The 71465-nt window shown below is 46.7% G+C and overlaps 1 protein-coding gene across 1 annotated transcript; it reads right to left on the bottom strand.

The window, feature by feature from the left end:
- Positions 1-35791: 35791 nt before the first annotated feature.
- On the bottom strand, positions 35792-57424 carry TGFBI (transforming growth factor beta induced). The gene is made up of 17 exons (XM_030957598.1): positions 57171-57424; positions 52893-52991; positions 46673-46737; positions 45526-45683; positions 44431-44595; positions 43575-43721; positions 42748-42889; positions 41979-42191; positions 41705-41842; positions 41320-41465; positions 41021-41157; positions 40386-40516; positions 38404-38528; positions 37390-37492; positions 37112-37191; positions 36668-36692; positions 35792-36501 (listed from the first exon to the last, which is right to left on the bottom strand). The coding sequence occupies exons 1-17, from the start codon at positions 57287-57289 to the stop codon at positions 36446-36448; spliced, it is 2049 nt and encodes a 682-aa protein (XP_030813458.1). The 5' UTR covers positions 57290-57424; the 3' UTR covers positions 35792-36445.
- Positions 57425-71465: the final 14041 nt, after the last annotated feature.

Raw genomic sequence — 71465 nt, 5'->3', positions numbered from 1 at the left:
TTACTGGCTGCATGCAATGTGTGCTTAAACGACACAGACCAGACTCCAGGCTCCCTCCTGCCTCACAGACGTTTTATCAGTTGGAAGTAAATGAATAAAAACCCAGAACTGATTTGCATTTGCAAGCTCAATAAAAGAGAGGGAATGTAGAAAAAGTAATCACACAGGAATGTACAGACCATTAAAACCAGCAGCAGAAGATGGTGTATAGTCAAAGCACAGGTGTTTCATCACCATATTTTCACTCAAGTACCCCTATTCTCAAATAACCTGCACAAAAATCCCTGGAAGAGGTGGCGGGAAGACTCTGGAAGATGAAGGAAACAGTCTGAGGAGAGCATGGAGCTGGCACTGAAGGATCACAGGCAGCAAAAACTTTTTGGGTTAAACTTCACATTAATACAAAGCTGCCCAGTCACAGGCTGGGCTCTATGCTGGGTGACCAGAAGAACAGATAGGACCTAATATAGAAAATGGACCTTTAAGGTTTTCTTGGTTGTAAATTTTACAGTAAAGTCAACATCAGGTTGAGAAGCAAACTCTTGGTGAAGAAGGGGAGTGGAGAGGGCAGGGCTGGACACCCAGAGCTCAGCAGTGCCAGCTGCCATAGTGAGTGGCATTCTTCATGCTGAGTGTGCTGAGACTAAATCACAATGAAGCAGGTGCCATAAGTGTAGGAGTGTCTGTGTTGTGTCACTCTGGTCACACACTCCTCTCATCAGGGCAAGAGTGGTGCTTGGATGGCCAGAGCCATTGAAGAGATGTCTTGTACACACTTCTACCTTCTCTGGTCAGAAGGAACCATGTATGCCCACATTGACAAACCAGGGGCCTGATCCCCAGTCTGTTGAAGTCCATTGATGTCAGCAAGCACTGGATGGGCCCCTGGAGCTTCACTGCATGCTTACAGCATCATGACTGATGTCAGCTGGAGCTTTGCTGGCTGAATTTCAGGACTAGCTTAGATGCCCAGTTTCCTCTCCTGCTATGATGGGTAAAAGGCCAGCCTGCAAGGACAGGGCTGCAGGTTGTTATGCTGGTTCTAAACAAGGACCAGTGTTCTGCATATTGTGCAGCAGCCTTGGGCCGGGCTAAATTAATGCCATCTGCTCCTGGCATTCCTCCCCTGGCCTCCTCCCACCTCCTCCCTCAGGGGGCTTCTGACAGTAGAGAATAGCTGGAGTACAGTCACAAGCATCACGCCTCTTCCTGTCCCTAACACACCCTTTGCACCCTTTGTTTCTCTCTAAGTGTCATGGGTGGAGTAGGATCCCAGCACGCTGGCTCCAAACCAGCTGGCAGCATCTGGCCACGCTCAGCCCCATTTCTCCCAGACTTGGAGGACCTGAAGCAGGCAGAGCCTCAGCTCTACAATCTCCAGGGGTTAATGAGGTGTTTTTTTTTTTTTCACCCAGGAGAGGAGTTATTTCCAGTGATGTCACTCCCAGCTGAAAGCTTATGAACTTTACAAATTCAGAGAAGAATTGCAAACATCATGTGAAATCTTTTCTCACCCGAGGTTGAATCCTTTGCCAAGAGCCCTGTCAGGGCAAGGATCTCACCATTAGTCTGAAAGTTCAAAAGGTAGGAGCCATTTCTCACTATCAATGTTTGTGAGACCCAGCTGAAAGGAAAGATCCTAATTACATTTGGCATTTCTAATAGTCAGCCTCCCGCTAAACAAATGACATCATTTGTGGCATTGGCAGTAAAAGAGTCCACGGTAAGGGACTGTAAACAACAGTCCATCCAATCTCATTCTACTCTAACAAAGGAAAGTGAAAGGGGGAATCTTGCTAAATGATTATGATGTCCACTTTTTTTTTTCCTGGATTAGACGTGTCCTGATACCTCTGCAAAATGGTTTTGAAATGGTGGATGAAGCACACTGAGAAACTGGGACTTCTGGCAGCCCTGGGAAATCCCTGCACTCTGCAGTGTGCAGCAGCTCAGGCTGGGGGCTTTCTGGGCCTGAATTCTGTGGGTCTTACGGATCTGTGAGGTTGGTTTGAACCTACCTCTGACCATGGAATGCTGTATTTGATATTTCTGTGGGATGCATTTTCCAAAACAGTATTTCTATTCTCAGTTCCTCTTGGAGTTGAGAATACGTGCTCCTTCCTCTTCACCTATGGGGGGTCACAGCTCACCCCTGTGTCAAGGGGGGGAAGGGATGGTTGTGTGTGAGCCTAGAGGGAGCTCCCTCTAGAGAGGAGCTAATCAGCTCTTTTGGGGACGAACTTTGCAGGATTTTGGTGTAGAAATGAATCAGCCTGGCTTTACCAAGGAAATACCATGATGCAGGAGCTATGTAACAAATCATGATTAAGGGAACAGACAAAAATCTCTATATCTAATATGTAAGACTGCTGAATTCCAATCTCAGGTTGTGTATTTTCTGGGTTTTTTCTGTGCAGCAGCCTGTCACAGGGCTGTGCTGGGAATCAGGACAACACCAGCTCAGAGTGACCCGTGCTGCCAACGCAGGAGGATTCTTCAGAGCTCTTCTTTCCTTGCAATGATCCTGCTTGACTCTGCTTAGTTTGTGATATTTGAGGGCATTGCAGCATGAGGAGGTAGGAACACAGCCCATTAATTGTAACAGGATGAGGGTAGGGGAGGTTTGATATCTACATGCCCGTAACTGTAACCTGCATCCAGCTATTTTCAGCCCTTCATGCAAATAAAAGCAACATTTGCATTCAGATTGCCCTTAGTGCATAGATGTGATGGATGATAAATTCAAAGTGCAGTGCAAGGACAATACTCATCTGTTCCATGGCAAAGAGATACTTTTTATTTTTCCTTGCCAGGTTCTGTAGATAGATGCCTTTTGCCATATTTCTTTTTAGGCAATTGCACTTACACTGAAAAACAACTTCATCTGGGCTGGGAGCTGGAGTATTATCTTAATACTTTCCCACTACTCAGCTTTTGAAACCTTCTTCCTAGCTGCCCTTCAGATAGCTTCCTTATCCTAAAGAAAATACTTCACTTTGGTCTTTTTTTTTTCATTTGCAAAAGTATGGGATACATTCTTGGTCCAAGCCTATGGGAAAATCCCCTCACTTATGAAAGGAGATGTGTTCATAATGTTCCTTTCTCTTATTAATTTACTTACAAGGCGCTCTCTGAGTCCTGTGCAGTATCACCATGCAAACCCTTTCACGCTAGTTAGGCTTCATTCACAGGAGCACTCGCCTTGCAGAGTGTGAAAGAGGCCATTTATGCTTAATAATGATAATAACCAGCAGTTGGAGACTGGGGAAAGAAAGGAAAATAAAACCCTGCAGAACTTTACAGGAAAGGACATTTAGTGTTGCCAGGAGGGTGAGGAGGTCAGACATCTGGTGGTTAGTCTCACCCTGGATTACAGGCAGGAATGCTTGGCCGTGGAGGTGGGGCTGGGCTGGCCACCATGGCACAGGCTCGTGGCACATGGGACATCGGGGTGCCCCAGTGTGCCCCCCATTTGCACCAGACCCCTTTTGTTTGGGGGTGCAGAGCACACAGGGGTCTCATTCTGCATAGCCAAACTCCCAGGGAATTATCAGGAAGGAGAAATTAATGCCCTGGAAGAATTTAGGAGATTAGGTTGGGGTAAAGGCTTCCAAGGAAATATTTAGGAAATCCCTCAGAAATCAAGTCGTATTCATCCTTGTTCACCATGAAAATGCCCAAAACACAAGATCACAGTGACCTGTGTGTCCTCACTGGGTGGTCCCAAGCTTTCTGGGCACAGAAGCCAGTGACAAACCCTTCCCATAAGGAGCCCCAGGCATTGCTGCTTCATTCCACTCCTGTATGGAAGAAACATTGTGAGAGTGCTGCACCTGAGAGTATCAAACCCCTGCAGAGTGCTCCTGGGGGGGCACTGGGATGGAGAACTCCTAAGGTCAGCTCTCATTTGGCCAAGGTCACTGAAATATAGAGAGAAAAGCCTAGAATAATGCTGAACCCACAGGTTGTATCTTAGTAGCAAAGTGTAAGATCTCACAATGTTTTTCCTTTTGGTGCTGCAATCTCAACCCCCCCAGCATTTCATTGTAAGTTATCTCAGACATTCACTGTGTTCAGTTTATGTTCATCTCCATCTATTTTTAACAAAAAATAAACTCAAATGCACATTGGAGCAAGACAGTATTTCTCTGGAGTATCATGAGACTGCTTGATCACATCTTTTCCTGGCACTTAGTCCATCAGTTTATGAATTATTTTGTTACACTGAGTACATAGTTGATAGTTTAATGGCTGGGAGTGATTGTTCTCAAAATATGGATGGAGTTGTCATGAAATACATAGCTAGGGTTGCTAAGGCATGGTTAAATTAAGGCATGCATTGAATTCTCTGTTGTTTTAGCTGTTCTTTCCTTGCCATGTTTGGAGAACATCCTATCTAGTGCAATCCTCTAGGACATCTTACTGGATTCTCCATCAGGCTGTGACTAACCCAATGCTTTGAGTCACCAATTTGCCACCCCTGGGCTCTGGCCAGGCCCATGCAGCAATGGAGGGGCTGTGATTGACCTTCAGAACTGCCTGTTTTGCAATATCAGGAATTCCTTCCAGCCCCTTTGAACTAAATTCTGAACAGACTTGCACTTCAACAGAGCATTTGGCTCCATGATACACAGGAAGGTTTTCAAGAGCATGGAAAAGTTCAGACAATAGTAAGAACTGGTTTTCTAGAATTTGATTTTTAAGGGTTTTAAAAGCACTGATAGCAACAGATGGGGTCCAAGGAGATTTTCAGAAGCACATATTGAAAGTGTCGCCCTGGGTTTGCCTCCACAGGCCCATGCAGCAGTTTGTTCAGAGAAGGGCACCCCAACAATTCCAATTAGAAACTCAGATAAAGAAGATTTTCATTGAGTATCTCTGTACTTCTGATCGACCACAGCATTTCTGGCTTCTCTTGAGAGGGCTCAGCTGACACCAGTAACATCTCTGGTCATGTGTGATCTGTCACTGGGAATATTTTTCATGCAGCCTTACTGACAGACATCATGTGTGTGGGTGGGGTATGGGAAGCATAATTACCCTAAAAGCAGCTCCCCATAACCAGCCCATTTCAGTATTCTAAGTAGGTTTAGTCTGTCCCTTCCCATCTACACACAGTGAAAAAGAATATGCACCAAATCCTTATTTTTGAGCAAATATCTGTAGGAAAAGAGCATTATTGACAATTCCATGCAAGGTCTTGAATCCATGTGGGTATTTGAAACATGAGTAAAGGGAAACCTTCAGATTGAAACTCAAGGAGGAAAAAAAAAAACCCCGAAACAACCAAAACCAACAAAAAACACAGCCCAAAAGAAAATCAAAGGCCAGTCTATGAACATGTGGAAATAAAATGTTCAGACTTGCTAAGTGAAACAGAAACAGAAGCCCTATATTTATCTCAGAACATCCTATTGCTCTGGACAAAGGAAATTCACAGCAATAAGAGCTAGCAAAGAAAATACTTTATCATGAAATCTAGTGACACAGACTAATAACTAATCATGGCAACTGCAGTCAATATCTTCCTTGTAAATCCAGCAAATAAATATTCAATGCCCTGTAAGTGATCTTCAGCCTGCAGTGAAGATGACCCCAAGTACATCCCAAGCACATGGGAAAAGGATCAAAACAAAAAGGACATGATGGTTCTTAACAGAAATGACATTATCCGTGAAGGGACAAACACACATGGCCTTCAGATTCATGTAAAACAATACCAGGGCTGCAGCAGGGCTGGGACTGGGAAAAGCAGATGCTGCCCAAAGCAGGATCTGCTTGTGAAGTTTAATGTGCACAACACACATCAGGAAATCAGAGCCCTTTCATGAGTCAGAAGAGCTCATGGAAAGTGCATTTCCAGCAAGCATCAATGAAGCAAGTGACAGAGTCAAGAGGCAGAATTCAGCCCAGGAGCCCTAAGTTCATTTGGCCTGCTTGACTTTGCCTGTATGTTCAGCTTCTTGGTAAGAAAGGAGCCAGCTACAGAAACAAGGCCTGGCTTAAGGTCAGGAGCTACTGAAAAATGTAGGAATCCTGCAGCATTTCCTCTTAGAGATGCTGTTATCCACAGCAAGGAGCAGAACATTTCAGCTGGTGCTCATTCGTGTAAAATTAAAAACTCACACAAAGCACAAGGGTCCCTGAGACACATGGGGAGCCAAGTGTTTTTGACTCCTCCAAAGATAAATTTAGTTTAATCCTCAAATCTAGAGCTGTTTATGCACTGTAAGAAAAATGCTGGATTTTAATATGTGCCAACTCCATTGCTTTGGCTAGAAACTTAGATTAACTTTGGGCCACTGTAACAAACTAAGTGATTTACTAAAGTCACCTTCACAGTGCCTGCCATAATTTTATAAACCAAATACAAGATGCAAAGAGTTTTAGAAGCATCCAAAGGCAATATTGGCCTCCTCATACAGTACAAAGGAGGTCTCATGCAGACCACATGGAAGTTACTAGCATTGTTTCTGACAACTAAAACATCTTAATTCTTTTAGCATTAAAGGGAGTTAGCAAAAACATCTTCATTCTTCTGCATTCAGAGTAACAGACGTGGAAAATTTAAGCCATATTTACAACTGAGTTAGAGCTAACACACAGCTCAACCATGAAAAAAAGGACAGATAAATCTCACTAGATAAAATAGACAAATATTGGTGGTGTTTATGTTCATGGTGTGCATGAGTATCTCCAGAGGAATTATCTCCATGAATGGTCCTGGTGGAAGGCATGGAGCTTCCTCTGTGTGTGCAGCTGGGAATTCATTGTTTTCTGTGCACACAGCTTACAGATGGGAGAGAAAAGAACCTCCACACAGCTACAGCTGCCTGTAGGAATAGGAAAGGTCGGGTCACCACATTTCAGGTCCTCCATTCCTCTCCCACACCAAGGCATTTGCAGTAAAATTTTGGCGCTCTAAACCATAACAGCAAGGGAAGAATGACAGGAGGCAAAGACTAAAGCTTTTCCTCACCTGTCACTACCTAGCACAAAGAGGTGATGCTCAGAACCCCAGCAAGGAGCTGCAGGCATCTGCATCCTCATTCCTCACCACTGCAGCACTGCCAGCCTCCGTGGATCTCCTGTGGGATCCTATGCAGCCACTGCCGTGCCTTTTGAGCAGGGTCAGGTGAACAGCAAAGCCCAGGCCAGAAGTGCCCTGGGAAACAGCTGGGTCCTGTGCAGGGAGGTGGCCACAGCACCGGTGTTGCTGTTGGCTGCCCACCTTGCCCACGGCATCCAAAGGGCTGGGGCATCCAAAGGGCATGCAGGGAGTGCAGGGGCTGCAGCTGCCCAAGGTTTAGGATGTGAATGAGTCTGTCAGGGCAAAGGAAAAGCAGCTTGGGCCCTAAAGCTGTTATTCCCCTTCCTTTCTAAACAAAACCCCATCTTATTTCAAGGCTCAAAAGATTAATAAGAGCACAGGGGTGACACCTTCTCTAAAAGGGTTTTTAAAAGAATCCTGTGCTTTTTCAGAGTGTTATCTTAGGGAGGTATCCCATGAGCATCACGTGAGGCTGAACCTCCCCTCCGCCCCCGGAGCGACAGCCCTCGCTCGCAGTGAACCCAGCCCTGGCACTGGCACACGAGCTGCCAGCCAGGGAAACATGCAAAGCAGCCACTTGAAAAACAAAATTCCCCACTTTCTCGTGCATGTGGAATGAGCATGATTTATCTGGGAAGGAATTTGCCCTCAGTGTTGATCTCCTTAAAAGAGACTGTAACTAAAATAGCTACAGGCCGCTTGAAAATTAACCAGTTGTCGTGTGCAGTGGCCTTCCCATTATTTCCCCTGATGCTAAACTCAAACTCTCACCCCAGTATCCATGTCAGTATGTCCTTAGCCCCTCTCCCCAGCAGACAGGGCAGGGATGGGTATCCCTGCAGGGTGATTGCTAATTCCACAGAGGAGCTGGAGTGCCACTGCCACTGGCAGCTGGAGCAGAAGAGCCATTCCCAGCCTGCCTGGGCAGAGGGCTTCCCAACAGTGGGAGAGTTATTTGGGAGGCAGGGAAGAAGCCAACTGACACAAATTGCTCACCCAGACAAACAGTCAGGATTGCAAGTATCAGGAAGCAGGATTAGAATCACAATTTGTTGGCACAGACATTATTGGCTTAATATTGTTTGTGAAACCTAAAATGAATTGACTGGAGGGAAGGAGGGGAATCAACCACCCACCAAAAAAACCCCGCAAACAAAACAGTCTGTCCTTTGTAGGTTCGTATACAAACTCTCCCACACAGCCTGGGACCAAGTTTTGGATCAAGGCCTCAGCTTGGCTTTCATTTACTGGCCAAAAACAACGGAGTGGATTTAGGGGGGGCAGGGCTGCCGAAGCGAGGGAGGTTGTCATCTCCTTGTGTTGGCTGGGCTGGTTCATGCTTCCCTGTCTGCATCCCAGCTGCAGCAGCCTTTGCAAGGAGGAGGGAGAGGATTCCAACTCACTTTGAAAAGGTCCTCATTCCTGATGAGCGCTCAGAGCTGGGTAGGATTTAACCCCTAACACCTACCACTGTCTGTCACCAAGAAGTGATATCAAATCTGAAATGCCTGCAGTGATGGGGCACACCTTGGGCAGGAGAGCTGCTGAGGGCAGGGAATGCCTGGGGAAGCTCCAGAAAATTAGGTGCTGTCCCACACTGAGGCATCATCAGGGTGTTTGTTCCAGCATCATAAAGTTGATGATGTACTAACTGATGCAACAGCAGGTTTACCAAGTCTTTTAACTCAGGTCATTATTCACAAAAATCTTTGGTTCAGTCTTTTGTTTAGAAAAAAACAAGAGGTTTTAATGACCCATTAAAGACATCACTACAAGGACTGCCAGATTAACTTGCCAAAACAGCATTATTGAGCTCCTGGAAATTCATGGCAAGGAAACGTGGCTTTAAAGTACCTCATTTAACTCCTCTTATTCAGAGGAGTCAGCAGGTGTATTTCTGGGAAGCACTCGAGATGCTAATGGAGACAGCATGCAGTCAACAGCCTGTGCCTTGCTAGAACTGGAGTTACACAGTTGGAAGGAAAAATACTCTTTTTCTCTTCTCTCCAGAGGTCTCCAGAGGCAAAGGGATTTTTTCAGTCTCTCAAAATCCAGGTTTTTTATTCCTCTCCACTGCTTCAGCCAGAATTTATCCCCACCTCACTGTGCACTTCACACAGATACCCCATTCCAGCAAACCTCCCTTGATGGACCAATGCCTAAATATAGAGGCACTTATTTATGTACTACTCTTGCAGTGTCAAAGCAAATACTAAGTGAGGTTCTGGAACACAGCTTGAATATCTGCCCTAAAGAGCTGATTATTGCTCTTGGAGCAAAGCAGCACAGCCTGGCTCAAGTGAACCAATGTCCACAGGAGCAAAATCAGGGCAATGTCACAGGTGAGACAGGACAGGTCTGTGTTTGAGGCACAGAAAACCTCACTGTCCTCTCACTCACCTGCTTTAACACCTCACCCGAAACACCACTGCACAGTTTCTGTACTTGCTCAAAGCTGCTGCAGGTGCCATGACCCAGCACAGCCTCTCCCATTTTCCTTCCTGCAGACCCAGCTGCCCACGAGGTGCAGTCCCTGCCAGTCCCACACTCACACAGCACTCAGTGCTCCAGGCTGAGTTCCTGTTTTTTTGCAAGAAGAAACTGAAAGCTGCCTCTTGCACTTCCCAAGAGAGTGAGTACTGGCAGTGACTTGTGAGCCCACCCTTTACCCCACAGATGAAGGCTCTCAAATAATTGAAGATTCACTGATCTGAAAGCAGGATGCTATAGCACTGCTTATCCTGGCCTCAGGCAGAGTGCAAGTGGAACAGTTCTGGTCTTTGCTTCCAAAACTGCTCCATCTGATGGTGAATTGATGTAAAACATATCCATAACCCTAGAAATGCCCTTTGCTCTAATCTTCCAGCCCAAACACCAGCTCCTTTGGCAGCCTTGCAGCAGGGTGCCAATGCCCACACCCAGCTGTTCAAACACCTCTAAGCTCAGAGGCTCAAGTGCTTAGGAGGGGGATGTTATAAAAGTTCCAAGCACAGTTACCTGTGGAAGGGTCCCTCCAGACTACCAACTCCAATCCAACACCCCCAGGGCAGCAGCCTGGCACCTGTGTGAGAGTTTAAAGTGAGGTGATGCCTATCCCCTGCTCCCCAAGCCTGGCAGTGCTCGAGATGCAGCCTGGCCCCATCAGAGATGCTGCTGGTGAGTGTGCAGAGAGCAGCACCACCCCCAAATTCTGCCAAAGAGACATCCTCTGCTCCTGGGACCATAACAGCAAGGGAAGAATGACAGGAGAGCAAGAGACAGATGTTTACTGCTTGCCTTTGTGCTCCCTAGGCAGAGCAGTGCTGGGGACCTCTCCCAGCTGGCCAGTGCTCACTCTGTCACTTGCTGCTGGTGCCAAGTGTGGGGTAGCAAAGATCATTGCAAACAATTGCTGCTGGGCTGGGTGCATCCTAACATGAGACAGGAGACAGTTGGAGGAGATAAAGAGGGAATTATTCTGCTATTTCCCACAACAGAAGTCTGGATTGTGCTAATGAGAGATGAGGACACCTTCTGCAAGCAGAGCAGTTTGAAGCAATGATGCTGTTTCCCTTGTTTCATTAGACCTTCCTGTCTGAAGAACACAATCCTTCCTGATGTCCTGCATCTTCTTTGCTCCATACCTATGTTCCTTTTTCTCCACTTATTTTCCTTCCCATGCAGGTATTTGTAGAGCAGTGCAGGCAGCAGCTGATGGGCACGAACTCCCCAGCCCCTCTGCCCTCCTTTTCCCTCTGTGCAATGGATTTCTGGAAACAATGTTGGATTGCTCCTGCTTACTAAATCAGTCCTGGTTTTTACAGCACCATTTAAACTACTTCCTGAGGAAATTTCACAGGCACACTGACAGGCATTGATTTCAAGCAGAAAATATCCCAGCAGGAAACTTAAAAAGGAAAGATGTGCTGTAATTGTATCTGTTCTGGGCTTGCAAAGACAGAGGAAGATGAGATATAAACTAACACATGCACTGGAACTATAAGGTGCAGTAATGCTGTCATTAATACAGTCAAAGCACTCCAGAGCACAATTCTGTTCTTGCAAACACAGTTTTGAAGTGCACAGCTTTCTATCTGGTCACACACGTGATCCCAACAGCATCAATGCTAAATGGCACAGACCATCTCATCTCATCCCTCCTCAATCCAGTTAGATAGGCACAAGGTGTTAAATAACTCTGAAAACTTCTGGTTCACAAAAAGAGTGGACATGCAACTCCAGCCTTTCAGCCAATTTCTAGAATCAATAAATGTCTTAATAGAAGAAAGAAAATGGCACAATGAAAGGGGATAAAGACTCTGAGATATATGAAAGTACTTCACACTGTCACAACAACAGACATTCATTTTACACAGCTTCTCTGAAACTGCCTTTTTCTCAGCCAGATTAGGATCTGCACATGCAGTCTGCCCTTTACCGAACTGAAAATTTATCTGTGGTGCCTTTTCCTTCAATGCATACATTATTTTAAAAGTATGGATGGGTTTTAGGGCGATACTTTCAAGTGAAATTCCCAAATGAAGATATGAGAGTTGGGGTAGGGGATGACTAGATTTACAACTTCTTTGGTTTCAATTAAACTGATTTCAGGTCTGTTCTCTGAAAGGAAAACCCTACTAATCAAAAGGTATATCCTGCTCTGCTAGTGTCCTAAAGCCAACCCCCTGAGATTGGGCAACATGTCCAGAGCCAGACAGTATCACATAAAGGTTTAGAGAGGGATTAACTGTGGTAGACAAGATCACTGGGGATGAGATTGAAACCACAGACCTCATAGAACAGGCTGCAAGTGGGCACCAGGAGCCAGTGAACAAGAATGTTTTCACTTTTAATGTCCTTGAACCTGCACTGGTGAAGACAGCTCCCTGCAGAGCCAGTCCTTCTCCAAAGCAGCAAAACCAATAGCTTCACTCAAGAGATGAATAAGCAAGGATTTTGCTGAGGTTTAGCCATGCTATTGAAAAATATATTAAAGAAATATATTGTATCTCAAAACCTGTCAAATAGAAACTTGATTTTTTTTTCTGAACCTGATTTTGAAGTAATACTGTAGTTTGTATTTGTGACATAAAAATATCACATTTATTTAAACAGGGGAAAATACATTAATTATTTTACATCTCTGCTCAGAGCAGATTTACCTCTTGCAGTTTGCAGGGGAAAAAAATCTTATTACTGGTACAACAGGAAATTCGGGCATAACTTTATAACAATGTTTTATCCATCTGCTTTGTGCACGGGGCATTTCTGGAGACGCTCCTTTCTCTCCTGGTGACTTGTTCCACTTCCCTCACTAGAGAGCTGAAGAAGAAATCAAGTTTTGATTTCCAGGCTGGGTTTTGCGTTGTTACAGCACAGCTATTTATACTCGCTGGAACAATAGGTGACCTTGGCCCGGCACTTGCGCAGCCCGTGCTGCATTGTCCGCAGCATTCCCACCCCGCTCCTGCCTCCCTGCCCTCCCAAGGCTGCCAAGCCCTTGGACGCAGGGTGGGGACATCACAGAAATCATAAACAAAGCCAGGCAAGCCGCAACGCTCAAGGCTCCACCGACAGCGCGTCCAAAGGCGGGGAGAGGTGATTTCTCCCTCCCACGGCCAGCGGGGATAAACTTCCCTGCTGACCTCTGCCATGGGATTGTTTCTGTGCTACCGACAGCTGCTCCTTCCAGTGCAAGCCAACCTCTCCCTGGTGGGTTTCTTCCTGGCAAGCCAGGTGTGCTGCTTTTCCTCCCGGGCTGTTTTTGCGCTAAGGAAGCTGCGGTTGGAGAGGTGCGGGGCGGACCCCGCTGCCCTCAGCCGGCCCTGCTCCTGTGCCGCAAGGGAGGCGATGCTGCAGCCCCACCGCCCTGGGACGGAGCCTGGAGGTGCCGGGAGAGCCTGGCAGGGCTCTGGGCACATCCCCGCTCTACGAAGCCGCCATGTACCAACGGGCAAGGCCAGGGAGAGGCCCAAGGACCCGGGCAGGAAAGGCTGGCAGGAATCTTTCCCGGAGCCGAGGATTCCCTCGCTTGCCGTGGGGCCAGAAGGACAAACCCGCTGTGCCCAGCGCTGCCCGTGGGGAGCCCAGGCCGAGCGGCATCGGTGCTGCTCCGGGCGGGCTGTGGAGCGGAGATCCCCACCAGAGGGACCCATTGCCCAGGGCTGGGAGCGCCGGGCTCGGGCCGTGGGCTGGGCAGCATCCCCCGTGCCCAGGGCTCCGCCCGTGCCCCTGTGCAGCATCCCCCGTGCCCCCGGGCAGTATCCCCCGTGCCCCAGTGCAGCATCCCCCGTGCCCTGTGCCCAGCGCTCCGGCCGTGCCCCAGTGCAGCATCCCCCGTGCCCCAGTGCAGCATCCCCCGTGCCCCAGTGCAGCATCCCCCGTGCCCCTGGGCAGCACCCCCGTGCCCTGTGCCCAGCGCTCCGGCAGTGCCCCTGTGCAGCATCCCCCGTGCCCCAGTGCAGCATCCCCCGTGCCCCTGGGCAGCATCCCCCGTGCCCCAGTGCAGCATCCCCCGTGCCCCAGTGCAGCATGCCCCGTGCCCCCGGGCAGCATCCCCCGTGCCCCTGTGCAGCATCCCCCGTGCCCAGCGCCCCGCTCCGGCTGCCCAGAGGCGGCTCTGTGCTGTCCTGCACCTCCCCGGGTCACGCCTGGGTTCAGCTGTTCCAGAGCCAGGATTTTCTGAGTGGGATGGGAGGCTCATGCCGGCAGCATCTCATCTCATCTCCTGCAGCACGGGGCACGGGGGAGAGGGCAGCCCCACCTGGGCTGAGCCCTCTCAGCACGAGGCCATCGGAACTCCCCTGGAACATGACTGTTGGCTGAAGTCAAGTTCCTGCAGTGATGGCAGAGGAGCTGCAGCCCTCGCTTTGAGCCCAAGCTTGGGTGAATATCTCTGGATACAACTGCCAAGTCCCAGGAGAGAAAAGCCCTGTTCTCATTTTCACAGAAAAGGCACATGCTCCTTGTTCCAGCATCAGCTCCCCCCAGTGCGTGTGGGGAAGGAGGTGCAGGAGTCACAAGGTGCTTTTGGCCTCACAGCTTGACAAAGCTGCTGAGGGGCCACCACTGCAAGAGCACAGGGACTTAAACAGTCAGCAACTTCTACCCTTCCACACCCATCCCAAACCAAACCTTGGTGAGCAAGAGAAAGTGAACGTGCCCATGAGACAGACCAAAATCCAATAACCACTCACTGGGAATCACATTCCTTTTCTACCCCCTTGCATTTTCGGTTTAAATCCAAGAAGAGAGAGAGAACATTTCACTCCCCACCATAACATTTGTGTAGGGATTTCATTCTGATTTGCAGACTGGAATTGAATCAGTACATTTGCATACAAGGGTTTAAGTAAATGGATTCCTCATCTCCCATTAAATCCCACTGTCTTGTGGGATCTTCCACCAACACCTTGGAGGAGAGATGAAACACCCATTAATGCCCAAAATCAAGAAGTCAGATACAATTAACCCCTCCATGAGTAGACTGGAGGCTGAATAGACCAAGGGGACATTATCAGTGTCTGTTTAAGGCTGCACAATTTCCTCCTGCCTCTCCGAACAGGACCCTCAGCTGGCAGGGGGCCCATGGGCAGCAGGAACCTCCCATGGAAACAATCCTGAATCCCAGCTGCTCTGGTGGGAGATTTTTTTTTCTCTCTAGCACGAATCTGAGTATAATTAGGCTCCTACAACAATTAGATTAGAGGTGAGATTGCCTCCCAAATCCCCAGGAGAGCCACAGGAACAAGGAGAGGATATGGAGCTGCAGTTTGTGCCAGCACACAGCTGCAGCACCCTGCAGGTCACGTTAGAGGGCACATGTGACCCAGGGGCACCCACAGCAGCCACTGCCTCCCCTCCCCTGAGCCTGGCTTAGCAAAGGCAGCCTCAGAGCAGGAAGGCTGGGATGGGCTTTAATTGCTGACCCTGTTTGCAGAAGAGGTTCAGGGGTGAGTAAACACACACAAACATTTGTGAGTAGAAGTCTGCAATTAGGCCCAGATTCCAGCTGGCTTCCTTGGAAAGGCTCTGGGGCTGTGCTCTGTCACAGCATGTGTGGTGCTATCAGGAATACCACTTCAAAACCTTTCTCTGGAATGCTCAGAGCACAGAGGTTTCTCTCCAGACCCACATTCCCAGCACCACCTGGTGCCTCCATCCAAGCTGCATCTCCCAGCCACATCACCAAATTTTACAGAATTTGGCTTTAAAAGCCCCTTCTGCCTCACACCATCACCAAAGAGATGGCTGGGAGTTTCAGATTTTATTGGTGCTGTTAAAACATCCACCAGTTGTTGGGAGTTTTTTGCTCACATCTAATGGCACCACAGTTCAAACATGCTCTGAATGCACCACAAATCAGGTCTAGATTTTTAAATATAAAGATAATTTTTCTTTGGAACAATTTTCAGTGGTGATAGGAATGGTAGTTCTAAATGATACCTCAAAAAAATGCTAGTCACCCATATGCACGACTCCACCTGTTTAATAATAAACTCTGTACTGTTTAATAGTGAGATGGCAAAACTCCAATCTCAAAATTGCCCCCAGCCTTTGAAAACATCTTGTGATTTCTTGCCTGAATGATAAGGTCCAAAATGAGCAGCCTTTCCATGAGCGAGAACTAGTAACTGCAAGCAAGAATCACCAGGGCTCTGCATTATGTGCAGATTAATTCTTGTATTGATGTTAAGGGGGTTTCCTTTCCTGATATGATAATTTCCTTTAACTGCTGAACTTGGAAGGGAGCCATCCCTGTGCAGTTGGGCAGGGCTGCACTGTACTGGCCGTGGTGATGGTGGTTTTGGAGTGGGGAGGGCTGCTCCCAGCTTTCTGCTGCCCAAGTTTCATAGTGTGGTGTCAGGGGGAGTCACCCCACAAACCCCAGCAGGGAGAGGCTCCAGCCAGGCTCTGTGCCTGGCACAGGAGGAAAGCCCCCAGGCTCTCCCTTGGTTTGCTGCCCACACAGGGGGGTCTCTGAGGGGGCTGCTGCTCTGTGAACACAGCAGGCTCTTGCCAACTCCTGAATGTCCCACTGAAAAGCTCAGGTGGTGTTTAGTTTCAGTTTTCCCTTTTTGGGCAAAGGGTTTCTCCTCACCAATAGTGCCTGGTGTCCTCAAAACACCCCATCCTTTCCTGGCCCTTTGATGGTTTAAAACCATTACCCTTTGACCTAAAAAAGGTCAGTTTAGGTTAGATGGAAGATTTTTACAATGAGGGTGATAAAACACTGGCACATGTTCTCCAGACAGGTGGTGGATGCCCCATCCCTGGAAACATTCAAGGTGAGATTGGATGAGGCTCTGAGCAGCTTGGTCTAAAAGGTGTCCTGGGTCATTACAGGGATGTTGCACAAGATGACTTTGACAAGGTCCCTTCCAAGCCAAACCATTCTGTGATTCTGTGACCCCTCACTTGTTCCCTATTCCAGATTTTACCTCTCCTCCTTGGCACCCTCCAGGTCCCTCTCCAGCCCTACAGCTTTCAATGGCACAAGTTTGCAGATGTTGTTTTGATGGGTGATTGAGCAACATCTCCCTGCAGCAATCTCCAGGCAGCACTGCACCAACATCTGCTTCAAACCCTGTTCCCTCAGTGCCCCAGATGTGATTTCAGCACAAAGTCATGTTTCATCAGTAGCTGAAGCAGTGATGCTCTAAGGATTATGTGTGTGCCTCATCACACTGAGTGCTGCCCATTAGCACTCCACAGGCTTGAAGGAAATAATTCAACAAAAACGAAAGAGCTTCAAAGGGGAAAACATTCCCTGTGGCCAAGTTGAACTCCCACTGAATTCCCTGTAAGTGTTTCCACTGACTGCAGGGTGAAGTTGCTCCAGGCCAGTCACTATCCAGGAGGCAACCTATAAATGGATGATATTTCTGTGTGAGTCATCTATATGTACAGCCAAATTTAGCTTCTTTCTCCACTAGGTCTTTTGTCTTGTCGTTTCTGTTTATGTAAGGAGGTCTGTCCTTCTGTCACCTCAACACTTCAATGACAGACACTTGGCATCACACACAGGGTGGTGACCATGGGCTGCAGAACACGAAGCATCACCTCCCAACTTTCTGCTTGAACATGAATTTATTTCTGCCTTCATAGAATTGTAGAATTGGTTTGGTTGGAAAATACATTTAGGTTAATCAAGTCTTACCCAACACTGCCAAGTTCACCACCTAAACCACAAGTGCCACATGTCTTTTTAATCCCTGCAGGGATGGTGACTCCACCACTGCCCTGGACAGGCTGTTCTAATGCTTGACAGCACTTTCAGTGAAGAATTTTTTCCCTAATATCCAATCTAATCCTCTCCTAGCACAACTTGGAGTATTTCTTCTCATCCTGTCACTTGTTACCTGGGGGAAGAGACCAACTCCCACCTGGCTACAACTTCCTTTCAGGGACTTGCAAAGAGCAATAGGGTTCACCCTGATGCCATCATTTCCTTATGAGCATCACCTTCTACAGAAAAAATGTGTTCCCTCTGTTTTGACATAGCACATTGCCATGAAGAAGAAAGAGGGTTTCAGAAGACCACACTGGTTTATAAAAGTTTTGTTAGATGGCACCAAAACAAGTGTTTGCCCAGACTCAGGTCCAGGGAGATCACTCAGGAGGAGTGGGGCTCCCTGGCATCTGCAGCAGTGCTGTGGTTGCACCAGCTGCAGGAGTTGCCAGCTAGCTATTGCATCCTCCCTCACTGATAACTTTGTCTAAACAACAACAAAAGAGCACGGAGTCTGGAAAAAGATGTCTGGAATTCATGATGGGAAATGGCTTTCAAAGTGAGAACACAGCACTCGGCCATTACCTGAAATCTGATGAGCAGCAAGGGAACAGGGAAGGAGCTACACCCCCAGCTTTGTAAATCCAGACAAAAGAAATTAAATTCTGTGGCTGGAGAGCTTCAAAATGTTTGAAAGAAATAAGCAGCCTTATCTGTTAAAAGGGTTTAAGCAAAGTGAGACCAAGACAGCTCCTCAAGAACACCCAGAAAAAACAATCAAAGATAGGAAATAAATCTCTGTCTGCTTCCCCAGATTACCACTCAAGTCAATTTGAAGTAATTTAGAAACACCTGATGTGTTTTGAGAGCAGATTGCTGACACTGGCAGGGAGAAGTAATAGAGAGAGAAAGCATTGAGACCTCCCTCAGACCATGTGTTCGAGGCAGAGGAAGAAATGAAAGCTGTAATTACTCAAAGGAAACATTTCCAGAGCCAAGAATTATCCAATTAAAATAAAGGCAGATAAATACAGGACGGGCCTGAGGGCAAGCAGCAGCTCCATATTCCCAAACTGGCCCTCTATAAACAACATTTTCTGCCAGAAACTGGGCTTTCTGGAAACTCACAGGCAACCCCCACTTTGAGGGATTCTTCTGGGCAAACAATTTGTGCCCTGAAAATACAGTCATCTCATTTGCCAGCCTGTGTACTGCTGACCTGTACCTCAGGCAGATCACATCAAAGCCAAGGCTTTCACCAGCCACATCCCTCCCTCCACGAGGACCCATGGCCTCAAAGACTCACAGCCCCAGTGAAGAATGGGATGTAGTCAGGGAATGTCAGGGAATTTCACATTCAGAAAACAGAAGGAATGCAAAAGCTCCATCTCCTTAGTGGGTGTTTTTCCTGCAGGAGCCAGCAGAGATGTGCTTGGCTGCCTGCCGTGCCTGAAGCACATCCCTGCCCATCTGGACCTGCCCAAACTTCACTGACTGCACTGCATTCCTGCATTACTTGGCTTAGAATCCTGGAATTGTTACGGTTGGAAAAGACCTCCAAGATCAGCGAGTCCAGTCTTTGACCTAATTCCCCTCTGCCACCTACACCATGTCACGAAGTGCCACATCCATTTGTTTCCTGAGCACTTCTGGGGATGGTGACTCTGCCATTCCACTCAATGGCATGATTGGCCAAGGGTAACCCTAGAAGGTGTTGAACCCACATTTTTCATAGGCCACAGTCAGAGGCTCAATATAATGTCAGAGATGGCCAAAGTAACTTTTTTCAGGCTGTGGAAACTGGGTATATAATCCTGTCACCTTCCTGGATCAGCTTCCCTACACACCTCAGTGCTTTTGTTCCACACCTCATTTCTTGGTGTTAAAAGTTAAATTGTCCTTGAAAAACAAGAGCTCAGATTTTCTCTGAGGGAGGAAAACATATTAAAATATCAATATAAATGTAATATTACCTTTAAAAGAATAGTTGAATGACAGTTCATTTTTCCACCTTAAATGTAATTCTCAGTTTTGAAAAATTCCATTAAATTAAATTAATTTATAGCAACAAAATTAGAATCTAGATAGCTGGAGAGATTTCATTTACAATTCTTCCTCTTTTTTAATTGCTTGGCTCAAAAGCAAGCAGAGCTTTTCTTATCTGTCTTACATGCTTATTGTTAATTTTCTTCTATAAATGAAACTCCAGACATCTTCCTTGTAAAAGCATGCCAGAATTTACCGTGGCACCAAACTCAAGCAATAATTCCTGCAGAAACTAGGCAGATTTCATTATTGTCAACATGTTTTTCACATCATAGGAAAAGGTTGGACAATTCAAATGTCATATAAAAGGTGGGATCATTTTACTAGAGGAGAAGACTGGAGGATCCCAGTCCCTTGATATTTTAACAGTTCTAATTCCTCCACGAGGCAGGGAACAGAACTATAGAAATACATAGAAACAAAATACTGAAACCTTGTAAAATACTTGTAATTTCAGCAGAATTTGGACCAGCATAGGTTTGCAGAAATAACCTTATTTTGCATCTCTTTCAACTCTTAGAGAAGGTTTTGGCCTCACTTTTAGCTGGAGAGACTATTGCTGCATGAAATAGGCCTGCAAGGAGGTTTGTTAAACTGAGGAAGAAGCCAGAAGACCTTCAAGAGAGAAATCCATCCTGGAGGCCAATGTCTAAATTCATCTTTAATTCTCTATTCACCTTGTGCAGCCCCAGGAATTCTAAGAGTGCCGGGAGATTAGGCATTTATCTTCACATCCTCTCAGCATCCCATTAATTTTATTTTTATTTTAAAGGAAGCCTCATTTGTCTCTCTCTCCTCACTTTCTCCTGCTGTAACCTCTTGTTTGAAAGTTTAGGGACTACAAGGGCAGGTCGTGCCAAGGGACAGCTCCTCAGTCTGTGTAGAACCGTACAGCAGAAGAATAGCAAAGGTCAAGAGTCCTTCTTTCTTTAACCCTGAAATTCACTGTGATTTGGGGGAACTGCAGGGCAAAAAACCCAGGAGGTTGTAGGAGAAACTGAATGCACAGAGGAGAACACAGAAATAATTCTTCTACCATCACACAAGAACAGAGGCACTTTCAATCTGTGATCACTAATGGCAGGACAGACAAGCTGAAGAAAAGCCTTTAAAGCTAAAAACCCATTATTAAAATGTGAAAGGGTCCAGAGGAGAAACAGAAGCCCAAAATAAACGTCCCAAAACTTGAGGAGCTTCATACTTTGGGCTATTTTCCACAAGAAGAGACAGAGAGGGTGATGCCCAGAGACCTACATCTGTCCACACTGGAGCTCAATTTCTCCCCACAGTTTATTATGTACATGGTGCTGCTGAACTGTGGCAGAGGAAGGATTTAAAGGATTTAAGAGAATACATTTTCCATTTACCAGCCCACACCCAGGTTGTTCCACTTTTCAGTGGAGTAACAGAAAGTCCACCAAGTCCTGATACTGTTGAATAAATTGAAATAATCTTAATTACATGGCAACAGACACATATTTGTGCTGATGTTTAACAGATGATAAAGAGATTGAAACTTGAGATTTGTAGTTGATTTTTGAAGGATTTCTTGATGAGACTGTCAGTGCTGACTCCAGAACAGTTCAGTCCCAGAGAGACTGAGGCTCCAGTGTGCCTTAACATCACCACCAGTGATTGCTAGAAATGTTAAATCAGGAGCCAGCTGGTGGGGGCATGGCCCTTGCCTGGCTCTCCATCTGCATCAGCATTCCAGATTGCATGGTGGAATAACACAACCACACAGAGAGCCACAGTCTTTGAAAACCACAGGGCCCAGGCAAAGACCTGAGCTTTTTGGTTGCAATAGAAACAAAATATTTTGTGACTAAAATCAGAGTTAAATGCTTTCTTCAAGAACTTAGGGTCATGCTTAGAACTTAACACGTTGACTACAACCAAGGAAAACAAAGGCACATGGTAGAGCAATAGCCAGGAATCCCAATGGGTTTGGTACCTAGTGGCACTATCCTGGTTTTGGTTTTGACCAAGAATTACTATTCAAGTAGTGTGCCATCAATTAATATTTTTAATTAAAAATTAGCCACATCTGAAGGGAGGGAACTGACAGCTCTTGGGTTGAGGCTCAGTGAAATCAGTCCTGATTCTACAGGGCCAAGCAAAGGCACTTCTACTTGCTATGAAACATTGGTTAATAGTTGGTTAGAGTGGATCACAGTACAGTAGCATATCTAAAACAACTTTGTGCATGGTGAGTTGGCTGCAAAGGAAAGCCCTGGACACAAAATATTGCAAACAGAATGAAAGCTTGAAACAGCAATAAATTTAAGGAAATGTTTTCTGAAATCCCCAGGCTGTCAATGTACAGTCTGAATATATTAAATCTGCTGTGGTCTTTCCACAACTGTAATACTTGACATGCTTGAAGGAACCCCATGTAAATAGGCAAATAACTTGCTTATATTTTCTTTAGCAAAACTGCCATTTTTGATGGCACTGGGCTGTGAGCATTGATACAGCAAGTTGTTTTAATTTTCAAAACGAAACAGCAAAAAGGAACAGGTAGCATGAGAGACCATCCCAGAAAACAGCACAAAAATGTGCAAAACACAGTGACAAGCAACGTTCTGCAGCAGCTACCTCCCCTGCCCTGCTCCTGTAGGAGACACTTCAATGTCTGGAAAGAACAGCCAGTGCAAAGCAATAGGCATTTCCAAGGAGAAACTCTAGTTTCTTTACCTGTCATTAAAATTTTCACTTTTGTGTGCAGCCCTCCTGACCTCCTTTTCTGAGTGCTTCAAAAGAACATTCTCTTTCCATTAGCTGCTTATCCTTTGCAGGAGATGGTTGCTTTGGAGAAACCAGCCAGGAGCTTATCCAAAAGGCTACAGTTTGGACATGAACAAGAGAAGGGAATAGCTTTCAGTATTAAGAAAGACATTTTCCATTAAAATTTAGATGTCAAGTGAGTAATTCAGCATGTGGAAGGCTACTGCTGGGAAGAGATGTTCGTGTGGTAGTTAATGAGCAAAGGTCATCCAGCCCTTGCAGCCTCTGGAACAGCCTGGCTCTTGGAGACAAGACAAGAGGAGCTGGACTCAAAATCTTATGGCCTCAGCCCAGCCTCTGCTAATGAGTCATTCTGATCTGGGAACGTTTCTGCAGCACAGCTGCCCTCAGGTCTGAGCACTGACATGCATGGTTGGAGTCTTCAGAGACACGGGAGAGTCAGACACTGCTTCCAACATCCCCTTCACAAACAGGGAGTTCAAATGCTCCAGGCTCCACTCACAGACCCCTCTTACTCAAGTAATACAAGTGCTGAAAATGGACAAATCTTCTCTGCAAGTTTTTTCTCCTGAAAAACACCCAGAGATGGAGAGCAGCAGATCAGCTTGAGGGAGTTCACAGAATGCCAGAGGAGCCACCTGGGCCAGCCTGCTTGTGGCTCTCTTGAGGGAGAGGAATCCCAAACACCTTTGCTAGAGCCAGTTCTTTGCACCAGCAACAGAAAAGCGGCTGAGGACAAGCAAGAGACACCTGGAGATCAGCATGACTTGTTTTAAGAAAGTTTTGCAGCTACAGAGCAGTTCTCAATTGCCCTTTGGCAGACCAAGAACTATTCTACCAAGGGTGATTTAAATAGCTTTACCTTTATTCCCATGATTTAATGAATTCAGGAGTAGCAGGAAAAACTCCAAGTAGCTCCTATATTCATCCAAATCTTCCATTTGCTTCTGACATTTCTTCTTTCCCTTCTCCTCCCTTGGCCTCCCAGGGCCAATAACATTTCCATGCCATAAGCTGGAAACAATTAAGGCAGAGACAACAGAAAAACATCCTTTACAGATTAGTTCACGTAAGTAATTGCATTAGCCTTTTCAGCAAACTGTGTTAAAGCCAAAAGGCTCCTGGCTTCAGTGGCTGCAGGAGGTTCCAATTAGAGTCACCCTTGAACAAATAAAAACACAGGCTTGCTGCAAGTTCCGACAGCAGTTCTGCTCCTACAGTAATGGTGTGACACAGTTAGGACATATCTGACTGCCAGAGACATGGATATCTATTCTCCAGAAACAAATTACTAGAACCAGAAGAATGTGGATGGAGTTTATAGTAAACATCATTACACTACAACCTTACACTAGTGGTAGGTTTTCTACATAAGGCTCATAAAATGCAAGGCATCTGTCTGTGCAAAACGTAGAGTGATGGAGGGAAAAAATCCTCATTAAAATCCAACAGATGAAACACAGAACAAATTCCAGAGTCTTTGCCAGATTGAGCTAGCAGCAACTGCAGCCACTGGAGGACAAGCCTACAGATGTCTGCATCCCATCAGCTCATGGTTACAGAAGGATGGGGAATCATTGCCAAAGAGACCTTGTGCCATGCTTTGAAAGGCCACACTGATGTGAACATGCCCTGTGCACATGGGTGGAGCTGCCAGAGGCAGCAGTGGCATTACAGTACTGAATTATATACAGGTTGTGTGTCTATTATCTGTATAGTTATATACAGCTATATACAGGTTGTGTGTCTATTATCTGTATAGTTATATACAGTTATATACAGGTTATGTGTCCATTATATACAGGTTGTGTGTCTATTATCTGTACACAGATTCTGTGTCTGTTTACTCAAAGTTTATTTGAGTGGAGAAGCAGATTGCCCAGGGAAGCTGTGGATGCCCCATCCCTGGAGGCATTCAAGGGCAGGTTGGACAGGCTGTGAGCAGCCTGCTATGGTGGAAGATGCCCAGGGGAGTTGCAACCAGGTGATCTTTAAGATCTCTTCCAACCCAAACCATGCTGTGATTTGCTGGCCTGACAGCAGTAGCCAAAGCACTTGTAGGGCTGAGCTGCAGCAGCACAGGGCTTGCACTAGGTGATCTTCAAAGGTCCCTTCCAACCCAAACTCTTCTGTGATCCTCCCAGCGCCATGGGAGCAGGGAGGGGCCAGACCAGGAGCTGTCCCACACCCACGCAAGGCAGGCAGGTGTTGGGGCCACCACAGAAAGGGCTGGGAGCTGGTGCTGCACCATCACACATTTAAATTCTGGACATGGTTGAAAATAGCAAAGATAACAGAAGGTTTCCAGAAAGGTGTGGGCTGAAGGAGATAACTCAAGGGTGCATCTATGAATAGATCCCTGGTGGGTGAAGCTGTTTCAGAGCACTAACACAAGTCTTTGCTTTTGGATCAGTGTGTGGCACATACCAGTCACCAAAGGGTGGGACTGTAAGGGGTAAGCCAGCCCAACAAGAGACATGTGCTCCAATCCATGGGGTGAACAAGCCCAGAATTGCTCAGAGGTGGCTGCCCAGGCTGCTGGGCACTGTGCTCTTGTCTCTGAGCCTGGCATTGTGCTACAGCCTGAGCTGTGTGTTGTTGCATGCATGTGAGTAGGTTCAACCACAGCTTCCACTACAGCAGAGCCTCAGTCCTCCTGGAAGATCCAGTTTTAAGGGTCTAATGGAAATTTTGAAGTTATAGTCATTGCTTTTGTGATAAAGAACCAGAAGCAGGCTGTAAATAGGCACGGTGAATTTTAATCCATTGGAGGATTTAATCAAGTTATTCCAGTATTGCAGCCAGGAAAGGTCAAAACCTGATTAAAGCTGACAAGTTAATTCTCTTCATTGTGGAGCCAAGAACAGATGTGAGCTTCCTCCTAAATCCCCAGCAAGTTCTGTGTGCTCAAGGGATGCCTCATGACTGCCCCATAGAGCACTGGGTGGCAGCTTAGGGTACATCCTCTCCTCCAGACTCCAGAAACCACCTGGAGCTTTGTGAGGAGCCAGCCAGCTCAACTCAACCTCTTCTCCAGACTCCAGAAACCACCTGGAGCTTTGTGAGGAGCCAGCCAGCTCAGGAACTGCCCAGCATGAGTTCACTGCACTGCCTGAGTCCTCCCAGAGCCTTGTGTGATCTCCTGGATCTCTCAGGTGGGGAAAAGCACCAAGCTGCACCTGAGGGATGAGAGAGTTTCCCCTTGCCTAAATCCAGCCCAAAATACCAACCTCAGTTCCTCCAGTCCAAGTGTGAGCTATGCTGTGATTGTCTCTGTCTCTTACCAAAAGTCCCACCCAGGTTAGAACAAGAAAGATTTCATTGTGCTGAAGTTTCACATTCAGTGAATCAACGATTCCCAGCAAAGAAGGATTTCACTGGAAAACTCCTAAACCAGATCAAATTTGCTCCTAAATGCAATAAAAGTTCCAGACCAGATCCTCAAGTGCTGCAGCTCCAGTGCCCAAGGCAAGGAGGAATGATGCCACCTCAGCAGTGACCTGGCACACTGTGCTTTGGCCAGCAATTTTCCTTTTGCTCTTCAGGGACTTCCCAGTTTACCTTAAATAACCCAATTTGCAGTGGGCAGCTGCAGTTAGGTCTGTAACTTGCTCCTTTTCCCCTGTCTTGCTGTTCCAGCTGTTGGTGCTCTCTTGCTCTGAGCTCTCTGGAATGCTGTGTTTGGTTGTGGCTGGTGCAGACCAACGTGCCCATGATTCAGTGTTTGCCTTGCTCTGCAGTGAGTCAGCCTTGCCTTGCAGGACATGGCATTCTGCTCCCACGTGGTGTTCTCCACAAAACACCACCAAACAGACTCTTGACATTGCTCTGGTCCTGCCATTCCCTAGGAATCCATGGAGTCTGGGAGAGGAATGGCAGAATAGAACCTTTGTGCTTATTTCTGTTAAAACAGAATTAGAAAAAATGGGTAGGAATCAGGTAATCAGGAATCAGGTAATGCCCATCCAAGCTAATGGGCACACACTGAGAAGTAACTACAGCCCAAAGCCACAGAGCACCCTGTCCTGGGAAGGGTAAAGTTCTTTCTAAGCCAGGTTCTTATTTAGAGCTTAGTGGTAGGTAGCCAGAGTTTTCTCATCAGTTATGCAGAAAATGGATTTAATTGCTGGTCTTTCCAAACTGGAATTGTAAATCGAGCTCCTTGTCACAGCCATAGCATTTGACCACAGTTCAGTTGCTTTGTCTTGTATCTGTGTGTTTGGGATGCTGCTGAATCCCTGTGGCCACAGGAAGACACTGACCATGGAGAGCCTGAGCAGGAGTCACAGGACAGCAGACAAGAGTCACAAGTCACAGGCAAGGGCTGGGGCTGTTCCAGCAGTGCTGATGCCCAACAGCTCAGAGCTAAGCTCAGGTCTGAGTTTCCTTGGTTTTGTGTGCCAGATCCACATCAAGGCTTTGAGCAGCCCTTGGGCAAAGCCATTGGGCAGGATTATGGAAAGCCATACCTGGAGGGAAGGTAGGTGTGGAAGAGCAGCAGGTGAGTGCCCAGACTGACACTGTTAGATCTGTAGCAGTGCATCAAAGAGCTCAGGGACAACTTACCAAAGAGCAGGGAAATGCCTTAACTGCTTTTTCAAGCCTCGCTGGGTGACACTGAGTGCTCCTGGTTTCTTTGGGGGCTCCTAATGCTTAACTCCCGCTTAATTCCTGGTTAAGTATTAACTAGGAAAGAGACAAAACATTTTCCTTTGCTAAGAGATGCCCCTCCTGACTGCCTACACATCTGCAGAGGTTCAAAGCCACATTTCTTTTGCACTGTCTGCTTTGAATTAGACTCAGGAACTTGTTCCCAAAGCCAAAACATGGAGAGCTCGTGACTCATGCTCCACCATGCCCGTCCTGGCCCTGGGGAGCCTGGTCCCTCGTGTTGAGGAGGGAAAGGAAAACCCAGTGACACTTTAAAGGTGTGGCAGGAGGGTGCTGCACACACAGGGAGCTGCTGAGGAATCTGTGTGTGGTGTGTGTACTCAGCTAGGATTTGAGAGGAGAAGTCAAGCCCCTGCTGCAGGTGATTTAAGGTCTAAGATGGATCCATTCTACAGCAGGACCAGCGATTCCTAAGGGAAAAGTCACTCAGGCATGACAGACTATAGCTTGGCAAACCTGTGCACTGGGAGAGATGCAGCATTCAAGGGAGCTTGAGGATGGACTCTGTGGTGACAAAGAATAGCAAGGTGTCCTGTTAAGAAACCTTGTGACTGAGAACATTAATGGGGATAAGATCCAAAGGTCCCCACTTCTCCTGCTGATGAAAAATTCCATTTTGTTTTCTACATAGTATTTGGAGTGACAGGGTTTAAAAGTAATGGCAATGGGAAGTTTTCTGTCCTGCATGGGGTGAGAACAGGATTTCTGCCAGTACCACCTCTCTGGAAGGGTGGAGACTGAGCCCTTCCTTTGGCCCCATGTGCATCTCCCAGGGTGCTTGGGTAGCAAGTAAGAGACACCCAACCTAAAAGCTGAAAGGAAAGTGGGATTTTGGAGCAGAAACTCCTGCCGTTTTCCCACACCATGAATTTCTGGATAGTGAGCTGGCAGTGTGGCACACCACCTTGCCAAGGGAGCTGGCAGGGACTCTGAGCACCTGCAGTGTCTCTGACTGCTCACCAGCATCACTCCCCTTCATCCCACACCAGGCTGAGACCCTCCTTTATCAGTTTCACAATAAACTCAGCTGCTCCCAGGGCTGCCCCCTGGGTGCTTTATTTCCCACCCAGAATTAAAACAGATCCATTCAAGTAGAAAAGCTATGAATAAATTTCCTGCTGAACCTCACACTTTAAACTGCCATAAAAGCTTCCTGAGATCTTGCTACCATTAGTCTCTAAAATTCACAAGATTTCTCAAAACTTCATTTCCTTGGACAACCTTTTGCCTCTTAAGATGGATTCTGCTCATCAAAACCCACCCAGAGGGTGCAATGCAATTCAGTCTATGGACTCTACAGCTCACCATGCACCATTGACCTGCTTCAAAGAAAATTAACTCACAAAGAGAAAGTGGATAAGGATTTGCTACCAACAGCCAGAAGTTAAAACCAAACAAACAAATTCTCAGCATCAGAGAGCTCTTCTCTTTCCACTAAGGTACTACAGTGAACAGAATTTAATTAGAAAAAAGAGATGAAAAATATCTTTATATTGAGGTAATTGTGGGAATGGTATCAACTGAATTATTTTGATAATTTATTCTTCAAAAGACTCAAAGGTTTTGATCTGCACCTCATTTTGAAGATGCTCAAAGAATACACTTTCAGATTTTATATGTGCACTGAGGGTCTTTGCTTTATTCCATCTCTATTTCAATATCATTGACTAGGAAATGACATGAATCAGTTTTTAAAAGCCCAATAATGCTTTTTAGCCTGAAGTTGTGTTTAATAAATCCATGAATGGCAGAAGTTGTTTAAAATAGCTAATTCCAGGAAGATTTAGTGTTACATTTTTTCCACATTTTAGTACTCAAAAATATTGTTCCAATACCAAGTTCTGAATGAGCAAGAATAAGAAAGTCCTAGAAAAGAACTTGAGAGGGGGGAAAGAGGGGAAAGCACAAAACATGAAGTGCAAAATAAAACAGGGCTCCATTCCCTCAGGTGGCCCCACCAGCCTGATCCCTGGCCTATTGATTTTATTTTAAATTGTGTATTCATTTTTTTCCCCTTGAAATTACATTAACCATGTCTGTGTTGAGATATAACCTAATTTTCTTCTTTACAGCCACCTCCTATATCACTGTGCAGACATACACTGCTTATATGCAGATAGAAAATGGCCTGGCTGAAAGAACCAAGACTTCAAGAAACCATGAACTTCCCTCAGGATATGGAACACTGGAAGCCTGTTGCTATTTAGACTCTTTTTTTTTTTTTTTTTTTTTTTTTTTTTAATACTGATCTTAGCTACAGTTTACTTTCCCCACTTAGAAACGTGGAAAAGTTTGTTCAGCTTAAAATTTCCTGTTTGGCATCAGCAGCTGCTGGCTATAATATTTATAAATATTTCAGCAGACATTTCTAGGGAAATCTGGTTGCAATTAAGCAGTGAGTGATGGGGCTGTGCAGCCCCCCAGCCCCAGGCAGCACCGAGGTGACCCTGGCGGGAGAGGGGCTGCTGCTGGGTGAGCTGTGAGCTCTGCAAGGAGCGTGTTAGCAGCCAGCAGCCTGACTTCAGGGGGTCTGTTTTCAAACAGGAGAGTGAAATCACTTGCCTGTGGTGTCCAAATGTAGTAGCTCAGGAGGAACATTTGGTCAGCAGGCCTGGGACCACCTACTCTGAGCCCTGCTCACTGTGCCTCCCTCCCCCGGTGCCCTCAGGCATCCCCAGGTTGTGCAGTGCAGAAACTTCTCCAAGCAAAGCAGCCCTCCCAGCCTGGCAGCTCCTGACATCCCAGAGCGGCACACCAACCTGGTGCCATCCTTTCCCTCTACACCACCCTGGTGTCATCCTCTCCCTGGTGTATCAACCTGGTGTCATCCTCTCCCTGCTACACCAACCTCAGTTTCCCTCAGTTTTCATTAACATGAGCTAAAGATCAGGGTGGAGGGCAGAAGGAAGAGCCCAGATGAAGACAAGCCTTTGATTTCCCTGGCAGGGGTGTCCACAGCTTTCTGAAGCATTCAGCTCTGCAGAACCAAAGGCAGGTTACTGCCCCCCAGGCAGCCACCACCTCCCTTTGAGGCTTCCCAGGGCAAATTTCTTCTCATCTCTTTTAAATAGCCTCCAGTATGATCTGAACTGATCTGATCCTTAACAAAATAAAGCCTCCAAGTATCTCAACGTCTCCTTGGTCTCAGAAAGGTTTTTTTGTGCAGTTGATGCACATCTCCCTGCATGGACACACTTTTAACCCTGGCTGCCCCAGTGCTCTGTGCTGGGCAGGGGGAGAACGTGGCTCCCCAGTGAGCCAGCTCACCCTGAGGAGTCAGCAAACCAAAAAACAGTGGTGTTCCCTCAGAAACCACTAAGCTGAAAGAGCAGCTCCCTTTTTACTGCAAAGGTGCTGAGCAAGGGGGAGATTACTCAGAGGAAAGGACACGTGTCAGTGAGTTGCTTTCCCCTCTGCTCTGGCTGTTACCTCCCTGCTGCTACACCCACAGCAGGGTGTAAAGGGCAGCCCAGAGCCTCTCCACTGTGTCCCAGTGACCCCAGTCACACAGCCAGGGCCAGCTGGGGCCTCGTGGCAAGCAGAGTTTCCCCTGGCCAAGCCCAGGCAGTCAGGTGTGAATGAGCATCACTCCTGCCCTGTCTGCACTCCTGGTGGAGGGCATCTCCCAGGTCTGCACCAGGAGCTCCACAGCACAGGAGATGCTCCAGGCCATCCCACTGTGGCTCACAGCTCGGTACTGATCCTGCTCACTGTCCCATCTTTTGGGTCTTTAACTCAAAGCCTCTGTAGCTTCAGAAAACTATAGAGCACAGGTAATTTAATTACAGTTTACCTAGCTTATTTCAGGAATGTAAGGTAGAGGCAGCCCAGAAGAAGAAACTCCATAAAGTAATTCTGCAGTTAAAAAAACTTTTATGGGAGAAGTGACTTTATGTTCCTCATTTGCTGGTGTTACGTAAAAAGAGGCAAAATGTGCTGAGCAAATAAAAGGCAGTGGCACAGCCTCAGCCCCAGCCTGTTTCCTGTCCTACACAGCAGCACCAGAGCTCCTTGAAGAGCAGCATTTCCTGAGCCCCGAGTGCTCCAGATGCTGCCGTCCTGGAGCACTTTCTGCTGATGCTCCTCAGTTCCCCTTGCCTTGCGTGACTACCCTGCAGCTTGGCTTTGTTTATTCCACTTTTCCTGCTCTTTAGTTACGAGCTACAGAAAGGAACCAGCCACTTTTGCTGCCTCGTTCCCTCCGTGGTGCCAGCGCACGTCCGCGGGCAGCGGCGGGTGTGTCCCTGCCATTCACGTGAGCCACCCTTGCAAAATCAGCTCCCTCAGCTCCCAGGGCAGCAATCACAGAGTCACACAGTGGGTTGGGTTGGAAAGGACCTGAAAGATCATGTGGTTCCAAACCCCCTGCCATGGGCAAGGACACCTCCCAGCAGGCCACAATGGATCTACCATCGTCAGGGACAAGCCTGTCAATATTTCTGTCAATATTTCTGTCAGTATTTCTGTCAGTATTTCTGTCTGAAAATTTGTGTTCTGGGTGATAAAAAGGGTGAGGATCTGTTGCCTGGCTATGAGGAGGACCAGGTGTAGCCAGGCTTGGTCCAGCCACACATCCTGAACTCTGAGATGCCAGCTCCCTGCTGGAAGCCACATCACCACCTGAGCGTGTGGGGTGGCAAAACACACTGGCAGAGGAGCACACACTTGTGCTGAGCACGGGATTAGTATGCCCAGAGTTTACAGCAAATGGATGAGTCTTCAGGTCACTGTTATAAAACCAGCCTTAATTATAAATTCATGACTGCTGTCATGGTCATTATCATCTTCCTTCAGAGCAATCCTCTGGCTCTTCCCTTGTGGAGGTTGGTAATTTCCCAAGTGCTACATGTACAAAGATAGTATTGGGGATTATCTGGGATCTCCCCCTAAAGGTTCCTGAGAAAGGTCATTTATCCCAATTGCAAACTTTGAAACAAAGGTAGAAAGCTAGAAGACTACACAGCAACACTGGTAGAAACCCCGAAATCCAGGAATTTATCCTCCTGGCTCTGCAAAATTTAACAAATGCTCTGAGACAGCCTTCATCTTCTGCACAATTATTTTCCAAACAGGAGAACTTGATTCTTCTCCCAGAAGGAGCAATTAAAATAGAATGAGTTTTGCATTTGCCAGCTAATAGGGCTTGATGCACAAGCTGCATGTGAAAGAAATGGGTGACTTCCAAATTCAGATGAAGTTCCCTTGGAAATGCTGAACAGAGAAAGAACAGACAGGTTAAAAGCCAGAAGCAGATAAGCCCTCTGAAAAGCTGCAGAAAAGTCAAGGTAAGTGTAGCAGGACAGATGCGTGGGTCAGCCCATGGCAATTGTGTAAAGGGCTTTTCAGTACCATGAACGGCATCATCCAGCAAACCAATCCTTCCTCTCACCTTCCTTTCCAGGAGGTGAAAACAAATCCTTAGAATATTCTCCCTTAGCAGGAGATGCCTTCACGTGGCACAGTGTGTGGCTCACCAGGCACTGCTACCCTCTGACTTCTCCTAGGAAAAGTGCTGAGCTTTTGCAAAGCGATCATAAAAATCCCACAAAACAGTAAGGGATCATTCACTGTTGGAAAGAAAGTCCTCCTAAATATTTTTCTGAAAGGTTTCTGAAAAATCTCTCAAATGTGTCTCCAAAAAAGACTCCAAAGAAAAACAAAATAAAGCAAGAGTTGCCTGAATGCCTCTGATCCCAACTGCTCCTTTGAGCTTGTCTTTCAGCATTGTTTTTTCTCTTTGCCCCTCCTGGGACACCAGCTAACTTTCCAATAAATCACATGTAGAAGGAAGAATTTCCCCACAGCACAAAAGCAGGAGTAGAGTTTTCCAGTGACAGCCTATGGGTGGCTTCCCCCATCTCCAGGTGACCCCTTCCAGGGGTCAGCACATCTGGCTGAGCTGCCTTGGCTTCACTCAAGCCTCTGCCTGGCCTTTGACACAGGCAAAGGCTTTTCCTTTCCAGTGCTCCCACAGTGAGGCAGGAGCTGCCTTTGCCCACCCTGCAGCCCTCCCAGCCTGGCTCCCCCACAGCACTCAGGGCAGGTCAGCTCCAAACCTCCCTCTTCAGCCAGGCACACAGAGCTCCCAGATCCCCCTGACACTGCAGGAACACGTGTTTTCCACTACAGCCCTGCATGTGAGATCCTCCTTGGAACAAAGCTCAGCGCTGCTTTTCCTCCTGCCTTAAATATCTTTCCAGAAGGCTGCCAGAGAGCAAAAAAAATCTCTAGAAGAAAAGCACCTCTGGTTCATATCTCAAGATGTAAATGAGCAAAACCACATCATGAAGCTTCTCAAAACACAGCATTTTGCAGTCAACATTTGCTTTGCCAGCCCTTCAGAGGCACCACCTTCTGTTCACTGCTCCAACCCTGGAGAGCACTGGGGTTCCTCTGGCACAGGAGTGACCCATGAGCAGCAGCCTGGCCATGCTGGCATCATTTTGGGGCATAGAGCATGCATTTCAAAGCTGTACTTTTCCTAAATGGCTTTCTGCATGCATTTAATTACTTTGCTTAACTGGAACTGCTGCAAATGAAGGAATCATTATTCTAAAAAATAAACAAGGGCAGCTGGACATCCCTGCGAATTTTCAATAGAAAAACACTCTTGACTCTTAAAGAGGGGAAAGCAAAATTCTCCTCCAAAAGACTCTTATTTGGTCTCAGTTTACTGTTCTTGCCCCAGTCCTGAAGGGAGTTCCCAGGAGCACAGACGTGGTTCCAGGTCATGGTGACGTTCACACAGGCTGGGCTTCATGTGGAGATGCTCTGACAACACTGAGACACCAAACCCCTGGTGCAGTATGGCTCTGTGCTGGACACCCAGGGCTGTTTGTCACTGAAGGCCCATCCCAAATGCTGCTCATCCCAAGGCTGTCCCAACCCTCACTCAGCAGTTTCTGAATGGGGCTTTGCTTCTCCCCTTCCCTGAGTGCTGTTATCTGAGGACTCCTGCAGCTCTGGGATGGGTACCCAGGGGGGATCCAGCTCCTCCATCACACCACAGCCCTTGGCTGGGACATCCCTCAGGCTGCCACACCCAGCTGGGCCCATGGGAGCTCTCTGCCCCTCGGCCAGCACTTCCCCAGGGAAGTTTTGTTCTGCCTCAGCACCAGCAACTTCCTTCTTCCTTTCACTTCCACCTTTCATCATACTTAAAAAATATTAAAAAGATTTCTTTAGAAAATGACAGATAAGTTTTTATTCCCATCATTTCAGCACTCCTCATTTCCCCATCTTTCAGCTGCTCTCCTCTTGCTTCATCCCTGGGCACCCCTTGAAGGCTGAGGTGTTAATATCTCACTCCCCTTGGTGGGATAATTGGCAGCACTCACCCTCACATCACTGGGTAAGGCACAGTGACAAATCCATGGGGAAAAATATCCCCAAAGTGTCACTGAATCAAAGCAAGGGATACAGTCCTACTGATCAACTGAGACAGCTCAGCCACTGATCAAATCCATCTGTGTCTCCCTCCCTGAACACAGAGGGGTGAGAAATCGATTTGGAGCAGGGTGAGCATTAAGAACTCCCAAGAGTTTCCACCATGAGCTGTAATCTGGAGACACCAAAGTCCTGGGGAGCTGCCCAGCAGCCTGTGGGAAGGCACCCTGTGATGGCTCCCCAGGCTGTAGGATCCAGGGAAATGACAGAGCCAACACAACAGGGAGAGCAGCCCCCATCCACAGCACCTGGGGGCTGCTGCTGGCACCCCACAGCAGCTCAGAGGATGGAACAGGCAGCAGGAGTGAGGCAGGGAGCACTGCCAAAGCACCAGGGAGAATAAGCGACAGGAGAGAGCAAAAAGGGAATTGGATTGAAAGGATAATGCACCTCTATCTACTGGAAACTGCTGGGACTCATAAACCTCCAAAAGCAAGCCTAGCAAAGCCAGGTTACACAAAAAGCACAAAGGAGACCATCACCCCATCACCACACATCCCAGCACCTGCCCAGGAGCCATGGAGTGAAAAGCCAGGGCTGTATTTCCAGGAGATGAAAACTCAGTTTTCTCAGTTGTCTCAGCAGATGGGGCTGCTCGTGGTTGTTAAGCTCATCTGAGCAGTTTTCCCTACTCCTGTCTACTCAAGTGGCTTCATTTTGCAATGAAACAATTAGTCACCAAGCCAGATGCCAAGAAGCTGTAAACAAGGGGCACTCACCTAGATGAGGAGCAGACCTACTTTCCACCCTTACAAGTTGTGAAGACTTTATATCTCTCAATTATGAAGCATCAAAGAAAAGAAGACAGAGCAGATTCGACATGGCTTTCCCTCTTTCTCAGGCTTTGGAAGGAACAGTAATTAGTTTAATACCAAGAAGCTGAGCCTCCCCCAAAATCCAATGCCCTGATACAACTGTTCTGCCTTGGGCTGCTGGGATTAGGAGGCTGGAAGTGTTCCTCCTCAGCCTGAAATACCAGGACTGCATCATGCCAGAAAAATATCAAAGAAAAATGAGAGGGGTAGTGAAGAAGAGAAATAAAAGAAGAGCTAAAAGAGGAGCTGGGTATTTTTCACACACTTGAGTTATGCAGACAACTGAGCAGGTGGGGTTTCAGTTTGGGCTTTTAATAGAAGGAGAACTATCAGGGTATTTCTCTGCCAGAGCAAGCAAAACAATCTTGAGTCTTTTGTGTTCTGCACTTGACACCCTCTCTTTTCTCTTTTTTGCCTCCCACTCCTGGGTTTCACCAAGGTAATGATGACCAGGGAGTGAATCTGAAGCCACGATGGGGAGTGAATGTGGCACTGAGCTCCAGCTGCCAGCAAAGGTGGCTGGGAGGATGTGCCTGGCCAAGGATAACTGTAACTATCCCTGTGCTCCTTGGACAGTGACAGTGGCTGCCCATGGAAGCACCAGCAAAAAATGATGCCAGGCCAGGATCAGAGAGGAGAAATGCAGAAATGCTCTGCCCTTCCACTCAAGTAACTATTAGGCCTGTCAATGTTGATCCAGCCAAATCTGATTCCCCTCTTTCCCAGTGCTCAGGTTTGATCACCTGCTGCCATCAGGTAATTCAAACCAAGCAAAGACCCAACCAAGCACTGTCACCACTTTTTATATTTATATTTTTGATTTTATTTTTAATTTTTATTAAAAAACAACCATTATTAAAAATGAATCATTTACCGTAAGGCTTTAGCCAGGGGGAACTCTCATTTCAAATCTCATAAACAAAATGCAGCACAGTTATAACCCATAGGCACAAAAAAAAGACCCCAGTTTAATAAAAAAAAAGAGAATACTTTAAACCATAGCTTATAACTATGCAATTGTCTCAATGTCAATAGAGAGAATTTTGTTAAAAGCCTGCAGATCAGAATTTCATGGAAGACTTTTAAAATCCAAGGGAAGAAGGAAGGACATGCGTGTCTAAAAAAATAAAAGGCCCTTGGATGTACCTATCAAGCCCAAAAAATTGAAAGTTGGTGAATAATTTTATTTAAAAAAGAAACAAAACAAAAATGAAACAAAACAAACAAAAACCCTTAAAACATTTCCTTGGACTGGGAACTTCAAAGTCAAAACCAAATAAAAATGGTCTTAAAATATATACATATATATGGCTTTTCATTTTTCCTATCCGTTTCTTTGCAAACAAAAATAAATTTAAGGGTGGCATTTGGTTTTAAAAAACGGTTCTGTCCTTCTCTTCAGCTGTCAGCTGGAGTGGATGGGATGGAGGCACTGACTGGTGGCTGCTCACGATGGGCTCAGAATCCCCCCGAGTTCTCCTTCATCCTCGCCAGTATCCGGGAGTACACAGGGGCTGCCAGGGAGAAGAGCAAGCTGGGTGGGTGACACAGAGCATCCCCCTGCCCCTCTCCTCCCAGTCATACTGCATCTTGCTTCGAGCAAGAGAACAGAAGAAACCTCTCTTTAAGGGATGGGGGAACACAATGGAAATTAGAGATGAGCTGGAGAGGTTGTTTTACCTAGTCGAGGATTCCTCTGAGAAACCTGCATGGGAAGAAAACAGGGTTTGCATAAATTCAACACATCTCCAACAGCCGTAAGAACAGTTTGTATGTCAATATAGTTATCCTTAGTCTCCAAAAGCTATGGATGCATGGCTCTTCATTATTGGAAGCTGATATCTAATATACCATGCCAAGGTTACATTCACAGTGTGCTGCAAACTGAAGCTTTGTGTTGCAAAATGTATTATTATTTCTCATAATTAAGAATTATATAAATACTAATTAATTATTTCTTATAATTTCCTATTAAATCATGCAAGAAGAGAGGATGGATCATTCCATGGAACACATACACTCACTTTCCTTGCAAGTCAGCATATGAATGTGACATGATCTTCCAATAATTGTTACCAAAATGCAATTTCAGCAGTTTCACAGTGAGAGGTTTTTCCCTTTTACCTTGGATAATGCAGATGCCTGTTTGAAGATTTCTAATGCGGGATCTGCAGGCTCGTCACCTCTTTCTTGTGGCCTTGAAGCTAAGGGTGGGACATTGAGAGCATTGAAATACTTGTCAGAGCATGCAGGCTGCTTCCTTCTCCTATTTTCTGCTGAAAATCCCACTACAGACTAATCTCTCCTCACCAAACTGAAGCAATTGCCCCATGTCCCCAATCCCTCCCAAAGCAGTTTTGCTGTAACAAGGTTTCTCTGGACATTTCTCACCATGGACTTACCCTGTGGCTGTAAGACAGAATTCACAGCATAAATGACACCATTTGTGGCCATGATATCACTTTCAGCAACAGGCTCCTTGTTGATATGTATTATGTTGTTCTTCTGTTCAGTAAAAGAAAAAATAAAAATGTAGAAGATTAGAATCTTCTGTCATTTCCAATGTTATTAAAAAAAACCCTTCACTTTGCATTCATTCATTTACTGGATGGTTGAAGGCATTTTCATTCCTCTTGGCAATTGAGGAGAATATAAAGACAAATTATAGCCTGAGCAGTTTTGCCCTGGAATGACTGGCAGGCTTTGGACTTCCTCAGTGCAACTGGCTGGGAATGCTGCCCCATGGCAGCAGAGCACATCCACCTGCACCCTGCCAGGGGGATGGATGGCTGTGGAGATGGGATCAGGACAGGGCAGAGCAGGACTGGACATGGGAAAAGCCCAGGATGCACATTGGCCAATTCAATGCACCTGGAAACACAGTCCCTTCCATTTTTTTTTCTCCCCATTGTGTTTTCTTATTCATAGAGTGGGCCATGATTTTTGCTTATTTTCTGAAATGATTTTTTTCCTCAATAGAGGATCCTACATTCCCTTATGTAGTGTAGAGTTTTTGAAATGAAATTACGTATCTAAATAAACTCTGCTGCGCTAAGGGAGCCCATGCAGAGATCATTTTCATTACACAAAAAGATATGTTAGCTGAACAAGCTATTCATCTCATTTATTTATGTTTTTACCCCATGACTCAGGGTTAAATTTATAGCAGCTCCTGGAAATCATTTACAACTGGTCTTCTGGGGAGAAAGCTGAAGCAAACCACATTTCATTCTTCCAGCTTGTTGAATTGAACAATGGCAACAGTTCCTCCAGTACAGCCCAGAAAACACTGGTGGGACCGTGGAGATGCTCTCACAGCGCCCAAATGAGCACAGACATGAGCTCTGGTCCATAACATAGACAACCAAGCACTGGACAGCCCTGCTGAGCACAGAAGGCCGCCTGAGGTGACTCACCATGCTGACTTCCAGCTTGTCTCCCTGCATGGATTTCAGCCTCACCAGGGCAGTGACCGCGCCGCTCACCAGGATCTCGTCGGCCACGTGGAACTTGAGGATGTTGGCAAGCTCCTTGGCATTACCTGGGGGAAGAAAACCTTTACAGCTGCAAACCAGCACCAGCACTTGCTTCCCATATTTCACGTGCTGGAATGGAATTACTTGGAAAACACCATAATTTCCTAGAAGGGCAAAGAAGCAATGTAAAATTGAAAAATAAACCAAAACCAAAAAGCAGGCAGAAGGGCCGGGTTAGGGCACTGAGGCCATTCCTGCCTGGGCAGGTCAGGTTCCCAAATCCAGAAGGACACTCTCCCAATGTCCCACCTTGGTACCTACCAAACCTGTCCTACACATGAATTCTCTCTCTCTTGGGTTTTCATCCCTCATTCTCTCACAGTGCCAAGTGAGAACCTGCTTCTCGGAATGAACCTGCTTCTCTTGCTGCTTTCACTTCCCAAGGAAGTCTGGGATGGGGTGGGGAAAGACCCATGTGAAATAAGGAAGCAGATAGGGCATTCTGGTATTTTCAAATGTCACCAAGGCCAAGTGTCACTTGGCAACAATCCTCACAGCTGGGTAGGAAGGGGAAAAGTGCAGAAGAAGTGACACTGATGTCTCATGGACTGATACCACCCCACTGAGTCTCTACTCATACAGCTGTGCTTTGAAACAGATTTTGGGAAGATGAGGTGCTTTCCCTGCACCATCTGTTTTCCAGTAGAGGTGGCGATGTGCTCAGCTTGGGCCAGTGGCACTTCTCCATCTCCTCCTTCAGAGGACACAGGGCCACTGACAAGCCCCACAGACAGACAGAGTCACTGACAAGCCACACAGACAGCTAGAGCAAAGGTGGCCTCCATCCACAGAGCACCTCCCTCACCAAGGGGGGTTTTTTCTTTCAATTCCTTCAAAGACTGTATGCAAGCTTTTTTTCCATTATGGTTTTCCTAGGGTGGCCACAGTTCACTCTGCACACCCTCACCAGCACAATCCACCTCTTCATCAGAGGCATAAACTAAACATTCTTGAGAAAAGAACATCTCAAGTGTCTGCATCTGGGAATCTTCATTCCTGCAGCCATTTACAATGGCTGCAAAACACTTCTGAAGTATTTATACGTTAAGCATAAGGCTAGACTGATATTACTGGTTCCTCATCCCTGCACTTAAAAGGATAACCAGCTACCATGGGCAGATGCTTCCCAAATTATGATGTCAATGTTTGGCTGGGTTTTAATGACAAGACATTGCATTCAAATACCTGACATTGTTTCCAGCCACAACCAGTTTTCAACATGAACAAAATAAAAGATCATGCTGCTTATCCAGAAGGGAGTTATTAAACATTCCCGTGCTTTTTTCCACACCCAGCCTGCATGCCTTTGCTTTTCAGGATACTGGTGTTTGTCTGAGCTAGAATGGTACATTGTTGGCTTCCCAGGATTAGACAGGACCTCCTGCTTTGTCCATGTATATGGAGAAGGAGAAACAGCCCCAGCCTTTTATTACTTAAATTTCATACAGTGTAACTTGAGGCTGTATGTGGACTATGTCTTCTCTTTGAAAAACTTACTGCAGACACTCCGATCCTGTGTTGTCAAGAGTCACACTCTCACTTCTTTCATTTCTTTTAGAAATATCTGGGAGTTATCTCACTTACACCACCAGTACAGCGAAATTAAAAGTCACAGTGAGTTTGTGACACACACTACAAACATATCTTCCAAGAACACAGGCAGTATAAACCCCACCTGGGGAATTCAGTGCCACTCTGTGCATCCTGAGCTTCTGCTCATACAACTCCATTGGGTAGGAAGCTTATGTTTCCAACAGACAGAGCCAAAGAATGAGATATAACAGAGAAATTTGGCCATTCCTCCTGGTATCACAGCAGTCCCACACGGCAGCTCATCACCCAAATGTTGTGGAGATGCTCACCCAGCAGTTTGTTGAGCTCCCCCTGGGGCATGGCTTGGAAAGCTTCGTTTGTGGGAGCGAACACCGTGAAGGTTCCTGGCCTGTTGAGGTTCTCTGTCAGCCCTGCAGACTGGATTGCAGCCACCAAGGTACTGCAAAGCAAACATGCATCAAATGCTTCGCTGCAAAACACTTCACTGGTCAGCTGTGTGCTGGGCTCAAGAGAGAGCTGGGGAGTTACAATGTGAAACCCTGCTGGGGTGCAGCAAATCAAATAGCCAAAATGGTCATTAGGGAGGAGATGAGCCCGTGGGGTCCAACCAGAACATCTGAGAAGGACAAAGCGACCTGGGAGTGCTGACTCCATGGGGACCAGATGCTTTGGGGAGTCAGAGAGGTCTGGCTACAGTGGATCTGATGGGCAGAGATGGCTTCAGAGCCAGATTCTTGTGGTATTAAGGGAACCACTTACTCTTGGCTCACAGTTGACTGAGGGTTATTTGAAGTTTCACTCCCTATAATTTAGAGAGACCATGGTTTTGGATGATCTTTCTATGCTAGGAAAACATATACATTGTCATGACTACGACCCATAATAAATAGAAACTGCTTTGGCAGCTGTTCTAAGTGGCACTTGGGAAGAGCAGAAAGGTCACCTGAAACGATGGTCTGCCTTGAGAACATCCATCACTGAGCCAGTTGGAGGAGTCAACATTTTGTCCACACTAAAGAGGGTCCCAAACCTTCCCCTCTTGTCATGGGCAGCAATGCAGGCATTTTCAATGCAAAGGTTCTGCAAACACAATCACAGAAAAGAAGACTTCATTAGAATGCTTCAAAAGAGAGATGTTGGTGCTTTCCACAATGCTCATTTCCCCTTTTTGCACAATTGCTGTAGCATCAGACACTGAGCATCCCCCAGCCCCGAGGAGCACAGCACACAGCAAGGACTCACATTGCGGTACACAAAAACTCTCAGCTCCTTGTCCCCCAGAGTCTGCAGCTTCTGTCCATGATACAGATATTTAGACGAGAGCTGGTCTTTAACAATGTGGTTCAGAAGCAAGTTTCTCATGTTGCTGTCAATAACAGGGAGTCCATCTGCAGCAAAAAGTATGGAAAGAACCAGTGATTCACTTAAAATGGCTATTGAGCCACTAAAAACCATTCAAACACAGAGCATTATCCACATCAGTTTTAAATTCTAAACCTGGATGCCACTGCCTTGAGGCATTTGAAAGAGGATTTGCATACTTGTGCACTGAAATCTGGGTGAAAACTGTTTGAAGAAGATCTGTGACCCAAACTGATGGAAGAAAGGGATTTAATCCCTGGTTTACCTTTGAACACATCATTCACTGGGGCAAGGAGGGTCACTTGCTCACTGCCAGTTAGATGAGAACTGAGCCCAGCTTGTCTGAAAAGGTCTGTAGACTTGGAAACTTCAGATTCTTGTGCCAACTCAAACACAGTCTTAGCTGAAAAGAAAGGCAACACATAGTAACCTTGCATTAAAGGTTATCCACTCATCACTATGCCCTCTAAATCCAGGATTTCCTTGGCAAAACAGACAAAAGAAAGGCAGCAGAAAGAACTGCAGAGAGGCACCAGTACCTGAGTCTGGGATCAGCAGCTCATTTACAAAATGCACCACGCCGTTGGTTGCCAGGACATCCTTGTTGGCAATGATGGGCTTCCCGTTGAGGGTCAGCTCCTCCCCACTGCAGCCCACGTCCAGGGTGGCTCCTTCCAGGGTCTCCATGGTCAGACCAGCAATGATGGCCTCAGCACACATGGCTGACTTCAGGATGTGATGGTTCAGCAGGTCTGTGAGAGAGGAGAGTGCCTTAGTGGGCTGCAAGAACCAGCTATGAAAGTGTTGCAGCTTTCAGGGATCCTGTTCCATGGCCAGGGCGTACTCCATAAAATGCGGTCTTTTTAAATTGAGCTGATTTCAGTTCCACAGCCTGTGAAATAAAATGCCTAAAAAGTCACTCTTTATACACTTTTGCCAATTTCAAAAGGCTTCATGTGGGTACTTGACTCACTTGTCAGGGGAAGTTACATTGATTAGATTTTACTTTTCTTGCGTCTTGATGGATCAATAGAAATCACCACTGCAAAAAGTGCTAAAAGAAAACTCAGAAAAGGGACTGCTTCAACTCCCTCATCCATATGTGGATGCTACTCCTACCATGTCTACACATCTACAACCAAAAGGAGCTGGGCTGTCCAGTTAAAAAAGGTGGACTCTGTCACATCTGCTTACTGCAGCTGTTGTCAGAGTGTATCAAGGAGCTGTTGACTTGTCCTTGAGAAAACATTTAGAAGAACTGAAAAATACTCTTCAGGCTCTCAATGGCCTCAGTGAACAAGCACTCACCCCTCAGGGCCTCTGGGTCTCCCAGAATCCTGTTCAGTGTTTCTCGTGGGATCTTCTCAAAGGCCTCGTTGGTCGGAGCCAGCAGTGTGTACTGGCCTTCGCTCTCCAGCAAGCTGCTGAGGTCAGATGCAGCCACAGCAGTCTTCACAGAAACAAGGAGAGAGGGAAAACTACATTCAGCCAGAATACAGAGGTCAGAAACTTTGTCCAGGGACACACTAAGGGCCAGACTTATTAAGGCTTTTATAATTTCAGAGGACTTACAAAAAATCCTGAATAGCTTCATTCAGCACTTTGGTCCCTTTAAAAATTTGACCCAGCCCCATGATTCTCTGGTGTTCCAGAAATTTGAGTACAAGAGCCCTTTTTTTTTGGCAAGACTGAGAGCTAGTTTGAATACCCAGATATGCCTGGAAAGGCTCGCAGTACTTCCAGTGAATAATTCCAATTAGAACCCACATCTGGCTAACTGTAAATCCCCTGTGCATTTTCCTTAATTTGGCAAATACCAAGGCAAATAAATCAGGACGCATCAAACTGGGACAGTTAATATCTCCTAAGGCTAAGACTCCCCTACAAGAGTGAGGAGACAGACTCAGTCTCTCTGTTTTCTGAGCAGCCATAGAAGGGTGACAATTGTTGTCATAAAACCCTACTTGCACTGATAGCAAGCACTTCTCTTCCTAAATCAAAAGGAGGTGCATTGGTACAAGGATTTCATCAGCAGCTCCAGGGTCACAGCCCAAGACACTGGCAAAGCTCTTCAGGACAATTCATGGGGGGTGGGTTGCCCTGAGCATCTTTCAGGAGAGCTGGAGTTGACTGACCCGGAGGGTTTCCAGGCTGTCCTCAGTCTCGATGATCTGCTGGATGGTGTTGGTGGTGGTGGCGATGACCTTGTCGATGACATGAACCACTCCGTTGGTGGCGTGGTGGTCAGCTTTCAGCAGCCTGGCACAGTTCACTGTCACAATCTGCACAGGGAGAGACCCATGGGTGTTACATGCACTAAAACCACTAAAATCAGAAGGCAAAGTGCTGCTTTTCTATTTCTATTTCAAATGCAGCGAGCACTTTATTGAGTCGGCAAGAGCAGGAGTTGTAGTTCCTTAAAATATCCTACCTTATTTTCCTTAAATTTTCCTTAAAATTTTCCACCAAAAGTGAGAATGTTCTATCAAGAATGTTTGAAATATTTCAAGTTTAAAGAGCTTTGAAAATCATCAGTGGTTTTGCCTGCCCTTAAGACTAAGAAAATAAGCCAGAACCAATACTCGGGCAAGCAGAGTTACACAGCAGCGTGGGCTGCAACAGCATTGAGGAAACCATCTGTTTAAAAATATCATTTTCAGACTCCTTCATATATGTATCTTAAATCAATAGCTGTCAATCTAAGCATTACAGAGTCCTGGAGGTCCCAGGACAGTGTAGGAGCTGCAAGGCAGCTGGAAAGCAAGCCTGCTGTGGGTAGGTTTAATATGAGGAAGAACTTCTCTACTGCAGGTGAGCATGCACTGGAACATGATGTCCTGAGGTGTCCCTCATTGGAAACATCCAGGACCATGTGGACACAATCCTGTGCCACGTGCTCTGGGATGACCCTGCTTGGGCAGGGAGGTTGGGCCAGGTGAGCCGCTGTGGCCCCTTCCAGCCCGAGCCAGTGTGACCCTGTGAGTGCCTTACCCCATTGGGATAGTGGTGGATCTGGATGGGCAGGTTCTGGTACATGGAGTTGAGGGTGGTGCCGTGTTTCAGATCATCCGTGAGCACCCGTTTGTCCACCATGTGGTAGCGGAGGGCGTTGAGCAGCTCAATGTTAACGTTGCTCACTAAGGAGTCCAGAGTCTCCTGAAAATCAGAAAAATCAAATTTTCAGTACTGAGTGCAATTAGGCATCTGCTAGAGGAGGTCTGGCTGCTCCCAGGGGGCTCCCAAGGTGGGGCTGTGGGCATGAATATTAAGTGATTCATTCAGCCTCGTGCCATTTGTGTAAATTAAGAGCTCAACTTTCTCAAATCTTTATCTTTTGCGTTACAAAAGTAGCAAGAGCTCTGACACCCAGTCCTTGGCACACAAGGGATGATTGCAGTCTAGAGTGGGATCATTGCATGAGCAGTAAGGCAAAAGGGCCACTGACAAATACACTGAAAGACCTTTCCCAATAGCATCATCCCTGCAAGGGGCTCTGCTGGGGCATTTGGGACAGTCTTGGCAGTGGAGAGACCCATAAATATCCCCCTTCCCTGCCCTAGTAATTGTTCTTGTTCACAGGGATGCTCGTCTGGGATGGGAGCAGCAGCAGGACAGCGCTGATCACTTCAGGAGTGGAAATATCACAAGACATGGAAAGAGAAAATCAAAATGAATGTGAAGGAAATGTATATCTAATTGAACATGAGACACAGTCATGTGGGAATTACTGAGGCTCCAGCTGGGACTGGCTATTTGTACAAATTAAGAACAACCAGAATGGCAATCTAAGGGGTCAACAAGAAAACTGGAAAGAGATGGGAAGGTTCTTGCTGCAGGTCTCCATTCAATCTCTAATGGTAACAGGCAGGGAAAACTGAATTAGGGGATTTCTACATCCACATCTCTGGTGATGGGATCCTTCAGAAGCAAAGCTCTGGAGCTGATGGACCAGTACAATGAAAACCACCCTGGAAATCCACAGTCCTCCCTCCATCAGTACTATGCCTATCCTGCCAGACCCCTGCAGAGCTGGATCTCCACTAGGGAAAATCAGAGGGAGAGGAGGAAGCAGAGGGATCATCTTACAGCAGACAAGGATGCCCAGGCCTCATTACTGGGAGCAAAGATTGTAAAACTTCCAGGTCCTTCGATCTCTGGCCTTAGGTTGGAGCGGTCGGAGTAGAGCTGTGTGGTGGCAGAGCCAACCACTCCCAGGGTTTCATAGATGTTGGAAAGTGGCAGAGCTGAAAGAAGAGAAGGTTAAGTTCCCAAAAAACATCATTCCTCCTTCTGGCTGAATTAAAGCATAGCTGGTGAGAATGCTGGGAAATGAAACACATCAGGGGATTGGTGTCTGTTCAATAATTAGATAATAAATAATCACGGCCTGACAGCTTCACCCTCAATTACAGCAGCGTAATCCAGGATCTACTGTATTCTTGCAAGTTTGAATGGACTTATTCTGGATTTATACAAATGTGATTTAGGCAAGCAAAGACATTGATAGCTTTCACCCAATCCTGTTTGTATTCAGGCTTTTGGGATTTGGTGTTGGACACTGCTGGTCTCAGTGTCCACTGACCACGTGCACCAGCCCATGTGGTTAACTTGGAGCCATCAGACTTTTGTGGAAGGAAGTGTTCTGAAAGCAAAAGCAGAATATGGCTTTCTTCAATAAACTCAGTTTATTGCCCCCCAATATCAACTGTACTTTCTCCTAAATAAAACTTTGCTAAACTCATGCTTGCCAAAATGTTCAAGGCCAGGTTGGATGGGGCTTGGAGTAACCTGGTCTAGTGGAAGGTGTCCCTGCCCATAGCAGGAGGTTGGAACCAGATGATCTTTAAGGCTCCTTCCAGTACAAACCACTCTATGAATCTATGAAAATGAAAATGAGCAGAGATTGGCAGAGCTGTCTCTTACTCTGCCATTCCTCTGAATTGAATTTCCAATTCAGATATATTACTTGCTGGAGTAAGTAGGTCCCTATGGCCTTCCCATGCTCGATTAAGTTCAATTACATCCAAGGTTCTAAGTTGTCTGGAACATTTAGCATGCTTTGGAGCTGATCTGACTCTTGGCTGGTGCTCCACCGAGTCCATTTTGGACTTGTTCGTGGCAATATTGTGCAGAAATTGCAAAAATCAAATCCACTCTGAGCAATTTTCTAACATTTCCCTTTACTAGGCAGCTATATAATTTTAAGTCTAAAAAATGTCAAACATATTTTTACCAGCTGGGCAGCCTTTTTCTCCAGGAACTTTTTCATATCCAGGACAGCACTCATAACTGATTACTCTGCAATAAGAGATGGATACAGCAGATTAACCAGCAGTGTCTCACAGCTTTTTCTCTGTTTGATATAATTCTGGGTCCATCCATGTTGGGGATGTTTCCAAGCAGACTCTTCATTAGAAATACAGACTTCAACAAAAGACTAACCACACTTTTATCTCCTTCAGGGCTGCATGTTGCCAATTTCTCCACACAACAAAAGCAGACAATTTCTTTTCAAAAATACAGTTTCCAGGAGACTTTATACAAACAGTGCATGGAAACTGATCCCACAGTCCCAACAGGACTGCCAGTGCTGGTTCATCTGGGCACATTTCCCATGGGATTTGGGATCTCCTCAGCTGACTGCTGCTGTCACATCTCATCACTGCTCCACCGTGGCTGTTTGACCAAACCAGCCAAGCATTTTCCTCTCATTTCACCCTCTTTCTGTCCACCACCAGAAATGTATTTGCTTACTTATGGCAAAACCCACAAGACAGATCTGGAGGGAAAGGAGAACCCTGTTCTCAGATATGTGCATTGGCACAAGGACTTGGGAAAAGCCCTGCAAGGAGAAATTCCACCTTGGAAATTCCACCCTGAAGTGGTGGGATGTGCATCCCCAGGCAGCCTGGGCAGCACCACAGCACAGCTGTGTCCCTGTGAGCAGCTCCAGAGCAGCACTTCCTTCTGCCTGGCAGCACTGTCCCCCTGTAAAACCAGAGGGGTTAGAGGCACCACCCCGGGCTGTCCTGCTGATTTCAGACCCTAAATAAGCAAGAGCTCCCTGAAAACTGCATCCATCATCTGCAGCTCTATGGGAAACAATCATCTGATTCTCAAAAGTGGCCATTTCAGGGAACATGGCTTGATATTAAGAGGGAGAAGAAAAAAATTAAAAAATGAAAAGGGGAAAAAAATCAATCCAGAAGTTGCCTGCTTATTTTTCCCAGGGGATTCTTTCACCTATTGCTCTGTGCTTGGTGTGAAAGTAACAAGGCCACCTGATTGATGGGCTGAGAGAGCCAGGGAATAGGTGTTCCTCCCAAGCACAAGCATTTCCTCTGTGCTCCCAGCTGAATTTGAGACAAGTGGGATGCTGTACTGCTGAGGGTCAGCACACTCAGTCAAACAGAGAGGAAAATCCTCCAGCTTCAGATATTTGTCATCATTTTAACAAACAGTAGAAATGCCTGAGGTTTAATAGGGAATTCTTCAGGGTAATTAAGAGCCAGAAAGTAAAACAAATACCTGCTTTTGTGTGACAGAAGCAAATAAATTCTGTGTCACGGTTTCCTAAGAGAATTACAAACCAAACCCAGACTGATTGTCTAGACATTATATATTCCATGTGGGAAAGAGTTTGCCTAAAGCAATCCCTTCCTTTGACTACTGGAGATCTTAACACCCTGCTGCTCTGCTTTCCCAGCCCCCCTGTCTCGTGTTCATTGGAAACACACACTTTCTTCCCCCACCACTTCCCTCCCCTACCTCCAATTTTTCTTTTTTTCACCCTAGAAACTAAATCCAGTCTAGACAGTTCCCTTGGTTCAGACCTGTAATCAAAGATGAAGAGCTGATTAAAGAGAAATCATTCCAAAGTGCTGACGAAGGCTTTAAAAGCTTTACTTACAGATCAATTGGAGATTAATGAGCTGCTCCAAAGGGGCAGGACATGCATGCACACAGCCTGTGGCACACTGGCTCAGAGCTGCCCCTGGTGCCTGCCAGGAGGGGAGGGCACTGCCAAGGGATGCAGATACCTGGTCAAATGTCCCTGCCCATGGTAGGGGTGGAAATGGATGGTGCTTGAAGCCCCTTCCCAGCCAAATCATTCTGGGGTTCCATGACTGCACCTCCTGCCTTTCACTGGGTTTGTGGGCATCTCCAGCAGCAAAGGAAGCTCATGGCAAGAAGCACCAGGGCAGACACTGGGCCAACTCCACTTGGGTAGGGACTTCCTCAAGTCCCCTGTCTCACTCTCCCACTGAAGCTTTCAGCATCCCCTGCTGTGTGTCTGGCACCTTCAGCATCCCCTGGTGTGTGGCTGGCACATCACCATGCTGAGCTCTGGCACACCCCTGCAAGGGGCCAGGTGAGCACAGAGGTTCAAGGGCTGGCACCTACAAGGAGCCAGAGATGAGGTTATAAAACAGCTTCAGCTTCAGGCATTTGGCCTCCCATGGCTGGCGGAGCAGGTGGAAACAAAAGCCCACCCAGCCCACCCAGCGGCACCACTGAAGGGGCTGCTCAGGGGTGGCCTCAGGGCATGTCCCCAGCTGGTCCTGCAGCCACCTCCAGCCCTCAGACAGGAGCAGCAGAGCCTGGCTGAAGGATGCTCTGCATCTCAGTGCTGCCTTCCCCCTCACATCCATGGGGTGGGGAGGCTGCTCTTGGCACATCCTGCTCCAGCTGGGTCAGAGCCACATTCTGCTGCCCAGGGAGGAGAACTTCCCTTGAGCACTCCCAGCCACTGCTGCACACTGTGGGCTCTGCACAAAAGCCTTGGGAACTGCCCAGTCCATCCCTGCTCCTGCTGCCTGCTCCATGGCCCAGCCCCTGCACCGCGGGTCACACTGGCACTGCCCTCACACACAGAGCGTTTGTCATCCCCTCTGCAACGCCTCCACCACAATTTCCTGGCCTCCTCAATGAGTCATTTCAAGTCAAATCTATAGTTTTTTAGCCCCTGGTATTAAAACACTATTTCTTTAATGTCCATTTGTGTCTGCCTGCAGAAGAAAGCTCCTTTAGTTTAGGCTGTTATTAGTCATTGTTCCACTGCTGTTGCATTCTTAGGAGCTGAAATTAAATTTAAAGTGTATTTTTCAAGGTAATAAAAATAAGCTTAGGCATATATTAGTGAAAAAATATCCATTTGTAATAATTTCCTGTAATAAAGCCCATATGCTTTGTTTTTGTAAAATAAGTGCCAGTAATTTTTTTCTAAACTGAGGTTGTCTTCATTCTCAAGACAAAACAGTGTGTGGGGATGTGTTCCATTGCAACCCCAATTCTGGAAGAATGAGTCCAGTGCACAAGGGAAGGAGACAAATATAAAATACACAGGCAAAATGATGACAATATATTCTGAATGAACTACTTTGACTTTGGAATAACCAACAGTGGAAAGTTACCTAATTAGCAAAACACTTTTCTCTCAGTGCTCCTTGAAATCAAAGCAGTGTCAGACTTCTTGCCAACTATCTTATCTCACTTCATCAGCAAAGATAAAAACTCTACATAAATCCTCTACCTAATTTCCCTGTAACTGTGTGAGCCAATGCTTTAGCAGAGAAAAACAAATTAAAAAAAAAAAAAAAAAAAAGCAGATAAAGAGGTAGAACTCTTCATCTGTGGTTTCCAGGCCGGCTTTCCCTGCTGCTCCAGTCACTCGAAGTCTCCCAATGCAGGATGTGATCTTCCACAAGGAGTGAAGTTATGCTGCAGGAGTGCAGAGCTGTTCTGCCTTCCTTGCCAAGGGGTGGATTTCTCTGCTCAGGGCCAGCTCTGCAGGAGCTCAGCTTTGCTGCTCAGCAGTTCCACTGAGCTCCCTCCCACCACCTGTGTGAAAAGGTGCTCAGAGCAGGAAAAGGAAAGAAACCAAAGCAGTGAAACCCATCGTCGTAGAGCCAGGCGTTTTCACCTGCAGCACACAAACAGCTTGTGGCACCAGTGACCCTTTGAGCAACTACAGAGGAAAACAGCAAAGTGAAATGTGAAGTAGATGAGATGGCTCAAGTGTCTCCTCCCCAGGACTGCTGCTCCCAGGTGGGAAAGCCTTTCAGGAGGAGGAGAAAATTACCATGCTGACCATGCTTATGCAGCTCCACCATCCCCCCAGGGCTGATGGGGGATCCCCCTGCCTGTGAGAGGAGCACCCACACAGCTTGAGGAGGGGACTGCTGACCACAGATCCCAGGCAAAGGCTTAGGATCACCCCAGTTATCATAAATGTGCCAAATCCTGATTTTTTCCTAGGATTTCAGGGTATTCTCAAAACCTGTCATGGACCAGCTCAGCCCAACAGGAGGGGCCAGTTTGGAGGTTCATGCTGAGACCATCAGCTGTGCCCACCCGATCTCCTGGGCTCTGATACCTGAGCACGCCACAGCATCAGCCTCCTGACACTGCTGCAGGAATTTGACTGCTCCAGCACAATGCATCCTGTCCTTTATAGCCCCAATGACTCCTGATTGCTTCCATATGCCAGGCACACCACGTCCAGTGGGAGCCATCACAAGCAAACACTTGTAATCAGAGCTGTCCCAGGGTCCCCTGGAAACTCTGAGTCAAGGCACGTGTCTTTTGTTCTGCACCAGCCCTGCTGAAGGAGAGAGCAGGGCCCAGGCTCAGGAATGACTGCGAGGGGAGAAGACAATAACACCCATTGTGGGGATGATGTAAAGCAAAGAATAGTGAGCAAATTCTGTGGATAATGGAAAGATTAGCTCATAGGTTAACAGGCAGGTTAATGGTCTGTGTGCTTTTCTCTCAGTGATGCATCACTGGGTGAGATACTTGGGTAAAAGCAGAGAAAATGAGGTACAAGAGTTCACCCCAAATAAAAGAGTTCTCCTCAAATGAAATCATGAAATGGTGCCAGATGCCAGTTATTCCACCTCCTCCTTGAGATAAGTGGATGAGTTTGTCTGTGCCAAATACAGCTGCACTCTTGGTTTATACAAGGTTAGTTTCTCACTTGCTTCAGAGCTAAAGAAATCCATGGCTGGACTGCTTTGCCTTTCAGTGACCAGGGCAGCAAAGCTCTCCCACATCCACAGCTGAGTTGTGTTTTCTTTGGAGACACACTGAGCTACTCTGTTATCAGAAGAGGCAATGATGAGACCATACTGCTGAGCCATAACCTTGTCCATGTCATGTCAAGAAGCACCATTATTCAGCCAAGATGACAGCCTGAACTCTACTCACCCAAGCTAAGCCTTCCCAAAATTTTGTTTGTAGAATTAAGGGGAGGGGATCTGGTTGCTTGTTTTTACAATATTGCCTCTCCTTTTTTTTTCTGAAAAGAAACTTGACATAAGGAAAACAATGGTACATGCACACTACATGGTACGGCCAGCCATACATCCTCCTGAGGTACAGAATTTTCCTCCTTAGGGCAAACCCGTGTGAAGTACAATGAAAGGCCAAAAGCTGTGCACAGCCATGACTCCTGGTTTGCTTCCCTCCTCCCCACACCAACAGCACACATGAATCCTGACAGCCAGGTGTCACAGCAACCTAAATCTGCAGGGAAGAACAAATCTGCATGTTGCTGTAGATCTAATTACAATTTATACTGAGCCGTAAGGGAAACAAATGAGATGATTTTCTCCTCTCTGTTCTTGACCCTGCAGATCCAGGATGAGACCTGGCCCAGAGCTCTGATCCCACAGCCAGGACTGCTCAGGGAATCTCTGCACTGGCCCTGGGTGCTGGGATGGTCCATGCTGTGGGCCAGAAAGGGAGTCCAAAGGCCCAGCCTGGACTACAGCAAGGAAAAAGATTCTCTGCTCCTGCTCTACAGCCTGGCAGATAGTCAAGCATGCATAGCCCTAATTATCTGCTGACTGCATCTTTCAAAAGAATGTCCCGAGGCTGCTCACACAGATTCTTCATGCAACAGCTACTTGAATATTATTGTTTGCAATGTTAGACGTGGAACTGGCCCGCAAGTCTGATTAACTTTCCTGGTGGAGTCAGAGTGTGTTGGCTAAACCTGACACCTCTTTCCTTTTATTTGTTTTCCCTTCCAAAGCAAACAGATGGAGATGAATTTTACATTCTCTCCAATATCCATCAGCTCTGGGCTGCCTTTTTACCCCCTTTTCTATTTCTCAAATCTAGGCAGCATTGAGCCTATCATGGAGACAGTACTAGAAAACATCTGGCCCACACTTCATTACAGCACAGAGAGCTATATAAGTATATATAGAAATGCAATTAGAATAAACCATGAGGGTTTATGTTTACATGGCACTTTTCATTCTTAACATCAAAGTGTTCTAGAAAAACAAATATTTCTTAGGGGGTAAAAAGCTCAAACAGTTTTTAACACGGACACACGTGACACGCACACCAGGGCTCTGACATCTGCCATCTCCTTCTGCCACCCAGCTCCCACCTCCACAAGGGGTCTTTGGGGAGACCCTGTCAGGCACCCAGGGACTTACGTGGACTTCCCACAGATCTTCCTCTGGTACCACTGCTTGCAGTTGGTGAAATATTTCCTGTTGGTGCCGATCAGCTTCTGCACCGCGCACACATTGGGGCTGCAGGGAACAGAGCAGAAGAGGGTCCTGTCAGCCTCCCCCTGCCAATGCTGACCCCCAGCACGGAGCCAGAGCCCACCTGACAGAGCCTGAAAAGCCCTGCTGGGATGGCAAGGGAGGAAACCTTGAGAGCTGCAAGTCACCTTGCTCGATTCAGCCCTACAATGAGTATCATGAAGTGGAGGAAGCAGAGAAAGAGATCTCTCCTGACTCTGCCAGAGCATCTCTTTCTTCACTGAGTACAAATTCTTGACTTTTTTCCATGTTCCACCTCTCACCAAAATATAAAGAAATAAGTAAAAACCTTTTGGTCAGAATTTCCATGGTGTACCCCTACTTAAAATTCAAAACTCAGCTAAAACCCGGGAAATTATGCAATAATCCAAATCCTTGCAAAAGAAACCATTATTTTATTATCTAGGACATTAAAAAAATGAAACAGGTATTTATCAGCCTACAGACTTGCATCAAACCCAGAACTTTGGCTGCATGATAGACTCAGCAAATTCTGGATATGAGGATAAAAGGAGCTGAGTGAGGGGAAAAGGAGCAGTGGCACTGCCCTCCTCTGCTTCAACACACCAGATATGACAGCACAGATCACAAGGGGCTGTACCAGCCCATGAGGTACCAAGAGCTCCTGCTCAGCCAAAAAACCTGGTTGTTGGTGTTCCATGTGTGAGTAACCCTGCTGAGAGCTGCCTGCAGCCCTGCAGCTTTCTAAGAAGTGGTATCACCGTGAGCAGAGATGTGGTCAAGCTGGAGCTGGGAGCTTCTTTGCTGCTGGTTTGGCCAGCACAGCATTTCCCTGCTCTGCCTGGCTCACCAGCTCTGTGGTTTGTGGCCAGCAGCCCTGGCCACGTGTGTAGGCAAAACATGGTCAGCATAAAAGATATGATTTATGGATCTGGGTTGCAAGGCCATCAGCTGCCTCTGGGCTTGACCAGAGGTGTAGCAAATGCTCCAGCAAGCTGAGGATGCTTAGCTCAGCTGAGGCTGGATTCCCAACGCCACCACCATGTCCCAGTTGCAGCAGCATCACTAAAAGTATGCACAGTATTGGCTGCCAAGCAGATGAAGGGAAAACAAATAATTAAGCAAAACACATAAATCATCACTTCAGCCTGTCAGAAGCGCTCTGTGCTGTCCAAGGCAGATTTTTCATTTGCACAAACGAAACTCCCAATGGGGTCTGGAGATGCTCTTGTGAAGGTCCCGTTGCTGTGCTCGGGAGAACAGGCAGCAGCCTGTGTCCTGCTGTGTCTGACCGAGGCACTGCCCCCCAAAATGAACAAAAGCAGCGTTTGCAGCCCAACCAGCAAGTCCTCCTGTGGCCGTGCTTGCTTTTCAGCGGCATCCCAGAAGGGGCCAGCGTGCCATCATTAGCATGAATTAACCTGAGGGTCTCCCATAGCTGGCTGACTGCAGTGCCAGCCTCCGCGGGAGCCTGGCGTGCCTTCAATGAGCCTTTGTTGCTGCGGCTGCTGCAGGGCCCTGCGGAGGCAGCACCCGACCCTGCGTGTCCCAGGCACCTTCATCCTGCCCCGAGGGCAAAGAGAGGAGCTGCGGGACCTGGGGACACTCAGCTCATCATTCCCTCATTGCTGCCACATCCAGCAATGCTGGCTTGTTTCTTCATGAAAGGATCTCATTCAGTTTCTGTATATAAGGCAGGGAACAAGGAGCGAGAACCTACTGCAAGAAAGTTAGAAATCACAAAACCAAACTTTCAGCTGGTGCAAACTGGCCAAGACTCAGCAACTTCCAAGCCAAATCATCGCTTAGAGAGACGTCTGTGCTCTCTGACTCAGCCCACCTTGGCCACCCGGCGCTGCCGTGCCGAAATATGGTTCCAATTACATCGAAATTCCAAACCTTGCCTCGATTTTAGCATCTGGCTGACGGCAGTGGACAATCCCTCTAATATGCATCTTGACAAGCCTGGCTACTGAAGGACTTGTTTGATCACTTCCCCCACATCCCCATGAGCAGCCTGCCAAGAAAACCCTTGTGCCTCCGGGTCAGTACTTCACTGCCTTGCTCCCTCCTCCCTGCCTGGGACTGCAGCTCTGGGGGGCTGCTCCTCCCTCCCTGACTTATGGGGGGAAAACTTCTTCCCAGTTTTTGCTCAGTGTGGAAAAACCCCTGCTCAGGGCTGTGTTATCAATGATTCCTGCAGGCACGCTGTAGTAGCGGCTCCCTGCATTGCATGTCCTGGTTCCTTGCCCAGTCTGGCTTAAAATGAATTTGTCAACACTCTTCCCTCTCCTCGTTGGAGTTCATCACCTCTGCCATGCCGCTCCCAGCCAGCCACGCTGACTCCAGGATAAAACTGCCTATTGTTCCCCTTCAGCCAAAGCCTCTTGCTTGGCAGCAGCAGCTGGGAGCTGCTGGGACAGGGGCAGCCCTTGGGAAGAGGCTGAGAAAAGCAGGACTTGATGCACAGCCCCAGATACCTGCAATGGCTGTGGCCATGGTGCTCCCCAGCATCACCTTGTGCCCACAAAGCTGGCAGGCTTTGGGAAGAGCATTCCTATATTTTCATCTCCAAATGTTAACGTTCCTTATGCACTTTTCAACTCCTCTCACTGACTTGAGCTGGTTCATTTTAAAAAAAAGCTAATTAAGACGTACAAGTTTTGCTGTGGAGCCAAGCTCTGCCTCCCAGCTCGCTCTGGGCTCAATGGGGGCATTGATGGTGTGGGGGATGCTCACAGCAAAGGGTGGCAGTCCTGCTTGCACATCCCTCTGGAGTTGGCTCCTGCAAGCAGCACAACACACCCCACATCCAGAATGTTTTTGGCTGGTTTTGTGCTGCTGTATCTCTCTGGCACGTCATTAATCAATGCTCAAAATTCTGTGTATGTTCAAAAGTTAGCTTGGTAAAAATCACCCTCTCCATCACAATGGGAGCAGTGAGCAAGGAGCTGTGGTCAGCTACACTGGGTTTATCTCAACTCAGATGGAAGTTCTGGCATTCCAGTTCTTTCTGTCTTACAAGGCACCAGAGTCACATCTTACCCAGTGCCTCTGGTAATTGTGCAGGGTAAAAGCTTCTCCCTGCAGAGATGAGTGCACTGATTTACACCAGGACTGCCTTAACTTATTCAGCCTGAGCAAACCTCAATCTCAGGGCTATCAGCAGAACTATTTACTTAGCTTCACATCACACAGAGAGGGTGAACAAGATTCACTGTATTTCTACGTAAATGACTGCAATTCTGTCATTATTGACCTATTACAAATAAATATCAGCTCAGAATTTGCCTGTTGGATTGTGTCCCTGGTCAGGCATACAAACAGCACATCCCTTGTCATAAATCCTGACCGAGATCCCTGCCAGAGAATGTATCAAATTGCAACATTTAAATCTTGGGAGTTTTTTTATTTAAAGCATTTCATGACCCTGCTTCCAGCAACGCACTTAAACAGAAGCTTCAACTCAATCACTGTCACCATCCCAAGAGATGGAAGCCAGCTGAAAGGTCTTTGATCCTTTCACCATTCCTAATTCTTAATAAACTTTAAAAACAGTGGGAACAACTATTAACATTGGGTTAGTTTAGTGCCTATCAAGGAACACTCAAAGTACTCACTCTATAACAGGCTGTGTATCAAGAAAGAGAGGTCTACATGCATTTTTTCATAGGCCCCTTATCTTGTAAGGTTTATGAATAAATTAGTGATTATTTTTGTCAAGAAAACTTCCAAGACTAACTGAGGTTTCCAGTCAAAGAGTAAGTTGGTGCTGACTCCACAGAGTCATTGAAGGGTTTTTTTTTCTTACAAATTCATAAAACCAAGAATTCTTTCCACAAAATCTTTAATGGCTCAAAACCTGGGGACCTTTACCCCCTTTTTCCTTAACAGGGATAAACTGATAAAGAAGCATTGGAAGGTCCGAAATGACATCTGCAACACTAAGTTCCGTGATGGAAAGGGGGAAAAGTTACCGAAAGAGAAAAGGTTACCAGGGGATGAAAGAGAAGGAAATGAGAAAGAGTTACCTCTTCTTATAAGAGGAAGAGAAAGCAAGCACTGGTTACCGAGAGAGCTCCCCACGGTGCCCGCACAAAGACCCCGGGGCGAGCCCGCACCGGGCGCATCCCCCGCGGACCGAGCAAACGTGGGGGAAAAAAGGATTTAAAAGAGATTTCCCCCCTCCCTGCCTCGCCTTACCCGTGCTGCCGGCCGCGGAGCCGGCTGTGCTGCAGGACCTGCTGGTACGGGGACTTGGCGGCGGCGGCGAGCCCGAGCGCCAGCAGCAGCAGCAGCAGCGGCAGCAACGGGCGCGCCATGGCCGGGCAGCGCGACGGGACGGGCAGCGGCTCGGCTCGGCTCGGCACGGCTCGGTTTGGTTAGGCTCGGCACGGCACGGCACGGCACGGCACGGCTCGGCACGGCACGGCACGGCTCGGCACGGAACGGCTCGGCACGGCACGGCACGGCACGGCACGGCACGGCACGGCACGGCACGGCACGGCACGGCACGGCACGGCGGCAGCGAGCCCCGTTAAATGCGGCGGCGGAGCGGGGGCGGGAGCGGCCCCGCGGGGGGAGCGGAGCCGCCCGGCCCGGCCCGGCCCGGCGGGAGGGGAGGGGAGAGGGGAGAGGGGCCGCCCCCCGCCGGGGGCATCCATCCGTCCCTCCGTCCGCCCATCCATCCGTCCCTCCGTCCGCCCATCCATCCCTCCGTCTGCCCGCACTTCGCTCCGTCCGTGCCCCGCAGACCCGGGATGTTTCATATCCCCCTTCCCAGAGCAGCGTTTCATTTTCAATTTCTTCTTCATCCGGACTTTCCCCTCCATCCTCCGCCGGTCGGGATTCAGAGCGGGTGGGTGCTCTGCCCCTCCGGGATCCCCCTGCCCCGGGGCTCTCCTGCTTTCAGCCCAGCCCTGCCCACGCCCGTGCTGCTCCCCAGGTCCCCCCGGTGCCTCCTGGTGTCCACCCACTCCCAGCCACTTCAGCACTGGCAGGGGTCACCCTTGGCAAGAGGTTTCTTGTTCCTTTTGTACCAAACCAAATGAAAGCAGGAGGTCTTAGGCTGAGGAAGTTGGGGGTGCCCAGTTTGGAGAAGAGAAGCTTCAGGGAGATCTTGGAGACTCTAACAGTACCTCAGCGGAGCTTATAAAAAGGAAAGAGAGCAACTGTTTGTATGGCTAGATAATGTTAGGACAAAGGAGAATGGTTTTAAACTAAAAGGGGAGAGATTTAGATTTGTTATTAAGAAGAAATTATTCTCTGTGAGGTTGCCTAGAGAAACTGTGGCTGCCCCATCCCTGGAAGTGTTCAAGGCCAGGTTGGATGGGGCTTGGAGCAACCTGGGATAGTGAAAGGCATCCCTGTCCATGGCAGGAGGTTGGAACAAGATGAGCTTGTAAGTTCTTTCCAAACCAAACCTTTGTGTGATTCTATGATTCACTGCAGCATCCCAGTGTTTGTAAAGGATTTGCTCTGATTGGACTGACATCAAAGTCAAAGGGTCCTTTCCTCCCTAAATCTGCCTGGGAAGCAAAAGGGGTCCTTTGGGGCCACTTGCCCTAAGGGACAGATCTGTGCAAAATCCTCCTGTGGCTTTGCAGACTGGGCAGTGGCCAGCAAGGGCAGCTGCTCAGCAAAGGATGGGAATTGAAACGTGTCCAGCGAGCAGCCACTGAGCCAAAGAGAAAAAAAGTCTTTAGCAATATCAAGCACTTTAAATTTACAAAGATTCCCCCCCCCCCAGTAAATAAATCTGATCTGCATAAAACCTATTAATTGCTTCTTGGAAAAAATTCATTAAACCATTCCTCAGTCAGGTTTCCTCTCTCCAGGGAGTGTTTCATTACTGCCTCTATCTAAGTAGGTAAATAATGAAATCTTACCTGCAAAGACTCATGACTCCAGCATAAAAGATAAGACATAGAGGTCTCAGGCCTTTCTGAGGAAAAGGTGATGTTTTAAACCCTCTTGAGCATTGCCTGAGAGCCTCAGCTGCATCTCTATAAAATGGAGGCAATTTTATGAGCCTCCAGTTCTGTGTTTAAAAGGGAGCAGTGATCTATGCTCTGCCCAGAAAGGGTGACTTGGTTCCCTGGCTCTGGGCAAAGACTTTCAGTTGTGAAGCCCAATCTGACGGTTGTGCATTTTCCAGGTCAGAGTTAGACCCCTTGGTCTAACTCCTCCTCCACAAGCTATTGCAATTTTTTTTTCTGCCAGGGGAAGGCTTAAAACTCTTAAAAACAGAATGACAAGCGGAGGGAAATCAAGCAAAGGCATTGCCAACTGCTGAGGCCTATGAAAACAGCAGCCAGTTGCAATTTCTCTGAAGAAAAACATCAAAGATCCCACATGGTGGCAGAGCCAAGCCATGGGTGTAGGCTCCTGCCTTGCCCCCACGTGCTAGACTGCTGTTTGGGAATCACAAGGTCCCTTTCACTCACAAAGCTGGTTTATAGATGTATGCGCTCCTCTCCCAGACACCCCAAGGAGCAGGAACCCCAGGTCCTCAGAAGAGCATCTTCCCCCAGGAGCCCAGGGCTGCTGTCCTGGGAGGAGCCACCAGGACCCCCTGTTCCTATTACAACCTTCCAGGACGAGGGTTGATGTCCTTGAGACACCAAACCCCACACTGTACCCAGCAGAAGTTGGTTGAACCCAAAATGTTGGAAATTAAAGTGACAAAGATTTTTCCCAGTGAAATGTTTCCCTGGAGATTAAGCCAACAGGGAGAGAGGAGGGACAGCCAGCTGTGAGGGGTCAGGGTGAGCGTGGGGAGGGATGGCACAGCCCCACTGCCATGCTGTGCCAGCGCTGACAGCTTCTGGCTCCCCCCAGTCACATGCAGGCAAATCCACTGGTTTTATCTACCACTGCTGCTTTGCTTCCTCCCCATCCCTCCCTCCCAGCCCAGCTGCCTCCTCGTTCTTCTTCAGTGCATCTTTATTCATTATTCCCCTCCAACAGGACTTTCTGTACTGACTAAGCTTTCAATTAGCTTCTAGAATCTGTTTGAGAGCAGTTCAAGTGTTGCAAAGAAATATTTAAATATACTGGGCTATCAGACTGTGACAAAGCTATTTGTGAGTAACCAGTGCTTTGATTTGCACTTGTTTTAACCTCTGCCTCCAGACGGATGTTTAGTTTGAAATGAAATCCACGGGCAGTGGACTCTCTGCACACCCATACAAATACTCCAAAATCAATCATGTAGAAAATTGCACTTATACAAATAGACCCTTCTGTACACATTTCAGACATAACAGCTGTTCCACCAAAAGGGAGGAACCCAAAGACATACCCCAAGCCAAACGAAGAAATCTTCAGCAATAATAAACATCTATTATTTAAAAAGCTTTTCCTGTATAAACAAAACTGAAGGTTGAAATTACTGAATCATTAAGACCGTAAATATTTTTCATGTTGTTCTGTGAACTGCACAGAAAGGCCTGAAGGAGAGCTTTTGGAGAAAAACCACCTTTCCACCTCTCTAGTAATAGTTTCAAGGTAAATAATCAACAGCAAAAAATTAAAATTGGTTTCTTTTTGTTTGTGTGCCATATTAAATTTCTGCTATCCTCAGAAAAATCTCTAATTCCCAAAATAAAAAGTCATAGTGATGTTTGGTAACCCTCACATTCCTGCAATAGGCTGAGTCTCCATTTCATCCAGAGCTCAACTTAATGGTGATTTCAGGTTGAATTTCTTTTCCCCCAGAGTAGCCTCTGCTCTTGTTTTCACAATGAGAAAAAGCACTGAAAATAGCTTTGAGCATCTTTGTTGAGCTTTTGTTTGAAACTGGGCAGAATTTATTTGGAAGAATAAGAAGGTGAGGTTCATTCAGTTCCCTCCTGTGTGTTTCTGGAATGCCAGGCAGGGAGATCACTGCCCCAGCTGGAGTGATCACAGTCCTGCACGGGACACAGCAGGGTCAGAGCAGCTCCAGCTCAAATGGGGCTGGAGCAAACAACAAATGGTCCAGAGAGGGGATTGAGAATATCACAGAGTGATATTCCCTGCTGTCAGCCAGTGGCTCATGGCTGCCTTGGGCTGGGAGTTCAGAGTCAGGAACTGCTGGGAAATGACAGTAACCACAAGCCATCCATACACTGGAGTGAAATACTTCCCATCTCATCCCACACCCTCCCTTTGTTCCCTGCTTTCACTATCCATACTGACATCAGAGGAATATATTTCCCTTCTGTGTCTTTCTAGTTCTTTTGGAACAACTTCTTCACCCCAAATGCTCCCGCATTTGCCTTTTGGGGCTGCTTTCCATGTCCAAAGTGTTAACGATGTGGCAGATGGTCCTTCACACGTGCTCTTGCTTTCACACATCAGTATTTTAAAAAGATCCTGATAAAGATCACATAATTCCCTTCGTTTCCCTTTGCAGACAGCTCCATTTGATGTGTCCAGAGCATGCTGGAAAAGGAAGAGAGCTAATCCCACTTGCCTCTACCACACATGGCAGGGAATTAATGGGATTTATGTTCCAGCTCCACTCCAAACTGTGTCCAAAAGGCCCTCTAGATATTTGAAGTGCTATTATTGTGTACAGTAACTTACTAATAAAATAGTGATAAATGCAATATATCGCCCATGTGATAAATGCAATATATCAGCCATGTAATAAATGAAATATATCACCCCATGTAGTAAATGCACAGTAACATGCATTAAAAGACATAAAAGGCCAGGTTGGAGGGGCCTGTGAGCAACCTGGTCTAGTGGAAGGTGTCCCTGCCTATGGCAGGTTGGTTGAACAAGAAGATCCTAGATCATGTGTTATGAACTGGTTTAAACACGGAAGAGCAAAGAAAACTAAATATCTGTGAATAAAATGGATCAGACACAGAAAGGTTCAACATATACCCCAAAACTTGATTAAAACCAAACGAGGCTAGATGTTGGTTCCAAAGATAGGGATATATTTGATTTAATAGTAAAAGAGGCAAGGAAAAAGAAAGGGAAGGAAAAAGAAAGGGAAGGGAAAGGGAAGGGAAAGGGAAGGGAAAGGGAAGGGAAAGGAAGGGAAGGGAAGGGAAGGGAAGGAAGGGAAGGGAAGGGAAGGAAGGGAAGGGAAGGGAAGGAAGGGAAGGAAGGGAAGGGAAGGGAAGGGAAGGGAAGGGAAGGAAGGGAAGGGAAGGGAAGGGAAGGGAAGGAAGGGAAGGGAAGGGGAAGGGAAGGGAAGGGAAGGGAAGGGAAGGGAAGGGAAGGGAAGGGAAGGGAAGGGAAGGAAGAAAGAAAGAAAGAAAAAAGAAAGAAAGAAAGAAAAGAAAGAAAGAAAGAAAGAAAGAAAGAAAGAAAGAAAAAGAAAGAAAGAAAGAAAGAAAGAAAGAAAGAAAGAAAGAAAGAAAGAAAAGAAAGAAAGAAAGAAAGAAAGAAAGAAAGAAAGAAAGAAAGAAAGAAAGAAAGAAAGAAAGAAAGAAAGAAAGAAAAGAAAGAAAGAAAGAAAGAAAGAAAGAAAGAAAGAAAGAAAGAAAAGAAAGAAAGAAAGAAAGAAAGAAAAGAAAGAAAGAAAGAAAAAAGAAAGAAAGAAAGAAAGAAAGAAAAGAAAGAAAGAAAGAAAGAAAAGAAAGAAAAGAAAGAAAGAAAGAAAGAAAGAAAGAAAGAAAGAAAAGAAAGAAAGAAAGAAAGAAAGAAAGAAAGAAAGAAAAAAGAAAGAAAGAAAGAAAGAAAGAAAGAAAGAAAGAAAGAAAAAAAAGAAAGAAAGAAAGAAAGAAAAGAAAGAAAGAAAGAAAGAAAGAAAGAAAGAAAGAAAGAAAGAAAGAAAGAAAGAAAGAAAGAAAGAAAGAAAGAAAGAAAGAAAGAAAGAAAGAAAGAAAGAAAGAAAGAAAGGAAAAGAAAGAAAAGAAAAGAAAAGAAAAGAAAGAGAAAGAAAAATAAAAAGAAAAAGAAAAAGAAAAGAAAGAAAAAGAGAGAGAAGTATGCAGGGTTGGGGAGGGCAGGAAGAGACTGACAGGGGTCAGGTAGACAGATATCACCCTTCTGGGGGTCCCAAGGATGTATCATGTTTTCCCCCCATCTGGTCTTGGTGCGTGTCCCCTGCCTTGGTGCTGAGTACAGAACTCAGAGGATTAACACAAATTTGGGCCAGTGGGAACACCCAGGTTTCTCCCTTGCAGGGCCCCAGTTTGGCACTGTCCCTTGCAACGCTGAGGGTCCATTGCAGGGTCTGGGGACCCTTTTAGGGGGCCTTTGATGGGTCAGGACACCCCCTGTGCTGCCCTCCACATGGATTTTTCCTGGGTGAAGGGGCCTCTCAGCTGAGCTGCTCTGCATAGCAGAGGATGGGTGTTCACTGCCCCTCACCAGAGGCTTTTTCACCCCACACCCAAAACCTCTCCTCAGCCTTGGTGTGAGGGTCTGTGCCAGGCCGGCAGCTGATGGCCCCAGGGCTGTGCTCTCCACCCTCACGGTGCTCAGCTCCATCCCTCAGGGAACGTGTTGCTCTTTCCCCAGCCCAGAACTGAATCACTTTATCTTATTCCATCAATGAGCAGTGCAGGGCCTTAGGGTGTGGTGGTCTTCTCTGACGCTTTTATACAGTTTTGCTATAATAGGCAAAAGTCCTCCATGAAGATGTTTTAGCCACAAATTTCAGCATTTCAGTCTCTGACACCAGGTTGCTTTAAGTCCCATCCAACCTGGCCCTGCCAACAGCCACTGGCAACCTGTGCCAGGGCCTCACTACCCCCACATGGAAGAATTTCTCCCAAATATCCCATCCAACCCTGCCCTCTGTCAGTTTAAAACCACTCCCCTCTGTCCTGTCACTAGATGCCCATGTACAGGTACTGTTTGTTTGTCTCTCTCCTCTGATTAAAAGTGAAGATACTGTTGTAGGCCCTGTTAGGTCTGGCCCAGTTAATCTCCACTGAGCAGTGCTGAAGTGCCTCCCCCAAGCATTTAAGCAGGGTTGTTGCCCTGAGTTGGATGGGACAGGCACCCCTTGTCCTGTCCTCAGGGGCCTTGGGAGTGCTGGCCAAAAAGGCAATTACACACAATATTCTGCTTCCTTTTAATATATCATTATGATGGATGAAAAACGTGCTTTCTCTTCCCTTGTATAAACAAAACAATTCTCTTACTTCATTGTATAAGCTTGCAAGTATCTTCCCACATTAGATACTTTGAGAAAAGTCTTTTCAAGAACACCTCTCTGTTGCTGTTTCTCTCTCATTTGCTGACAGGCACACACACAAAACAAACCAAATTAATCTCAAGAGTACAGCTATGGGCCAAGCTGGTATCTCATCACCTGTTTTCTATTTTCCCCTCCTTCCCATGGCCCAATATTGTAGATATATGATACAGTAGATTTACAGAGCAGGAAGTCACAAGAAGCAGCAATTCGACTTTCAGGGTCACTTATTATATAATAATTCAGTGTCACTTATTCATATCATCCATGTATATGAAAAATAAAAAAGAGAGATAGAAAAATAAAAAAGAGACATAGAAAACCTTTCCCACAAGGCATTTCCAGCTCTTGCATGTTCTCATTTTATTCCTTATCCTGCAACTTATCTTCTTATTTTCAGCAAGCCAGCAATGAAGTAGAAAACCCCTAAGAAATCTTATTCTGACATATCTTTCTGGGGAATATTCATTTCCATGCATAGCTGGATAAGCCATGGAGAAGTCTGTGGCATCACTGGAGAGCAAACCACTTGACAAGCAGAGTCTGCAGACCTTAAAACGGATAAAAGCAAGTTTTTTCTGGCCTGCTCCATCTGATTTAAAGGCCTGATAGACGCCCAGCATCAGCACAGTAATCTGCTGAGGTTGGCCCCAGGCCATGTTGTAATGCAGGAAGAGAGCAAACGCTGGAGCATCCTGAGCCAAATTACAACTGACTGTTATTTTGGGATGCTAAGCTTTGAAATCTGAATTCATTTAGTTTATTATGATATATTGGAACTTCCTTAAAAAAAAAAAGAAAGTAAAAAAAAACGAACAAAAACCCAAGGCACTCATTAATTCTGGTTAAATAGAACAGGCAGAAGAAGGCATTGCCTGCCAAAAAGATACACAAACCCCATTATGTCAATAGACCATCTCATAACCAGAGCTGTGTAGCCAGAAGGCTGCTCCTGTTGGCCTACAGACTCTGGATGAAGTTCAGCTCCCTGAAAACATGACAAAACTCTGCCTTCAAGGCCAGCCTCAGAAAGTGCCTATGTGGCTCAGAACAGTAATTTCAGATTTTCACATTTTGCTATGCTACACCCAACATGGCAAGGTGGGCATTGCTCACAGAGCATGAGGCCTCTGCACAGGAATCTCTCCATTGCATGTGTTAAGGAAGAGAAGAAAAGAGCCTTAAAGCACAAAAGTGCCAGCATGTTCCCTACTCTACATTTTCCAACATATTATCCATACTTATAAAGTAATCCCAAAGGTTTATCCAAGCCCTGTGGGTTCTTGCAGTTAGGAGCATATTAAAAATATTTAGAATCATTAAGTTCTGGGAAGGTAAGAAACTGGAGAACAACAAAGTGTTTCTCAGGGCTGCCTTGCCTTGTTTGAGTCACACCTTAAGAAGAGATGCTGCATCTAAGAGAAGAAATAGGGCCTGAAATAATAATGAAAATTAAAAAATGATTGATATCCATTACATGTAGTATGTAACATCCCTGATATCCCAGTTCTGGAGTGTTATACAAGTGTTCAAGAAATGTGCTGATGTGACACTTAGGGACATGGTTTAATGGTGGGCTTGGCAGTGCTGGGTTAATATTTGGAAGTGATCATCTTAAAGGTCTTTCCAACCTTAATGATTCTGTTTGATACAGACCTGACACTGGAGAGGCCCCACACAGCTGGGAGGGAGAAAACTGACAGATCTCTGCTCTTGGTTTCTGTCACAGCTTGGGAAGATGTCACTGGCCACCTCCACACTGATCCCCACAGGGCTGGACTGTGTGGGCACAGGAGCAAAACAACCTCATGTGCTCTCCTGCCTGGCATCACACCACTGGCAGCAAAACACCTCCTCAGCCTTTCCTTCAGCTTTGACATCACACTCTGAAAGTGATTCTGTTCCTCACCAGCTCCTTCATGTCTGGATTTCACTTTACCTTCTGCTTCCTCAGAGAGAGACACACCATTCACCCCTGTCTGCTTTGGGGTTGCATGCCCAAAAAACAGTGCTTTCCCCCAGTCCATGGTGCACATGCACCTAGAAACCCCAAAACCATAGGGACACACACTTCTCAATGAGATACTGCAAGTCCATCATCACCATGAGAAATTCTGGGGGACTTACACCTTAATTGAGTTGCAGTGGTTTCCTCGTTCCAGCTGAGCAGATAACATGACAAGGCCAGTGATTGCTTCTAGGAGGGATGATTTAATAATATAATCTGCAGTGCTTGCAGAGGCTCCTTGATAAAGGGCCAGGCAGAGCTGGAGTGGTTTGGATCCATTTCCTCACCACTGCTGAGAACCAGCATTGCAATATGTGTCAGGAGAGTTGAATGGAAAATAATTGCCTTCATTGTGCAAGTTCAATGTACAGACATATGTTCCTGGATAAAACACTTTTACAGCCAGCCAGGGCCATGTCGTTTATTTTCCATAAAATATGAGGAGCAGCGTTTTCTACAGGTTTCAGTCAAGTATCTGAAGCAGGCACACTCTGATTTGTCCTGCAAAGCACACACACGTTTCTGAGCTCACATGCACGCAGGTTTATGGCTTTTTACAAGAGATGCACGTGTGGGAATAGGTCTTGTAGAGGATGTCTGAACATGCACCAGGACTTTGTCATAGCCAAGGCAGTGAGAAACTGGAGACATGGATTTTATAGGAGACATAGCACATTGTAAAGCAAGACATCTTGGGCTAAAATCCAGTTCCTCTTCTTTAGGTGAACTGAGCTCTTGATTTTGGTGGGGCTTCTCGCTCAGAAAGAGTCAACAAACTCAGCTTTGGGCACTGACGGGAAGAATCAGAGAAGTGATTTCTTTGGTGTGATGCAATAGGAGTTTGTATTCCCATTAGCCCCAAGTGCCTGGAAATCTGGAATTCAAATGAAGCAAAACCTCACTACAAATAAAGATTTTCTTAAAGCCAAAGTAGTTTCCACCACTACTTTTAAAAAGCAGAGTTGCCAGCTACTGAGAAAGTGAGTAAGTGATGGTCTGGCCTGGGAGGATTCCAGCAGGATTAGTCTGGCAGTTCTAACACGACCAAGATGGACTAATTTCTTCATTATTAGTTTTTGATTCTTCTAAGTCTGCTTTTCACAATGGTTTGGCACTGTCCACACTCATCACTCTCCAACTCTGAAGCTGGCAAGTGGACACATTTGCTTGTTTTATTGCAGCCCAGGGAGGGGCTGATTTACACCAGGAGCCCAGCGTGCAGGCAGAGCCAGGAGAAGCAGGAGGACAACGTTCCCTCCTCCAGCTGCTGCAGGAGAGATGCTTCATCCATGAGCAGGAACAAATATTTATCAGATGGGCTTTCCAGTCATATGGTCCTAATCCTCGCAGTAATGTGAAACTCCCCGGATGAGGTCATGCTTGTTGAATCCCAGACTCTCCTGTTTTTTTCTAGAGGCCAGGTCAGGTAGGTGGAAGATGGAGCACGCTTATCCCTGCCTGGGGCTGGCCAGGAATAAAACCACAGGGGTTTAGGGACATGATGTGCAAATACACACCTATGGACACGCACAAGGACTTGCTCCAGAGCACGTCAGGGCTGCCAACACTGAATTTCCAGCACCAGCTCTGGGCACCTGTTGCTCCAACTTTCCAGAACTTGGCAAAATCCAATTGTCAAACTCCCTGAAAGCTCTTTTAAGCAAAAATCCTTCTCAAAAGTGAAGAGTATGATAAAAGATTTTTTTAAAGGTCATTTAAAGGCTCTCAGAGCTGATTACTGCTGGGAATATTTGTTTGGCTGGCTAAAGTATCTTTGACTTGCTCATTAGCTTTCACTGGCCTTTGGTGATTTACACTTTAAACTGAAGAACCAGGGAATTCCCTGACCATTTTCCTCCAGTGACTGTTTGAAACCGAAATTGTCCAAATTAGGAATTGTATGTGAATCCTACTGAGGTCTGAGCTCATGGGTCCTGGACAGACCCTTATTATTTTAGCCCAGATGGTACTAAAAAAAGACCATCTCAAAACCATGAGACATCCAATGGTATATTTTTGGAATGCCATGCTTAAGATAATCGTCCAAATAATGTGTCATACTCCTAGAAACAACTTCAAATATGTTGCTCATCAGTACACAATGTATAGCAGCACCATGTCTAGGCATGAGGTTATCTTGAGCAGGACTGAACCGAGGGAAAGAACACAACCAATTTATTGTGGGTGGCATTTGCAGCTGGAAGCTTTCCCAAACCTCAGTCAAGATGAAATTTGAGTCGCTCAGAAGAACCTGACAACCAGTCAAGGAGATTGAAAAGGCAGATCGTGTCCCTTGTTTTGAATCAGACTTTAGCTGTGCATTTTTCTGTAAGACTGGGTGATTCCTGAGCATGACTAACCCAGAGCAGCCCCTTTACCTGCAGCCAAGCTCAGGTCTCCCACAGACAAGGTGTGCCCCAACCACCAGCCCCAAGATTTCACTTTGGGAAATCTCTCTGCCAGTTTTTGCCATAACTCTTCTTTCTTACAGCTCAGGAAGATGAAATGAACTGTTAAAACCTCTGGGTCCCATTGTCTCTCCCCCTGGTCTGCAGCAGTGGGAGGACTCCCACGTTTGTCTCAGGTCAGCCATGGGGTCTGCTGGGGTCATCCTGCACAAAGGCTGAGCCTCAGAACTACTCCCAAAATCTGGGTGGGAGTTTGAGGCAGGAAGTGGTCTGGGGTGTAGCTCAAGCTCTGCCACCACCCCTGTGGGGAAACATCACTGTAGGGAAACATCCCTGATCGTGAAACATTACCATCTCTTCGCCTCTGTGGGGAAACATCGCTGAGCCCCAAACACTCCATCCAAGAGAGGAAGGTGGCTGGGGAGCCAGAGAGGGGAGAGGCCCTGAGCTCCACCACCCTGCAGAAACCCACACCCCATGGGTCTGAGTGTGTTTTGCTTTTGGCACACTGTAGTTAACTCCAATAAATAACTGGAGAATGGAAAAGCAAGAGAAAGTGGTTGATGCTGCAGAATGCTGTTGTTTACCCTCTTCCCTGAGCAGGTCCTTTATTTATTTCACATGTAGGAAGAATCAGCCCTTGGATCTTCAGTTTTCTCCTTCTACCTCATTCCCTTCAATCCATCAGCCAGGGAGATTAGCAGTGTCACAGGATCCAGACCTTTCTGCTAAATCCCTTCCAGATGTCCAGAGCCACAAACATGTCAGTCACTGACAAGAGCCCAATGACAAGTGGCTCCCTGTTCTTTAGGGATGGCTACTGTTTCCTGGCAGAAGAGGTTTTTGGTTTGTTTTTTTTTTTTTTTGTCTCCAAAAGCAGGGAGGGGTTTGCAGGAGCGTTTTTTCTTCCTTCCCCAGAAACAGAGCTGCTGTCTGGTGGGTCATGAGGAGATTCCCATCCCCTGGCCTTGAGACCTGCCCTGGAGCTGCTGCTGGAGCACTGGCAGAGGGCACCACATTGCACAGACATTTTAGCAGCAGATCTGTCTCCATCAGTAGGGGTTTGACAGCCCCAGGCTGTGAGGTTCTCCAAAACTTTGGTGGCATTAGGCTTCTGTGTTGGTAATGCCAGCCCCAGGGAGCCAGGTGGGAACTCAAGCAGGCACTGAGGTCAGGATGGCTTTGGAGAAAAGGAGCAGGTGGGAGGGCTGGCTGGGAGCAGTTCAGGGTAGAAGAGAGGGAAATCTTCTGGCTGTTCCTTCCACACAAGCAGGAGAGCCCTGTGGTGGGGTTCTTGTCTTGCTCATGGAGAAGGCTGTGGCTCTGTGACAAGGGGCTCTCTCAGGCACAGAACACAATGGGATTTTGGTTCTAAGCCTGCCTGCCAGGTCCTTCTCTTTGCCCAAAGACATGTCATGGTTTTCTTGATCTGTTGCAATACATCAAATTTCATCCCTTTCTTCCATTGCATTTTGATCAGTTTGTGATTGCTGTGTTGGATTTGTCTTACACTTCCATCTCCACACAAGCTCAAGAGGTGCTCTGTCAAGCTAAATTATCCTCAAAAAAATCAATACTATCCATTGTGGAGATTTCTGAAGGTTATATTTCCCCCTCCTTTCATTGCAGTTAATGGATAGAATTTCTGAAGTACAGCTGGACAGGAAAGACTCTTTCTTCCATGGAAAGTGCCAGTCTCCTTTCTGGGATGGGCAGGCAGGACTGATGCAACATCCTTTGCCATGCTCCCAACCACAGCACCACAAGGAAATGTAATTCAGCCCAGCCCACCTTGGCACAGAGACTGCAGTGAGATGCCAAACCAGAACTTGGGCTGAAGCCTCTGAGAACTGTTCCTTCAGTGCAGCTGCTTATTAACATGACCCTTCTTAGGGAGATTTCTTCCTTTATCCTTTGAATTACAAAAAACATTCCAAAACTTGATCCCCATGAAGGCTGGGCATTGTGTCAGCTCTAAGAAGCTGAAAATAGTGATGGGTTCTTTGCAGTGAACAGAAAAACCCACTTGGAGTCTGTCATTTGGATTTATGGATATGAAGTCTGCTCTTTTGACATAATCTTCTTGATTTAAGCTTGTGGTTTTTGCACACAGTTTCCATTAAAATTAATGTAAGTCGTCTGAGCAAGCCTCTCCCAGGTTGACAGGATGAAATGCTCAACTCCTGGAGATTTATTCCTTGTCCATGGGCTCCAGCACTGACCTGTGCAGGACCCAGCCCACAGCTCCCTGTGTTGGAGCTCAACAGGACCTCAGTGAGGGGTACAAGGTGCCCAGTGGGGACACACAAAGCAGCAGGGAAGGTTGGCGCACACCTCAGAGCGTGTGACACCGAGTGCAGCCTCAGAACAAGCAGCAGACATTTGCTAGATAAACCAAGCCAGGCCTTGCTCACCTCTGTGCTGCAGAGATGTCATGGGTTGAGATGTTCTGCCTGCTGTGAAACCAGCTTCACCACCAGCATCACTTCCACAGCAGTGTACCATAAATGGGTGAAGCAGAAAATAGAGCAACTCAGCAAAAATCCCAAACAACAAGGTTTGGTTGCAAAACAGCACAACCATGTGCTGTAAAAGAACACAGATACCTCCTCAGAGACATGAGTGCCTCATTTTAACTCAAATCCACTAATTTTGCAGAGGATAGCTCACATCACATCCATTTGAAAAGCAGCTGGAGGCTGAACCCTTCCCAGACTCACATCAGCCAGGGGAGCCCAGCATGGCCAGCACTGCTTGGAACCAATCCTCCAGATTTCCTGACATAAAACCACCAGAAGATGTGTCTGTGTGACACTGAGCCCACAAGTGCTGACTCAGCTCACTGCCTCTCACACAGTTCCCAGGGATGATTTATTTCCTTTTTCCTCCACTGCCATCAGATCCTTGGCCCTAGGAGAGGACCCCTGGCTCTC

The sequence above is a fragment of the Camarhynchus parvulus genome, chromosome 13 (assembly GCF_901933205.1).
Source record: "Camarhynchus parvulus chromosome 13, STF_HiC, whole genome shotgun sequence".
Taxonomy (NCBI): Eukaryota; Metazoa; Chordata; class Aves; order Passeriformes; family Thraupidae; genus Camarhynchus; species Camarhynchus parvulus.
The sequence above is the reverse complement of the archived record's forward strand: the minus strand, read 5'-3'. Positions and strand labels throughout refer to the sequence as shown.

What these genes read in the sequence shown, in the direction of transcription:
- TGFBI (XM_030957598.1), bottom strand. Translation starts at nt 57,289, where the DNA reads ATGGCGCGCCCGTTGCTGCCGCTGCTGCTGCTGCTGCTGGCGCTCGGG. An exon ending in CTCCGCGGCCGGCAGCACGG is followed by an intron (nt 52,992 to 57,170) that starts GTAAGGCGAGGC and finishes TGTTCCCTGCAG; the next exon opens with CCCCAATGTGTGCGCGGTGC. An exon ending in TTCTGTCTTACAGCCACAGG is followed by an intron (nt 37,192 to 37,389) that starts GTAAGTCCATGG and finishes TCCCACCCTTAG; the next exon opens with CTTCAAGGCCACAAGAAAGA.